Genomic DNA, 62,170 nt, shown 5'->3' with positions numbered 1-62,170 from the left:
TCTGCAGGTAGGTGTCTTCTGCTGAGTGTACTTTATCAGCTGAAGTCGTTCCAGCTTATAGTAGCTTGTCCTTTCCCACTGGTCACAACTCTGCTTTTAAAAAGGGATTTGTTTGTTTCCTAATGCATTTTCAACTCAACTGGCTGGTTATTCTTGTATATAATCTTACCTAAATTAAAAGGTTATGTGAGTTCCCTAGACAATTCATCACCCCGTGTTCTGTTGGTAGAGTACGCTTTTAACACACATCTTCTCTTGAAGTTTTTTTAACAAGGTTGAGCATCCACCTGTTCACAGTCAGTAGACAGACTCTTAAGTGTGTTCTTCACAATTACCACTTTATAGCTTATAGCCTTTATCCAAAAGGCACTCTTTTTTTTTTTTTTGATTTAATATTGGAAGCCTACTGTTCTGTGAGAAGTGTGTGCTCAAATGGTACTGCTTTAAAAAAATATGAAGTCAAATTGAATGGTTTGAAAGATGTCCAAGTTAATGATCAAAACCAGCTTTGTGCACACCCCATTGTCTTTCAAATAAATTAGCAGCTTTTAGGGAGAAGCTTTTGATTGTATTGGTTGTTTCTAAGGGGTCCAAATGGGTGCAGATATTTTTACTTGTTCAGGATATCATGAAGAGAGAAGAGGAACGTATTTGTTCATTTTGGCGCTGTAATTTCTGATATAATGATAAGATCTGTGAAGAAATCTCAGACATCTGCGTTGAGTGCTATTTTAACAAGCAGTGAACACTCCACCTTTTTCTTTTGTAGCCGTATGTGCAGAAGTTTCCCTGAATGGTGGAAAAAAATGTCAGATATGGCAATGTACAGCTACAGTAGTGTCATAGTCCTAAAAAATTTTGCATTTTTTATTAATGTATTATCATTGCAAACACTTAAAATCTTAAAATATTTGTGCTGTCTTATAAGCAGTTTAAAGAATATTCACATTAGCCTGAATAAACAAATAAACTGCAATCAATTAACTTTGGGTAAGAGCAGCAATGCAGACAAACCACAGAGAAAATGAAGTGCAATTACTGCTTCAGTCTCTCTCTGATCTGAGTAGATTAAATTGACAGGTTTTGATATAACTGTGCTACATCTTTGTTCTGTTTCCAGTTATACCATTGTCCTCCCTCAAGAATCCCTCAAACATGTTTTATCTTTCCTTTTTTAAAATACTGAACTGCATGGGAGCAGGGAGAGTAAATTATTAAAATTATTCTGTGTCTCTGCACTTGGCTGAGTCAGCAGAATACATCTAGGTCATATGTTCCTGAACAGCTCTGGTGCAGAATATCTTCTTTCTGTGGGGACTAAATAGACTTATTAAGGTACAGTTATCTTGCCTTATTTCCTCTTCTTTATGCCTTCACAGGGCTTGGGTGAAAAATGTCTGGGAATGGCTATAATTTTTTTTATTAAATACAGATAAGCTTCCTCTGAGCTGACCTGTTCTTCCATTATCACTGGACGATCAACTGACATATAGAGGGAATGCATTGTCTCTTAGCTACAACAAGTAGTAGTAGACTGAATGATTCTCTAATACATGCAGTTATGAAAATTCAACAAATGCTACTTTCGTGTGTTTACTCTTTGTTTCCTTTCCAGGATGGCTGCAGCTCCCCCAAGTTACTGTTTTGTAGCCTTTCCCCCATGTTCTAAAGATGGGCTGGTGGTGTTTGGAAAGAACTCTGCACGGCCTAGGGATGAAGTACAGGAGGTGGTCTACTTTGCTGCTGCATCTCACGATCCAGGAAGCAAAGTTGAGGTAAGGGTGAATTGTTACATTCAAACTGTGAGAAATTACTGTTATTGGAAGAAGTGAATGCTGTCTTGTTTCCTTGTCAAATGGTGGAGTCCTAGTTCCCTTCACTTAAACCTCTCAAGTAGAAGAGACAAGATTTTTGAAAGTCCTGAAAGTGGAACTGAGAATGTAACTCTTTAATTAAGGAAAAATCCATGATCTGTGCTTTTTCCAGCAGACAGACTGAGCTGTTCACATCTTAGATGCCTGCAACCTGTAGCCTATCATAGAATCATAGAACAGTTTTGATTGGAAGAGACCTTCAAGATCATTGAGTCCAACCTTTGTTCTAGCTCTGTCATGTCCCTAAGTACAACATCTACCTGTCTCTTAAACACCTCCAGGGATGGTGACTCCACCACCTCCCTGGGCAGGCTGTTCCAATGCCTAACAACCCTTTCAGTAAAGAAATTCTTCCTAATATCCAGCCTGAACCTCCCCTGGTGCAGCTTAAGGCCATTTCCCCTTGTTCTATTGCTTCTTACTAGGGAGAAGAGACGGATCCCCGCCTCGCTACAACCTCCTTTCAGGTAGTTGTAGAGACCGATAAGGTCTCCCCTCAGCCTTCTCTTCTCCAGGCTAAACAGCCCCAGATCCCTCAGCTGTTCCTCATATGAGACATGCTCCAAATCCTTTACCAGCTTGGTAGCCCGTCTCTGCCTTTTCCTTTTAAGGGAAAAATATCCTGGCTAGAAGCGAATTTTCAAAGTTTGTCACTTGCCATATGAATTGTTCTCATTCATGGCTGTTGTTTGACAGCTGTAATGGGGCCAGACTACGCTAGGTGTGTTGCAAAACAGGTAGCCGGAAATCTCTGCCTCAGAGAACTGGTGCTCTTATAAGGGAATGTGAGGGGAGGAAAATGAGCATGAGGTTTGTAAGCCAAACATAACACTTGTATATACAGTTGGCTTTGATGACATGGTCTGCAGCTGAGGCACCTGCATCATGGTCAGTTTTCAGTGCTGTAGCTTCTCTCTGAATCCAGGCGGGATGTGGAATCCTGAAGCTGGATGCCAATGCCATAGATGCAGATTGAAAGGCTGGAAGTAATTTTAATTATAGTCTGTTACTGCAGCCTCATTTTAATGGCAGGTGAAATGAAAGGATAAGCAGATGTGGAAGGGTGAAGCAAGGGGACAAATGAAGCAAAAGAAGACAGGAAAGTGTGCAGTGAAGGTGGAATGAAAAGACTGAGGCAGCAGAAGGAAAGACAAGGATTGGTGGGAGTAGCCATTTTAGCAGAGGACACAGAGCCTGATCTGTACTGTCGGGAACTTTCAGAGTCCACAGGTCCATCCTCTGGCTGGCAACTGGGAAAGCAGGAGCTGTTAGGTTCCCTGCGTTCGGTTTCCTCCTGTCTCTGTGGCTGTGCAGAAGGCTGCGGACACTAGGTGTTCTGCACTGGGCTGGTGTCTCTCATCCCTGCAAGTCCTTTATGGATGTAATTGTTGCTTCTGCAGAAGAGATCCCAAGGCCAGTGCTGATTTTAGTTCTGTCTTTCAAGTGGGATGACTTCCAAATTCCAGAGGATTTGGTGCTGTTCTTTCTAACAGTTAAATGTTCTCTTGATTCCTGTTGCTACCAACATCTAGTACAACTCATGCATTATTAGATGGTTTAATATTGGATATAAAGAAATCCCCTCCCCTTGTCCAAAAAGCACTAACTACTGTTACTTGCAGTGCTGTATTGGTAGCACTGTTGTAGACCTGTGCTAGTATACAGAATGCAAGTGTGACAATAACACAAGAAGAAAACTTCAGAGCAGTTTTTTTAAAGCTTTTCTTCATTGAACTGGGAAAAAAAAAGTGCTGTTATCGTGCAAAAACAACTTCTAGAAGCTGCTCTGGAGTGCTCATATCCTTAAAGGAGAATACTTTGTAAGAACTTTTAATATTAAGAGTACTTGATTCTTTTGGTCTCTTTGCCCCATATCTTTCTCTTTGATGAGATTGTCATAATTTGATGAAGGGTATAATTAAGCCATATATAATATATTATGATCCCTCTCCCACCCCATGATTAACCAGTTTAATGCCTTTTATAGAATTTAGTCATAAACTGGACTCTTGCCAGTCCTTTTGGAAGCAGGGAGCACAGTCCCTTTGCCTGGCACACCACAATTTGTAGATTTATTCTGCTAACCAATATCTACAAGCCTTCCCCTTAAATGTTGATTTTTTTTTTTTTTTTTTTTTAAAACAAAGGTGAAGTTTGTCGCAGTGTGGTGAAGATGCGCTTTTAGATAAGGGATTAGAGTGGACTAATACTTCAAAAAAATAAATGTAGAGGCATAAGACCTAATTATGTGGGTACTTTGGCCTCTGCTAGTCTGCATAATTCTTCATTAGGTAGCCTGAGATTTTGCAAGTACAGTGGCGTATAGAAACATACAGGTTTCAGGTGCTTACTGAAATTCTTCATGTTTCCTCTCAACACAGAATAAAATCATCTTCAGTTGCTCTGGGAGTATCACTGTATCTTCATCGCACTTGGCACTAAGTATTGTTAATATATATGTTGTTTTTTTTTTCTTACTCATGGATATTTTGAGTAGAGTAAGCTGGTTAAAACAAGATACATACTTAAATTGTTTTATTGGGTCTAAAGGCTGTCTGGTAGCTTTGCATAGTCCTTTAACTGCTCTTCTTTGGACAGACCTAAGCATAGATTAAGTTGTTAGTTTTTCTTTTAAGATTTTTTTTTTCGCACCTTCAGAGAGAGAGAGTTTGTTCAGTCAAACGAGTATAGCAAATATCAATGTTGTAGAGTAATTCTTCTTAGAAATAACCCCTTTTTTAATTTAAAACTGGCCACTTCAAAAGTCTTTAAAAAAGTATCATGATAATCCCCTTTGCTGTAGGAGTTGTGAAAGATTGACCGACTCAATAAAAGCTCTATAATCCAAGTTTTAGGCTGCTCAATTTGCTTCTGGATTTTGCTGTTTTATGAATTTAGGGATGCTAGTGAATAAGCGGATTGCAATTTCAAACATGCTAACTCTGTGATAGCAGAACAGAAGTAAGGTCTTCAGTTTTAGCTAATTAGCTGGAATGTATGTCTTTCTCTTATTGCAGGGATGAGTCTAAGACTACTCTTGTCTAACAACAAATGCGTACTCACCTATAGGCAGAGCTTGTACAAAGCCTGTAAATTCCTTGTGTACTGTTAGTACCCTTCAGTAACTTCAGTAAAAATTAAGAAAAGCTTTAAGGAAGTGCTTGAATTCAGCTGCTTCATGTTTAAGTAGCAGGCATGCAACAGTATACCTTTTAAGCAAGCTTACTGAGTTGTCAGAGGTAATTAGCCAATAGAGGGGAGTGGAGAGGAATGTCAAAGCTTCTAGATGCAGCCTTTGACATATTCAGAATTATTACTTTGTTCTTTAAAACCCGTGAAAAGTGCCAACAGTTCAATTATTGTTGGGTGGTTTGTTTTTTTTTTTGCTACAGCTTTCCTTTCCTTGCTTTCTATAAACTGACTAAACAGGTCTGAAAAAAGTTAAATGTATGATATTTTGCAAATGGAAAAACGTGGTTGACCAATTTCGTGCTATGGTTTTTCTAAGTCAATAAATCTCTGTGCCTCTGACTAAATTTTTCTTCTGATTCTTCCTAGTGTGTTTTGTGTGTGTGTGTGGGGGGGGGTTCCCTAAAGGAACAGCTTCTTTCTCTGTTCCATATTGTACATTTGCATTGATTTCTTATGTTAGATACACGATCCTTTACCTTCACTGGACAATGATGATGGACTTGCTTTCATTATATTCTGTTCTTTGCAGGTAATCTAACTCAATGTGTATCAAATTTTGATTACTTCTCTGTGAGCTTCTGTTAAGAGGCGGTTTTCAGCACACTGACAACATGGGTTGTTTTGTAAGGCTCTATCAGGAAGTCTGTGATAATGTACCACATAACCAAAAATGGCAGGGTAGTTCAGCTGGATTATTGCTCTAAAGGCAGCAGGCAGGCTATGCTATATAGCTGTCACTAGTTTGTGGCAGGGCCTTAAACAAGGGAATTCAGTGAAAACTGGAAGTCATTTTAAGCTTGATCTTTGTGGCTCAGTCTACCAGACAAGTAACCCTGCAGCTAACTCATCAATATGATTCCTTCCCTCCATGTCAGCAGGTTCCCAAGACCCTGAACAATGGGGCTTTTCATAAAGGTCTGTTCTCTTTGTGTGTTTGTGAGACAACTTTCTTGAAAGTTTGTTCTTGTCTTGCATTGTAATTTTGCAGTGGCAGATGCTGATAAGCACTCTTCCCTTGTTGTAGTGGTCAGTCCAGTAAACTTGTGTGTGCAGGTGAAATATTGCTCCCTTGAGCATAATAGGGTTCTCTTTTGAATTCCTCTACTGAAAGTGTGTTCTTTTATCCCCAGATGTGGATTTTAGGAATTTTTCGTGTGTTAGTGAGAAATTCACGTTGTATGAGTTTTAAGATGTAAGCCCCTCTGTCTTATTTTTAAGGTAGATCTTACTGACTAGATTTCTCTTGTTCTGTAGTAACCTGCTGATTGCTGTGGTTTTCTTTCTCCTGAAGAAATCTTGGGTGGATGGCTTTTACTTAGCTGAATTTTCCAGGTGTGTGTGGGTTTGTTTTTTTTTTTCTTTTAGATCAGCCTCTGTTTCTTCTAATTTGACCTTTTATCCATGATTTGAAAATAGTTATGATTGATTGCCTCAGTGTAGAGCTGTAAAAGCTCTTTTAGCTTAATAGCATGCAACTTCTTATGGAGTAGTGGAAGGGGGAAAATAGAAAGGACGGTCTACAACAAAGTCTATCAAATTGTGGAATATGCAAAATTCTTCTAATGTGTTGGTATTAAACACTCTTCTGATCTTAAACCCAGCCCTTTATGGGGTAGGAGGAATTTTGTGTTCTCAAACTTCATGGGACAGTTATGCATTAGTTGGGTTTTGTTTTCTCTTTTTTTAATCGTTTTTACCTCCCCTTCCTCTGAGTTTTCAGAGGAGCAGTAAGACTTTTTGCTGTGCATTGGCGTGAGCACTGCAGACATAAAACTCACGTGAGGCTAACTGAAGGGTCTCTGGTGTTGCAAGATAGATATAAAGCTTGGAAGGTAGACTTTGACTGTATTGAAGTTGGCCTTGTGTACCTGGAGGTATCTTAATTCTGGCATTTGTAATGTAATCATTGGGCATCATGCCAGTGATGCAGTTTAGTTCTGGTATGCTTTGATTCCCTCTTACACCAGCTCTTTGGGTTATCTGCGTTATATCTGGGGGTAGGATGTTCAGAATCTGGAAACAGAAGCCAAGTAGCAGCTGAATCTACTGAGAATTTGCTCTTTGGGAAGCCCCCAGATTAGGTCGACAGTGCCACCTTTAGAGTCATGTTACTGCAGCTGTGAACTTTAACCTGGGCACCCCCCCCCCACGATACCTCCATGGGTAAGTGCTGACTGGAAGGAAGCCTTGATGAAACACAGCAGTGCTTGTGCCCATGATGGAACTTTTCACTTAGTCTGTGTAGATAAAAAAAGATTGCAGTCTAAAGGCTTGCGCTTCAGAAATAGTTTAGGAAACTGCTTTTCCTTGTCTCTCAGCTGAGACCCGACAACTGCCTGTGTAAGCGGCCTATCTCATGACCCATGCATGCAGTCAGATGTCTTACCTCAAGCCACCATGTTTAAGGTAACCTTTAGACTTCACACAGAGACAGAGGCAGACAGCACTAATAAAAGAGAGAAAGTGGTTGCTGCCTTCAGCAGTCTATTGCTTGGCTAATGTGAGCTTTTTCTCTGTTCTGCTCCGTTGCAGGCCACTGGCCTTTAAACTAATGTGTTTGACTTTGCTGTGAACACAGTGCACGAGCCAGCAGCAGTTCAGCGGTAGAAGCCATAATCTCTTGGATATTTCTGCCCTCTCAAAGCCTCTGTTTTCACTGTAGGAGTGCTGCTTCTTTGCTCCCTTCTGCCGCTGGTGCAGAACTGGTTAGCTTGAACTATTTTTTCTTCTTAATCTCTTTTTATTTTTTTTTTTTGAGGAGGCACAGTGCTGTAATTGTGTGGTGCAAAAAATTGCGAACTATCTTATCTCGAACGACACTGTTTACTTGTGGCAAAACAGATGTGTGAGCAGGTATTTCAAAGTGGCCAAGCAAAGAAATCAGTCCTACGATACCTGACAGTTCCAAGGATATCTCTGTGATGTGCTTTTTGTGGCTTCTTTGAAACCTGTTTCTTACCATTTAAAAAAATTACATTAATAAGCTTCATCCATATTTCAGTTTTACTTTTACTCATCACCCAGGACACTGCTAGATTTGTAACTTAAAAAACAAGAGGTGAATTCCTCACTGCCAAATCAACTCTGACATATAGCGTCTCCAGAGAGTGTTCTCAGCTTTGAGTGCTTTGCTGCAGTTTGTGGTATTTTACTTGTTTAAAGATTTTTATATTTCATTTTGTTGAGCGCGTTTCCATACTGTGACTCACATGGCTGCAGCTCCTTGGTGGCTTAATAGAGTAGGTTAGAGTTAGGTCAGAGGGTATGTAGTTCTGCTTTTTAACAGGGGAACTGTTCTTAGCTTTGGCTTCCCCAATTCTTTTCTAGAAATAAATCTGTCATCCTTAGTCTTCAAGATAAATCCTATGGCTAGAGATCAGAGGCATACAGATTCAAATTTTACAACTATTAGTTGCAATGATTAGAAACAGCTAGGAACAATACACAAATACAGAAACTTAGGTAAAGTGTACTAGGGCCTTCGTGAAGAGGGAAGAACTGTTCTTAATATGAAGCAGTAAGAGCACTCTGCTGTGGCAGAAATTTTGTTCTGTATTTGTACACTTAGTAAATGTTGCTGTTGTTTATATCTGGCTACAACATGAGGATGCAAGTACTAGTATAGCATGTGTTTTTGAAAGCTAGCTACCTGAGAATTCATCCTGCTGCTGGAGAGACTTTTGTTCACCATTCTGGTTTGAGTACGTGACCACTAGAACTAAGGCTGACTACTTGAGATGTACCCAGGCTCAATTTATCCTGGTGTATGGCTGTCCCCTCCACTGCAGCACAACAGTTTTGCTGCTAGTAGATGTCATGGCTGTGCTTAATGGGTGTTAAGTCGTCCAGGTGTCTTCCACTGTATACTTAGTGCGGCTTTAGTGCACAAGCAAGCAGTGGTAACACATCAGTTAGTCACATCTTTTGTACTGCGTGCTACTGCTTGCGTATTTGTCTTTTTGGAGAACGGCTCTTCCCACTCCTTTGAGCTCTATCGCATTTGTTCCTGTAAAAAAGCAGCAAAAGAATTTGCTGTAAAACACATTCATTCTGTCAGGCACATCCATGGGAGGTGGTCTGAGGGGCTTTCGTGAACAGCCGTGTTCTACCTTTCCAGTCCACCACTTCACCATGATGGGAGGGCTCAGGTAGCCCATGCCACCTGGGGAATCCCCTCTCTGGACACTTCCAGCCAGGCTGTCAGTCTTGATGTCTTCGTGGATACGGAGGCGTCAGGCTGTGAGGGCTGCCTCATAACATTTTTTGTGATTGCTTTTTGGGAAGGGGTTAAAGGTAGCCATGGTGCAACTTTGTGAATTGCTGCAATAGCACAGATATTTTGCCTATTTTCAAATACGTGCTGTGGTGTGGCAGTGCTTGAAGTAAGCAAGCAAAGAGTTAATGCCAAGTTAGCCAAGTTAGAGCCTGGATCTGATGAGGGGGTGGTGTGGGGGCATCTCTCCTGTAATCTAGAATCTTGTGGCTCTTATTCAAAGATCATTTCTTTCTAAAGCATTCCCTGACTGTGGCCTTTGTTATCCAGGGCTGAAGCCTATGTGATTTCATTGATATTTCATAATGACCTGACTGACAGTGCTAGGAATCGGGCTTCTACAGCTTCAGTACAGTAGAAGCTGCACAATAGTTTCTTTTCATTAATGAAAGAAATCTCTTGTGCTTATTTCTGTCGCGTCTGTTTTTGGAATACCTCCAACATATCTGCATGCCCTAGCTAGGGTGGGAGGTACATTTGTGCCTTGCACTATACTTAGAACTGTCTTGATAAGATTCTTTTCTTGATACTGTGAAATAAAAGAAATATCATTAATTTCCAGCCTGCTCAATTCTCTTTAAAGTTGTTGTCTGCATCTCTTGTATGTGAAGTTTCTGTTCTTTACTTTTATGTTTCCTGATGGCAATTTACTGTCACAGGGCATGATGCCAGTTATGCTGGTTTCGGGGCTGGAGTTCTAGCAAATCAATGGAGCCTGACACCACTCACTCACAGCCTTTGCCACCAAATGTGTCGGTATTCTTCTGTTTTTAGCATTCATACTCAAAGAAAAATGCTAGTGTTAGGGAATGCCGAGGCTGGATGCCTCAGGAATTTTAAAAACAGGGTTGGTAGCAATCAGAATCACAGCAGTACCTTATGTCTGTTTTATTTGTCATTGCCTAGTTTGGCACCGATCTTGGTAGAACAGGCTGCTATGCTGTTGTACTGGAGAGATTTGCCAGATCGGTGGGGTGCAGGAGAGGGGACAGGGAGGTTGTGATTTGTGCTCGCTTTTGAAATGTTGTCATCATCTGAGCTCCTGTTTCTAGAGATCTAGTGACCAGTGAGGGTTTTTTTTTTGGGTGGATGATGTTGTCTTTCCCCTGCTATTTCCTTCTATGTCTGAGCTGTTATAAGCACACGTTCTGGTTTCTGTGGAGTAGTCAGTCATGATCTGCTGTGCTGCAAATCCAGTGACTGGCTTTAGTTGACCTACCGTTACGATTGATGTATCTTGGCCACAGGTGGATAGCACAGTTCCTCTGTTTCCTGCTTGAAGGTATTCTTTTATCTGGAAGAGAGTTTCTGGTGTTGTATTAAGGGAGGGTGGTGGAGTTATGAAGAGTGAGAGGTTTACATTCAGAATTAATAATCTGTTGTCACATCTGGACCCTAGTTTTTTGAGACGCTTAATACGTCATTCCTGTGGAGTGCCCACTTTTCTGCTTGCTGGAGTAAATAATTCTAGTGGGGAGGTAAAATATCATCAAGGCTTTTTCATCATCAATAACCATGGCAAAGGATTATTGAACAAGAATCAAGTCAATGGTAGTTTTACAAGGCCTATCAGCTACTATCGGGTTGGAATGGTTTTCTGTTATTTAGGTCTTCTAAGGCAATTTATATAAATAAGACTTGAACATTGTTTATGTACATGAGTTATTGTATGGAAGCTGCAAATAATGTGAAAATATGGTCCATGTTCGCTTATCTGGGTTGGGGAACATAAAGAAGCAGTATAGAAGGTGACAGCTGTATTCTGAGGTGCGTAGAGAGGCCTCTGGATGTTTTCTGATCTCTGATTACATAGTTACAAATCAAAAGTAATTTTTTTCCAGAATGCTCTGTATCCTTCAAGCAGGAGCAAACAATTTCCTCTTTCCCTTTTTTCAGCTGCTACCATTGACAGTAAAATCTTTGTAATGAATAGCAGCTTTGGAAATGCTTGGTTTTGGAAGGAGGCTTCAAGTAATGAGCATTTGGTTGTAAGGATAGCCCAGAGTATGTTTTGCAGAGAAAAGGCATTCAGCAATTTTTTTAGCCTAACTTTCACTTTTCAGAGTGTTATCATTTTTTCTTCTAGAAAATCAAAGCGTCAGTGTAAGCAAGCTTGTATAATAGGGCTATTCAGCCAGAGAATCCTATGCAAGTGGGGGTTTATAGAGTACTGAAGTCTCCTCCGCGCTGCGGCTAGGTTTCTGCTGCGGACTTGAGAAGGTTAGTGTCCTGGATGGCTCTGCAGGATGGCTCCAGCTAGCTGACCACTTACGAGATGTAGGGAGCCAAGACTTGTGCTGTGCAGCCTGCGCACCTGGTGTGTGCCTGGCTGCAGACCTGTCTTCTGATAGCTGCCCCGGTTATGCCTTCACATGTAATGTGGGCAGATGCTTGACTCAACCCCTTTCCTTGCTGCTGCAGCTCCTTCTTTGCATATCCAGGAAATACAGTTATTCTCTGTTCGCTCACACACACGCATTAAGTGCTTATCCAAACAGCGCTGAACTGAAGCTCTGAAACAAACTTGCACAGAATGTCAAAAATGGGATTTGCTTGCTGATAGCTCACGTGGAGAAGGGGGAGTCTTGATAAGAAATGTCTGCTCTGGTGTGGCTTGGTTGGAAAATGAAACAAAGGGCAAACTGTATGAAGTTTTTCACTAATGGGATCTTAGCTCCTGGCCAGTGCCGGATGTTGTTGCACCTCAATAGATGAGAGGAATCTACCTCTACAAAATCATAGTGTATTACTATATAAGCAATATTGTCAAATATTAGGGATTTTCTCCAGCATATACAGCAGGTAAGTCCTTGCTGGGGTCTTATTGCCTAAGCCAAAAATCAAAATTAAGCATGCAGCAGAAAGGAAAAAGGAAGCATGTCCTTACTCTATTCCTTAGAATGCAAGAGTTCCCTGCCTCTCTTTTTTTTTTAATTTTTTTTTTCAGTCGTGTGTCCTCCGTGAGAAGTCATCCTCTTGTTTCACCTATAATTGGCCTGGTTTTATAGAAGGATGACAGTTTGACCGGTTCGCACACGATTCCTGATGAAGGTGGCAAGTCCTTGTGTCCTTCTTGCATGGTCAGAGCGGAGGGCTTTAAAAATGCCATTTCTGATCAAAGATAGTCTGTTATGTGTTTTAATTGCATGCTAGACTAACTATCTCTGTAAAAATCATTGCTCAAGACTGGAGGCTGAAGGTGATCATGCTGTGTAATCCTTAGAGGGGGAAAGACAGGTTAGGAAAAAAAAAAAGCTTCTCGCTGCTAATAAGCTTGGACTGATTCCTTTGGCTTTAGGTTTTAGTGTAGACTCAGCATTTATTTTCAGGGCAAACAACTTTCAGTCCACGAGTCCATTCTGCTTATCCTGCTCACTTGGATATGTCTGACCAGATATTCTTCCAGAAAAATGTTGCAGATTACATCCAGCAAGGAAGATGTTATGACAGGAATGCTAGACACTAAGAACTGTCTCATAAATACCACAGACAGCTTCAGTTTCATAAAAAGAGAATTCTGTAGAGTTTGGTTCTTGAAGAACTTAGTGTGACCTCAGCAGTAAAATGTCAAGCCCATTCCTTTGACTTGTACAAGCCAATGATCTGATGATAGATCAATCTCTCTTCCATGCTGTCTGGGAAAACATTGCTTGTTTTTAAGTCCTAGAGCAAGGGGCAAGTAAATATATTTGAAAGATAACACATAACTTTTTTCTTCCTTGCAGTTTCAATGACTTCTCTGCAGCCTTCCTCTGTATTTTTGACTTGTCAGAATATATCCACAGACCTCTGATTACAGTGGACCATTTGAAATAGCAGAAACATCAGTTTTAAGCAAAAGTAATGCCTGTATTTTATTTCCTGTGACTGTTTATCAAAGCATTCCACTGAATCTTTTCAAGTGTTGATTTTTTTTTTTTTTTTTTTTCTCCACTACCAGCAGTCTCAGTCCTGGGGGCAGCTGCAGAGGAGGCAGCAAGGGAGAGGGGGAAACTTTCTAATGTACTTTGTCCAGTTGCCATTGCTACACTATGTACTTGATAAAGTACTGGAGATTGTGCTTAGATGAGATGGTAGAGTGGTTTGATGTTGTTGCTATGTACAATCGTCAACTGCGTTTCTCTAATGTAACAGCACAGTCTGTCTACTGTTGCTTTCCACTGATTCTAGCATGTGGGTTCTGCTTGATTCTTTGAACCCTGCAGCTATTGAGAGGTATATTTTCCCAGACTTCTTCAATATAAGGATGTGAAAGTTCAAACATGACAGTTAAATGTTATTTAAAAAAATTCCCTGCTCATATGCAGGACATGGACATTTTTTTAAATGACCTGTCCTCTCTGTACATTGAAGTCTTGTGTTGCTTCAGTCACAGCATTAGATAAAGTGCTTGCAATTGTTTTGCTTTTAAACTCTCCTGCTCTCTCTGCAGTGCACGTATATTGAGATTGAGCAAGTGCCAAAGACTCATGCTGTTGTGCTGAGCAGGCCCTCCTGGCTTTGGGGGGCAGAAATGGGAGCTAACGAGCATGGAGTCTGTGTAGCTAATGAAGCCATCGTGACCAGAGAACCAGCTTCCGAATCTGAAGCCCTGCTTGGAATGGATCTTGTCAGGTGGGTGGCTTGCTGAGCAGTGACCAGCGTTTCAAACACCAAAGGTATAGTTGATGATACCAGGTAACAGCTTTGTGGTGTTAGCATGAGGAGATCTTAAAACAATATAGGCAGGACACCTGTCTAGTCAGAGCTCCAGACACAGCAGAGTTAACACTTAAAACACTTGGAATCTCAATTTGGGTACCATGTACCAGCTTAAAGTGGGTTCACTAAACCTAGTGTGTCTACCTACCCTAAAGTCTAACAGTGTCTATTCTGACAGGATGTGAGAAAGGATTGCATTGGTAGTAAGGACCTGCTAACTAATTTGTAACATCAGATTACTGGTGTACCCTTCATTCTCCCCCACTTTACAACAGCCTACTCTGACCTAAAAATCTTATCCTGGGCTTATAGCCAACTGTAGGCATAAATAAACTACTATGCCTCACTTCAGCCCATGCATTCCAATGCAAACCGTTGCCCTTATTTAAATGCTGGCAAACAAACTCCTGTAAGCCTGTTCATTGAAGGCTGTCTGCTGAAAAGGCTTGTGCTGCACTATCAGTCTTAACCTGCATGCTGATCTTGTAGTGCAGAGAACTTAGAGGAGAGTTGGGTAGGGAAAGAAAGATGAAAATGAAAGAAGAGGATAAAACGGTGCAAACTTATTACAAAGAGAAAGGGAGCAAATGGGCTCGATTTACTTCAAGATGGAACAGGACAACAACTGCTTATTTAAGTGAATCAATGTTAGACCCAGTGGTCCTGCTGGAATTTGCCCTACGGTACTTAATGAGCAGGCTGAACCAATTTCAGGCAAATTCTCATTTTTATTGAGAACAAGTGGAAGATTGGGGAGGTTCTGGATGACTGGAAAAGGTTGAATGTCGTAGCTATACTTAATAGAGTTAAGAAGAGTTGTGGTTAGAGACCAGCTTAACCTCAGTTCCTGAAGGGGAAAAAAACCACTTAAATATCAAGGAGTTGATAAATGTGCAATAATAACTGTTAGTCAAGAAAAACCCTGTCAAACCATTCTACTTTGCTCCTGTAATGAATTAACAAATTTTATGGATAGAGGATAGGAAATAGATACCTTGACTTTTAAGAGGGCATTAAAACCTTAGAAAGTATTCTCGTAAGCAAGCGGGGAAGCATGAGTTAGAAGAAATTGTTGTTAGGTGTATAGCTGCCTGAAACTGTAATTGTAAATGTTCTCTAACAATGTCTCTGCAGAAATACAGTATCTGATTCCAGCTACCATAAATCAAAAGGAATATGAGCCATTTGGAGAGGATGCAGTGGAAATGGGAAATATGATCAGAGAACTATAGAATCTGACCAATGAGGAAATCATGAGGGAATTTGAGTTATGTTTCTCTTTGGTATTTCCTCTAAACTTTGTATTACTGAAAGTATCTCTGGAGAAGCTGTACCTAGGAGGACTAGTGAGGCTAGCTGCATCAAGGGAGACTGAATAGACTCGAGCTCTTTTAAGAAAATGTGGGACAAGCTTTTGTCAAGAAAAGGGGTGTGTTAGGTGACTTTCCAAGCTCCACCTTTATTTTTTTTTCCCCTCCTACTACCATCCTTTTGAAACTTTAACAAACCATTGGCTTAGATGCAGAGTTCTGCTTATTTTGGTTGCAGTTACTGCAGTATCAAAATACTTTTTAACATAAAATCAAAAATATGTCATCCAGCAGCTCTAGATTTACCCACGCTAGCAGATGAGATACCAAAATAAGGAGAAACTGGTCATAAACTACAAGTGATCATCACCTGTAGGTATTACCCTCCCTCTCTTTCTTCCTTATCTGCAGGGCGAATTTTCCGTAGCTCGAACATAGAGTACTTCAGGCAAGGAGAACTAGAGATGTGTTGCAGAATACCATCTGACTCTTGTTCCAGCCAAAGTGATTCTTTCTCTTAATGTGAAGACTTGGCCAGTTGCATTAAGCTTATCTGGTTTGGATCACCTCATAGAACAGAGAGCTGTAAAATACAAAATCAATCTCATAGGCTGCAATGAAGCAGCTGGCACCAGCTCTGCCTCTTTACCCATCTGCAGAACAGACTAATTTTGTCATTCAGGATTTATTGGAATAAACTGAGGCATTTTAAGCCTAATAAAGAAATGCACATCTCTGCTGGCCAAATTTTTCTCACACATGTGTATGTGTTGGCCTTCTGCATTTGTGTCAGATCTTAGCTGAAGGATGAAGACTGACACTCTGTGGGTGCATGTATGACTAGCTGCCCGCAAAAGAAACTGAAAGCTTTATACTCTGAAACATGTTCTTCAGAGCAGGCATAAGAGTTGTCAGCCCAGGAATGTCATCCAGGTAGTAGAATCAAATTCTGCTTGAATGCTTAGGCTACCCTAAGGGATTGCTTCTACATTCTCTTAAAGTGATTATTCTTTTTCCGTAGGGGAGACTTCCACTCTCTTTGAACTCACCTGGAATTCTCACTTTTCAGTTAGGATTTAAAATCCAGCCAACGTGGGCAAAGGCTGTAGGTGGGTGTTGCGAGAGCACATGGCGTTAAACAGGCCAGAGGCATCTTTCAGCAGCGTGGTATAATTGAGAAGTCAAGATATTTTCCTGTTGAAATAGGAAATTGAAAATTCATCCTGCAACCTCATAGACAAAGCATTTTTTTCAATAAAGATCGTGGTGGACATCAGTAAAGATGTATTTCAGGAAGTTTTTAGCTTGTTTAGTAACTGGCTGCTGGCTTATTGACTGAAAACAGTGTGTTGCCTAGTATGCTGCTGTATCTGAGGATTAAGACAGATATCTACAGATCTGTAGCTTGACAGTGTACCGCAGCATGTCAGAACATATGAATGATTGTTAAGAAATGAATAAAGTTTGTGTGATTGAGTTGAGGGGTAGAACTCCTCCTACTCCACACAGGCTTGTCCCCATCCCCGTTTGTCTAAATGGAGAACATGAGCCTAGTCACAACAGACAGAAACATGGAGAGAAAACAGCTTCCAGCACAAATCGCTAAGAAACACTGCTTTTCTGTTCTAGGGATTTATTCAAAAGCTGGTCTTTGAAAGCTGCACCAGTATTGCTGCATTAGTTAGCTTATCAGGATTTTCTTCAGATATTCTTCCTAGTGTAGCTGCAGTTTTGGTGATTTTTTTTTTGGAGGCACAGTCATCTCTATAAAAGCGCCTGTTTACTCAGGGAAGTACGTTCCTATGAAGAGATGGTGTACTGTTTTGCTTATGCTGGTACAGTGTGAACAGGACAACATATTATCATACAAAAGGTATATATGAAGAAACCTGTAAAACACGCCCTTATTTTTGCATTGTTGTCCTAATTTTTATTCCCTGTGTGTGTTTGTATTATTTATTCGTTCTCTTCATCGCTGGTATAGTCATTTTTTCAGGGCCACACAGAGATGCCAATCTTGGCAGGGAGTCAAGAATGCTCTTTAAAATGGTATTAATTTGTTTACCAGTTTCTTTCCTTAGAGACATCAAAACTGAATAAAGTAGAGTGTCATCATCATGTACGTTAGTTACTTCATTTGGAAAGTTTGCATCTGTAACTGAATGTGAAGTTGAAAAGCTTAAGATAATGTTGTTTTGACAAGGTTATAATATGCTGTGATAGCGTATCAGAGGTACTGATTGTACTGTGGATTGTAAATTTTCTTAATGAATAATTCAGGCTCTCATCTGGGGGTGAAATTACTTAAAACTTTTCTTCCCACTTGCCTTGAAGAGTACTCTGGAATGTGTTAGTGGGAGGGTTATGCTGCAGTTACTGGGAGCACTGATGCTGAGATAACTGGCAAGATCTGCAGTTTGGTGGAGAAGAGCTGTGTGGTTGTTGTGTAGAGTGGGTTTTTTTGTTTTCTTTGGTTTTTGCTGTCCCTTGTGACTGGCAGACAGCACCCAAACAAAAGCAGAGCCTAGGCCTTTGTTAAATGGAAGTAAATGTAGCATTGGAGCCATTTGCAGAAAAATGATCTAAAAGATATTTCTTCAGCCTGAATCTCTGCTGTAGTGTTGATAGAGGAAGCTAGACTATAACCACCTCAGAAGGAGAATTTCAGGGGGACATTATTAAAAGTTTTAGTGTGATGCTACGTCTCTTGGCAGGTTTTGATCTAGTCATAACCTGATGCTTTTGGTCATAAATTGGAGAGAAGAGAGCAGATTATCACTGAGTCTAGTGACTATATCGTCACCAAGGTACTTGTCGGCCCATTAATGTATCTGTGGCAGTGAGAGCTCTTGGGGAATAAATAAGACATGCTTTTGTGCTGGCTTTTACGTGATGTCTGTGGTATGTGCTAAGACTGGCATCTGTATTGCTCTGAAAAAGCAAGTGCACCAGTGATGAAAAGCATGAAGGAATAAGATCAGTGCATAGGGACTGAAGACAATACAAACCAGTTTCAGCTGATAAGAGAAACAAGAGGGAAAGACTATAAATCCAAAGTAAGAAGATGATGGGGGAGAAATTGTTACTGTCGGTTAGGACCTAAAATTCTAGTTGGCTCTCCTTTGTTGCTAAGTGATAAACAAATGCTGCTGAGAGAGACGAAAGCACTGCTTTCAATAATTCAATCTAAACCAAGGCTAAAGGTGGCCACCTATTTAACAAAGCAGGCCCAGTGCAGAGGTCAGGTCAAAAGGTATTTAGATCAACAACTTTGTGTTCCAGTTACCAGGACCTGATTTGTGTGCTGTAGTGTTTGGGAAAGAAACAGAGGAGTGTTCTGTTGTCGTGTGATTCCCAGGTAAATGGAAAGGGCTGGCATAGTGCTTAAATTTAAAAAGGTGAATTTCTTGGAACTATCCATCAGTGAAAATGATTTTGTCCGTAGAGCTGTTGGAGAGAGATAAACATGGAGGAAAATAATTAAGGTGACATAACCAACAGAGAGATATTTTGGACTGGTCCAGGTAACCCTCCCAAAGGAGGGAGGAGGCATGGATATGCTGTTGTTTGAAAGAGTGCATTTCCTCATTGCCAGTAATCGCATTTTGGAACCAGTGGAATTGTTTGCAAGTCTGATTTGGACTCTTCTGGTTACTGGTTTTGCTATTGGCTTGGTTAGGGCTGCAAATTATCTCATGGGATTATCATCTCATTTATTCAAGGCAGGATACAGTCATTTCCTATAGCTTTGTAAAACCTATTCTCATGCCTCAGTTTACTTTTCCCTAAAATACCCTTGCTTTGCTCAAACTTGTTTTTAAAATCACGTTCTTTTAGACATGGTTACTCTTAGTTCAGACAAAAGCCATATCTTGTGTTTAATTGTTCAGCTTTTTTTGGGGAAGCCTCTGTAGGAGCACTGAAGTGTGACCATGCACAAATGCCTCTGCTTGCAGCATGCGATATGTATCAAAGCTTCCATGGCCAATTAAATATTGGAGCATTGGGAAAGAGAGGTTGTAGAGAGATTGTAATACTGAATACTTCTTCCGTTTTTTGATCTCTGGTAATACTAATTTGCAGTTTCCCACTCTTCTGTACAGAAAAGTAAACTTGCATACAGCTGATATTTTAAAAAGACCTTTGCAAATTGTCCAAATTTATTCTACCTGTGGGGGGGATAAATAGAGCAGTGCATGTTTACAGGCAGTTGAGGCCATTGGTTGGTAATTTGATGGGTTTTTTTAACTAAAAAGCAGCTATGATAGGCTTGAGAATAAAGAACCAGTGTAGAAAATAAAGACTTGAAACAAATAATATCTCATCCTGTTATTCTAGTAACTCATTAAAGCAAGAATTCTTACGCTAGGCATATCTGACACTTCAGTATTTTAATACAAGAACAGTGCTGATGTTTAAAATGAATAACTTATGGAGACCTCACTGTTGCATGTCTGTCTGAATCTCTGTTTTACCCTTTTCTTACAGACTTGGCCTTGAAAGAGGTTCAACAGCTAAAGAAGCATTGGATGTAATAGTTGCTCTGTTGGAAGAGCATGGGCAAGGTGGAAATTATTATGAAGATGGGAGTTCATGCCATACTTTCCAAAGTGCATTTTTGATTGTGGACAGAAATGAAGCCTGGATACTGGAGACTTCTGGAAAGTACTGGGCAGCAGAAAAAATCACAGGTCAGTTTATTACTCACAGCAAACCTCTCTTATTGTAAGTAGCTGTAAAGAATTGTCTCTGAAGAATTGGTCTTAAAGTCACTGAGTTTAAATAAGTGACTAATTTATGCAAGTGTTTGATTAAATCATCGATTTTAACCTTCTATATTTGTACTACTTGTATTTTATTAAATGTTGATTTGCATTGGCTGATGTCACTTAGCATTTCCTGTGAAGCTGGAGACTTGTTACGTGGATACATAACTATGTAATAATCATCATGCTTAAATTTTTATCTTTGGTAAGTGTTGTATTTTTCCAGGTTGATTTACTGTTTGGAATGTGTCGAGTGTCTTTTTGATGGAGTTAATGCCCAAATTGTTACTTAGAAATATAAAATATCAAGAGGGAAGGATACGCATTGATGCTTTGAGAAAAGGGCTTGTGTTAGGTGATAAATGGAATGGGCTGCTGCTGGTTGCTGTACTGCAATAGATACAGTCCCCTCATATCCCCATTTCTTATCTGATACTGCAAAACAGTATTTTTCTGCTCTTTAAACTTGTAGGTGGTTTCTTTTTCTGTATGTGTGAAGCCAGAGCTGCCAAACTAACTTCCAGATTTCACTGGCTTGGTGGCTGAACTTACTTAAAACTTTCCCAGCAAATATGTGCTGACTTAATATAATACGATTGTCTAAGGTGTATATTTAATTTATTCTCTGTTGTTGTTTTTAGTTTTGAAGGGATTTTTATTTTCATAAGAGTAGAGCTTTTAAAAAATTACTCACATTTGAATGAATTAAATTCAGATAATTTAAGAGGATTTTTATAATCCATGCTTTAAGCTATGGTAGATCTGTTCAATTATCTCTTCATTTGCCCTTCACTGAAAGGTAGGAGGTAGCAGATACAGGGAGGAGGGAGGTTTGACTTCGTTGAAAATACCAAAGCAAAGAAAGAACACTAGCCTGTGTAAAGTGGTGTGATGGCCTGTTGTCAGTTCGTGCCATCCAATATGAACCAGCTTACCTTAGCAGGGATGATGTTTTCCCAAGCAGTGCTTGCCTTTTAAGGATACCGACAAGATGGAGGAAGTCTTCTGGCACAAATAGATGCCAAACATAGAGGAGAGTAGACTGAGAATGCTGTCCTGATAAAATCCAAATTCTGGAAAGCAGCTGGCTCCTGAGGTTCCTAGGATTACGCAGTGACAGCCTGCGTTCTGTTGACCTACCTGACTGATATTTGAAGAACAGTGTTTTTTACTAAGCTTTTTTAGCTGTGTCAGCAATACATAACCTTCACGTCCTTCTTCCCAGCAAATAAACTGTTGCCTTCATCTGCTGCTTGCAGCTTTTTGAAATGATACTGCAGCTCTGTTCTGATCTTTACCAGCTCATTTCTCGTCAGGAGGTCCCTGTGAGCCGCAGATAGAGTAGTTTCCATCTCCTGCAGCCTGCTGAGGCTGCCAGGAGGAAAGGCTGCTGGCTGTGCAAGAACTCCGTATTTCATACTTTGTTCAGGGGGTTCTTTTTTTGCAACCATAAATGTGCCTCTTAAGCTTTCAAATGAATGCACAAATGCTGCTAAAACAGGGAAAATATGTCATTCACCAGTGTGAAGGCATTTTTTTCCCTGACTCTGTTCTCAGAGTTGTTCTAATATTACTGCTGCAGTTCTGTAAAGCCTATAGTGAATGTTTATCAAGGAACTCTTTGACAGTAATTCAGGGATAAACACTTTAAAATCCTTCCTATTACTGTTCTTCAATCTGAGTGGAAAAATTTATTTGCATGATAAATTTTCATATTTTGAGGGGGATCAAAACTATGAAATACTATTTTACACGAGTTACTAAATGTAATATTTAAAGAGCTCTTATGGAGTGGCTTGCCTGGTTTGATACAAACACAAATATTCTTATCACTCAAGTCAGGAAAATTCCCTGAAAGGTATGCTCTTTGAAAATGTGAATCAGAACAAACTGTCAGTGACCTAGTATGTCAGAACTGAGTGACGGTGACTTTTTTGCAGACTGATGCACATAACTTCCTACTGTAAGTTGTTACTCATTTTAATTGTACACGTGAGGCGTTACAGAAGCAAGGTTACTTTCGTGGAAGGCAGTATTAATAACTTTCACAAATATGGCTTTGGTTTCTGTTTAAGAAAAAGTTTGTGACAAATTCCAGAACCTGGTTTTATTTAAGTTTATGGATTTACTTTATCAGCTCTTTCCCTGGGTTCCAACGCATTTGCTTTATTCTCTCTGAGGAGTATCTGCAGCAGCCACTGTTAGTCATGCTGTAGATACATGGATATAAGCACTGCAGTATTTTTGAGAAAAGAAAATTAAAAGACCCTTTAATATTCTTTGAAGATTACTTACACTTTCTTTCTACTTCATACCACTTTAAAATTCAAGAGTAAAAATGAAGCTTAATTTAAGCCTATCTTGCTGCTTATAGTAAAATTGTTTTTCAACTAGGAAGCTTAAAGCAACTGGTAAGCTTTTAAAAACATTTTCCAAATTAAATTTCCAGTTTTGAGGGTCAAAAAGGGATCATTAAACTAAATGCAGCTTTGCTGAAATATATTTTGAAATCAAGTCAGACCTCAGGCCTCGTTGTGGCAGTGGAACATGCCATTGGAGGAAAGATTAGGCAGGTGCCTTTAGCATTTGGAGACCATTGTTACTTCATGGTCAGAATGTGTGAGGTACGGACTGTGAAAGTGGTGTTCTGACTAAACAGTGCTACTAATCACAAGGCAGTGTAAATACCTACGTAGGGCCCAGAGAATTGAGCCCTGCAACCTGCAGTGACTGATAACTCCGCGTATGTGTGGTTACACAGTCATGCCAAATGCACATCCTAACCGATGGTTTAGTTTGTTTCCTAATTGAAATTACATTGTCCTTCCAGCTTCTCCCAGAAAAACTGTAGTAATGCTCTCTGTTAATATGTGCCTCTTTCTGCAGAGGGGGTGAAATGCATTTGCAATCAGCTTTCATTAACTACAAAAATCGATGCTGAGCATCCTGAACTAAGGAATTACGTGAGAAGTCAAGGCTGGTGGAACGGAGACTCAGACTTCAATTTTTCTGAAGTGCTCTCTCTTGCTGATGACCATTTAGCCTGCTGTTCTGGCAGAGAGAGCCTAGAAAAGCACAGTGGTAAGTATTGAACCATCTTCCTGTGTGTGCGGCAGGATTTTTAGTCACTACTGCCTCCTTTCAGGCATTCTGTCCAGAACCACATGTGACTGAGGAGAATACCTCTAACTCTACATACAAACCATGTGGAAAGGAAGACCAGAACTCAAGACTGGCCCTAAACTTGCCACAATTTAGCATGAAGCCCTTAATGTCTCCCTCAAGTTTAAGTTTTTAAAAGAGGATTACAATTATAGAATAACTTTCTTCACTGTTCTTCTGACGGGCATGATGTGCCACTTCATTTGTGCTTTGGTGTAATTATAGTGGCCCTACCTAATACCAAAGTTGTAGTATGAAAAGAAAAAATGGTCTCGTGTGAAAGTTAGAGCTCAATGGATGCTACGTTTTGGGACGCTTGCTTTGGCTTTTGGGGAAGGAATTAAGATCATAGTTTAAGGAAGAGCAATGCTAGTCCGTTGCAAACTGAAGTCCCTTTTTCATTGTTGAGCAGAACAATGTTACCAGAACAGACAATGCGCCAGTTCCCTTCAGTCAAAGGAAGGGTTTATTTCCAGACCAAAATTTATTAATGAGTTTACTGCAGGTTTAAGTTCACTGCAGCTGGCCAAAATACCTCTGAAATGACCAGCCTGCAGCAGTGCATGGCTGAGATACACGTGCTCTTCTCACGTGTGAAAAATGGTACCAATTATCTTTTTATAAAAAGCCCATTACTACAGATGTGAATTTAGTAGATTGTTAGCATTTTCACATGTTGGCAAATGTCAACAAGAGTGTAGAGATGAAATATTTATTGCAACGCAGAGTTCCTGTTAAGTCTATAGAATTACATGGAGCGTGGTGTGTGTTTGAGGCAGATACAGTAACTCTGAAAGACCGTAGGTGAAAGGTCTTAATAAACCTGGGTTACAGCACTAAAAAGTGGGAAGGCCCCTACGGACAGATGGCTATGGCTGCACATCTTGCTGGCTGCTGGGTTGTTCCACGTCTCCTGGTGTATTGAGGCACCCGTGCATGCAAGGGTGAGTCAGTGCAGGGTTTGAGACATTGCTGGGGAGGAAGCCCTGCCTGCCAAAGGGGCAATGCAAGAAAACATGGAGGTGCAGGGGGGAGAGAGCTGTGATAAGACACGGGCAGGAAATAGAACGAGAACAGGGGATTCTTGTAGGTAGTGGCTTGGAAAAAGATCTCAGTGTCTAGGTCTGCTGCTATAACACCCTGTGAAGGCAAGATTATATTTAAAAAATTTTGATGGAGAGCTAATGGGAATAGATGAGAAGTGAGAAGTCAGGGCGTTCCCATTCTGCCCAGGCTTGGGTAGAGGTAGCTTCTTAGAGGAAAATGGATGTTTTATGTAAGTAGTCTGTTCGTAGTGATTGCTAAAGCAATCTTGCAGACATAATGGCCTTCTTCCTGAAAAATACCTTTTTAATGACATTTCTCCCTACCTAGCAATTGTAATGCCTAGTTAATGCTTCTTGTGGTTCTCTTTTACTAGCTAGGCAAGTTCATTCTGGGTTTACATTGTTTAAATAGAATCTATTAAGTTTCTGTGGGATTTGTGACATGCCCCTGTCGAGTGTCACTGGTCATATTAGGCCAAAGGCCATTCAGGCTAAAATCCTTACTTGGGGTCCAAGCCATTGAACACTCAAGAATTTCCCCCCCCACCCCCGACTTCATATAGGTGACGTTTCTGCACAAGCTATGATTGATGTCCTGCGTGACAAGGACAGCGGTGTCTGCGTGGACTCTGAATCTTTCCTTACTACAGCTAGCATAGTGTCTGTTCTGCCTCAGGACCCTAGTTCTCCCTGTGTTCATTACTTCACTGGCACACCAGATCCTTCCAGGTAAGCCACAGCATTGGGGTTCCCTGGGTGCAGATGATGGGTTGAAAGATATGGAACAAAGCCTGGTACCCGAATTGGAACACGCTTCAAGCGCCTGTTCTAACCAGACGTGCAGTCAGTAGTTGTTGGTGGACAATCTGACAGTGCTGTGTTACTGAACTGCATCTTGCTGCAGTTCTAAATGGACACCACTGGGCTGAAAAGGCCAGATCTGGAACTTGGCCTAAATTCAGTGCTGCTACGGTAAATGCAGTTAAGGGAGGACCTGGGAACGACTACTCCAGCATAGTTGCTTTCTAGTGGGTTCTTGTTGAGATGATAAGGTTTTGGACCATTTTAATCACTTCTCCTGAACAGGTGGGTGCAAAACTGAAAGAAACAAAGTGTCTAACTAGCCAAGAGGGATTCCCTCTAGGAAATCTTGTAAGACATCAGAACGTTAAGAGAGCAAAACATGTCCCAGGTATTCTAAGTGTGTTTTTTATTGGAGGGACAATTTCCAGTTGATTTAAATGATGTCTTCTCTAGTTGAAAGCAGCAGAGGAGACAAGGGAACTCATGGACCAGATCATCAAAGAACTAATGAATTATCTTGTATTTTAAACAGAATCCACCTGGGATTCACAGAAATTAAACTAAACCTCTTGCAGTTATTCAGGAGATCTGCCACTTGCATTGAGGTAAAGAGGTTATGGGGAGAAGAAAATGTTGCCCTTGAGCAGCTGGCAGCCTTTTGTCTAAGAAGAGGGCTAGTCAGCATTAGATTCTACCAAGGGCTGCAGAAGTCATCCATGCCAAAGGGACTTTCCACCCACCTGACTTTCAGGGTTAAGTATGAAGTTTGAGCTTGCTTATTAGAACTGTTCTTTGACTTGATTCAAATCCTTTGAGATAAAATGGAGCAAGGCTTCAAACTGTTTTGGTGGGGTTTCTGTCCTTTTTAAAGGTGGAGAGTCTAGCTGTAAAAACCCTTATTTAGAAGCCTTTCTTGCTTTATTTTACTCTCTGATGCATTAAAAAAGCATTACTTTAAGTGCAGCTAGTGAGTCACAGAAACTCTTCTTACTCAGCAAGGCTTCGTGACAGTGATGGAAAAGGTAGTAGCAGTGAACCTGCTGACTGTATGCAGGCAGTGGTTGTTAATCATGTTCTGCAGGAGTCTTGCACTTCTGGCAGCTTCTTTGCTGCAGGATGCATGGTGCTGTTTTGTTGGGTATCTAAAGGGAAGGCAGGCGGTTTCTCCATGCGCTTGCCAATACCTGCTCTCAGATTCTGAGGAATTAAGATCCTGGATTACTGGGGCTTTGCGCTCTCTCTCTCTGGAGTTTAGATCCAAACTCAAGTGTTGAAGTTGTTTGAGAAGTGTCACAATATTGGTAGCTATGTCTTTTTCCCTCCCTTGACATGAAATTCTGAAGTGCTGCTGGTTATATGCCAAATGCTCTGATATATTGAGCAAGGTATGCAATCTTCCCTGCTCCACACAAGTGTGTGTTTGTGATTTTATTGGAAATTAATTCCAGAGGGAGAAGGAGAGATGGCACTATGAACAGAGGAGAACTGATGTGAGGCTGAATGCTGAGATTTGATTAAAAAAAACTTGAAGAGGAAAATACAGCGCTGCTTTTCTAAAGAAGTGGCAGAACTGGCATGAAGGAGACCAAAGCAGCCTATAGGTAGAAAGGGGTAATAAAGTTCTACAGTAACTGGCAAACCCCATTCTTTTAAAGCACATAGGTCTTCTTGCGTGTGACCAGTACCGGCTCTCTAGCCTAGTCCATGTCTAGTGTGGATGGATTACCTATGTTGTTCTGTATCTCTTGTTTTAAAATAGCCTGGTGAACATTTCAATAACATGTATAAAATCTCTCTTATTACTGCAAGCAGTAATTCTCATTTCTTTCAGGTCCATATTTAAACCCTTTATTTTTGTTGATGATGTAAAATTAGTACCAAAAGTACAGTCTCCTTCCTTTGGCAATGATGATCCTGCTAAAAAGATACCTCGATTCCAGGAGAAACCCGATCGCAGGCATGAATTGTACAAGGCACATGAATGGGCCCGATCTCTTCTTGAGAGTGATCAGGTAAGAGCTGCGGGACCTGGAACTAAAGAAGTAAATGTAGATTCCTAACCCCGTAATTTAATCAGTCACTCACTGAAAAGCATTCTATGAATATTCTCAGAATCCTTGCAAGTTTAGCTTGCATAATGACGCCCTCTGAAGGACAAACTATTCTGCATAGTTTTTTTGGATACCCTGAGGGTGTTGCTCTGCTCTATTACTTTTACAAAGTGACAAGTCAGACTGACGAGCTGATGAGCTTGTTCAGTCCCCGTAGCGCATACAGTCTTTTTAAGGTGTTATTGAACACTGCATGCTAGTGCAACGTGGTACCAGAATTATATGATAGGATGATGGCATGAATATTGAAACTTAAATTATGTGGTGGATTAAGAACTACATAGTTTGAGGTTTTTTTCTTGAAGGAGTAATTTACATGTGACAGTTTTGCAAGTCTCCATGTAACGCATTACTGTTGATTTGTAAGAATTAACTGAAAGTGCCATGCGAGAAGAAAGGTCACTTTCCAATGCCGTGCAACAGGTACCTGAGGGCTGGGCGCCTTCCAGTGTAAAAACCAGAAGTGCTGAAGATCTCTTACAGGAATAAATTTCGGAATAAAGGCGGGAAGGGGATTATTCTATACAGCTTTTCCAACTGATTGAGATACAGCTTTTGTTGTTGTAGTGCAAGTAGTTCAATAACTGTTCTTTGACATTTGCAGTTACAACTACAGCAATAAGCTGGGTAACTGGCTATAGGGAAGTCAAACAGAGGGAGGGATCACCAGGGCATGCCAGTCATGCTGGTTATTGGTATTTCGGGCAATTTGTGGAAGACCCACATCATCACAGAGGACTTGCTTTTCTGCAGTTTTGCTCTGTGCATATTCGTGTAGGTCAGTGTCTTGCTAAGATCATAACAGCATTCAGACCTCTCCATTAGTCATTCAGGAAACCATGGTAACCCTTGTTAGTACAAACTTTGTTTTAACACAGTTTTGGCTAGATGTGGTTTTTAATCCCTTGGAATTGTTTAATTTAAAATCTGTGGCCTCAGTGGTAACATCGAGTCAAGGTGCAGCTGGCTCCCACAGTGTTATGCAAGTTGCTGATTTAGAGAAGACCTAGAAAGAGGCATGGTAACATCTTGTGAACTCTTCCCTATTAAAAGTCCCACAGTGTGACACCAAAATTTGTGTTAGGAAAGGAAATGTAGCTTTTAGTCAGGTTTCATGCTATAAAAACTGCCCACCTGAGAGCCTAAACCTTAGCTTAGGTGCTCTACTCTTTCTGCACAAAATGCTGGTGTAAATCCTGGAAAGTCCAGAACTCATTCTAAATGTCTTTTTTCTGGAATTCAATTTTGAAAGCTACAAGCAAAAGAACCAGCACTTCTCCATTTTTAAAAAAAAAAAAAAAAAAAAGTAGACTTTAATCTGGATAAAACAAAATGACACCTTCTTCAGGACTGCATTTCCTGCACAGAAACATGGAAGAGCAGTAGGTCAGAATGGCACACAAAGCCTTCACTGGGATCTGGAGTCTTAATGCTGTTACATTACACATCATTTCAGATCTAATCATCGTCTTGCAGGCGATGATCTGAGGGATACACGTGTACATACCATGATCTGTACAATCCCTGGGGCTTCTAGTCTTCTCGTTTAGTTCTGTTTGCGGGTGTACAGGCTTAAGTTGCTTTACTTCTTTACCATGTGTAAATGGTAAATAAATAAATACCGTAGCCTTATACTATTTTCCTCTATCCATCTTCCTTCTCTGCTTTAAACCTAGCAAATCCTTCTTAGTTATTTTTCTTAATGCATAAAGTGTCCAGCACTGTTCCTTTTAGCCTTCGACCATCCAAAAAACTAGTAACAGACAGAGTTTGTACTTCAGAAGGCTTTCTCATTTTCAAAAATACTTGAAAAGATCTCCCTAACAGAGAACAGTAAAATGCTTTAGCGAGCCTATTTGCTGGTTAATTGAATTTGGTTGTTTTGTGCCTTTAGGATAAAGGCCAGAAACTGATGAGGATTATGTTAGAGCTTGAAAAACAAGGCTTAGAAGCAATGGAAGATATCCTTACTCGTACAGAGGTTCTGGATCCTGCCGAAGTAGTGGATCTTTTCTATGACTGTGTTGACACAGAACTAAAGTTCTTCAAATAAAGTAAGCAAACACTTCAGTTCTTTAGATACCAAGTTTCTGGTACCACGTATCAGTGAATGTGAAAGGTTGGATCCAATTCTGATCCTCCTCCTCCTCTTTTATGCTGAGTTAAGGGTGTTCAGAATCCGGTCCCAAGCCATCTTTCTACCTCAGTGCATCTGCTCACATTGTCTCCAAAGTCCCTTTTCCCTGTGCCACATTGCAGGCATTTTTTTTTTTTTCCAATTTCACTCTTGCTTGGAATGGATTTTAAATTAAATTTTATCTCATTTCAGCTACAGTGGCTATTGTTAGCCTTTTCACTGGAAGACTGCAAAGTTCTTCAAGCCTTGAAAGAAAGTCTTCACACTTGTGAATTTGCAGGAAAAACATTTCTAGAGGAAAAAATGTTACTTGCTAGCTGTATCCAGTTAACAAATTGCTTTCCTTTGTCCAATCTTGTGGTGTTCCTGTTTGTGTATGTATATAGTGAAAGGAGAAAGTCACTGACTGGTCCAATTACTGTGTGCATGCTGGCTAATTTAGTACAGAATGTTTAAATATGTATGTTGGGCAACCAATTAAAGCAAAGGTAACTTCATCAGGCTAACTGCCATATCGTCATTGAAAGCAATCTGGTTTTCCCTCTCTTGCTCAGGACTAGGCTTGCAGCAAAGCTGACTCGCATTTTTTTCTTCTTGCTAATTCATACCAAGAACGGTAGAGTTGAAATCCCAGTTTTGAGGGGGCAGGAAGGTAAGTCCTGGTTCTTGACTTTGCCATACTGGCCTCATATGGGCATGCCTGGTTACAGTAACTCAGCATCCGACATTATGCCTGTACAAATTACCAGAATTAAGTCCCCAGGTTAAGTTTTGCCTTCACCTGCACCCAACTTAGGGAAGCTTGTGTCTGTAATGCACCCACCTGGCTGCCGCTCTAGTACCGACTGCTAAACCGCAGAGCTGGCCTGGACGCCCCAGGCATCTCTCTGTAACCTGCTGGCTCTCGAGATGCAATTGATAAGGTGTCATATTTATATACAAGCTACGAATTTGGAATTTTGGGAGGGAATAGATGCTGGATATTGATCAATACACGACTATGCTCTGTCTTTCTGCCTTTGTGCTGCTGAACAGTTCCTAGTAATCTCTGTGGTGAGCATACATGGCTGACGAATGCATAAGTACCAGTGTGTTACTGGTGGGTGTGGCAGTCCAACTGGTTAGGCTTAGAAATGGCTGTCTTATGCTTCCTTATATTAAGTGCAGCCTGCAGCATGCTTCCTGTCCCTGACAGTCATAGAGACAGACCTGCTTTTCATGTATTTTCTTCTTGTAGAAGTGAGATAGGGCAAACACTGTAAGAGTTAAACCAGTAAACATTGCTTCCTGTGTCATGCAAAGATGGTTGGGGTTTTTTAACAGGAGGTTCAGACAAGAAGTCCATGTCTTTCAGAAGTGGAAGTTAGCATGGAGATAAAGTCCTTCACTGTTCAGGGAAGGGGATGTTGAAGAACCACAAACCTTTTATTAAGGAAATAAAAGCTCTTTACAAGGCAGCAACACCTCAACTTGAAACTGTAACAGTTGTGCATTAGGGAAATAGTCATTGTCACATGGGCACACTGCATTCTTAGAATTCCTTTTTACAAAATTGTTCCAGAGTTGTTACTTTTGTATTGCCTTATATGACAACTGGCAATTGGACAAGAAAACATTGGGCTTTTTCGCTTACAGAAAACAAGCCTGGAGATACTTTCTCTTATGGCTACCTCATAGTCTTCCCATTCACAATGCACTCCTCCCATGCTCTCTATTACAGGAGAAGCTCCTGTAGGCACCTAGGTATTCTGAAAATGGAGACAAGGGAAGGAGAAAATAGGCAAGTAAACCCTAAAACTTAGCATCAATCTCCCTAGCCAGAATAGGGACTGCAAGGAGCACACTTCATTTCCGAGGGTGTTGTGCTGGATGAAGCCACCTGAAAGAGCAGTGTGCTTTTGCCTACTGCCTACAACTGAAGTAAATGGATTTCCCATGAAAACCATTTTTGGAATGAAAGGATACTGTGAATGAAAATACTCTTAATTGGAGTGCACGTCACACGTGCCATGGTGAACTTCAAAGCTGCTTCTAGAAGCTGTTGCTTGCTGAGCACTTGGCATCCTGATAGGAGTAGCTGGGTATTTGTGAACAAGAGGAGAACAGGGTTGAAGTGACTGCCTCATCCAGAGGGCTGAAATTAGGATATACCACTTCACCACAGCTCTTTTTGCATAACTGATCTCTAACCTTTGAGGGCTGGGAGGGAGGCAAGATGAAAGAGGGTGCTCCTGCTAAAAACATAATATATCTTATTTGCCTGTTTCTTACAAAAGAAGAGACCAACACTTGCAATTATCTTGTGGGAATTTATGTCCTTATTTGGAATTGCTTATATGACAGAACTAATAAATTGTTTTGAGCACAGTGATTCAGGTAGTAATTTTCTAATAGTGTTGCTTTTGGTTCAGCTGCCTAGTGCATTTAGGGAAAAAATAATACTGTGCTATGGCAACACGCTTGAGTTTGAGAAACCAGAGCACCCCCATGGCTTTAAAACTTCCAGTGGTCTGGAGCACAGCTGTGGCTCAGGGGAAGGACAGAGTGGGACCAACTGCCACTGGGTGACAACCACTGTGAATCTCTGCACCTCCAGCTAATAGCAGCTTCAGAAGCTTCAGTGGATCTTGAGCAACAATCCCAGGCTCTGTGGAAATAACATTTCACCAATGCTTGGAAATATGCACAGGCTTTCTGATTTAATCCTTGAAAGATGTTTGCTTCTAAAACACCCCTAATCGTAATAAAAATAGAAGTAAATTTTTCTTCTCCTTCAGCTATCTTCTGGCAGGCAGCCTAGCATTAACAAAATCCTTATGAAGGTACTTAATACAGAGCAGCACACAAGTTCCAGAGCAAATGAGAACCAACAATACGTCACCTTTAATAGTACTATAACAAAATATGCTTCAAAGCAGTATTAAACTTTTCCAGTTGAGAAGCGACATATATGCTGACCCCTGCTTACTACTCTATTCATGCATACTTATCAAGTAACTATAATAAATGACAGTGACAGTAAGTATTGGTCAAAGCATCACTAATTTTTTTTCTTTTCACATGATGTACAGCAAGGTATCATAATGGGCTAGAAAAAAATAATGATGCTTTCTTAAGAGTCCTACAGGTGAAGAGCTTACCCATACACCATCTCCACCCTCTGAGCATGCACGTGTGTGGGAGTAGGAGTTACAGCATGACTGAGCTGCTGCAAGAACTCAGAGAAAAGCAGAGATATGGAAAGATGTAGTCACCTGTCTTTTCCAAATAGTTTTGTTCAAAGGCATGGCCATGGGAAAGAGCTTCGCCTGTGATCTATAATGTTGTTACAGCTGCAGCTGGGGAATTTATTGCAATTTATACACATTAAGGCCATCACTCTGGAACAGCAGCGCCCTTTTTCAAGCTGGTGAATCACAGAATCATTTTGGTTGGAGAATACCTTTAAGATCATCAGGTCCAACCATTAACGTAACACTACCATGCCCACCGCTAAACCATGTCCCTAAGCACCACATCTACATGAATTAAATACCTCCAGGGATGGTGACTCCACCACTTCCCTGGGCAGCCTGTTCCCTTAACTACCCTTCAGTAAAGAAATTTTTCCTAATATCCAATCTAACTCTCCCCTGCTGCAGCTTGAGGCCATTTCCTCTGATCCTATCATTTGTTGCTTTGGAGAAGAGGCCAACACCCACCTCACTACAGCCTTCTTTCAGGTTGCAGAGAGTGATAAGGTCTCCCCTCAGCCTCCTTTTCTCCAGGCTAACCCACCCCAGTTCCCTCAGTATTTGAGCTGCGGCCTCACCAGTGCAGAGTACAGGGGCATGACCACTCCCCTGCTCCTGCTGGCCACACTTTCTGATACAGGCCAGGAGGCTGTTGGCCTTCTTGGCACTCAGGTGTGGCCTCACCAGTGCTGAGCAGAGGGGAAGGATCTCCTCCTTTGACCTGCTGGCAACACTCCTATTAATGCAGTGAAATGCACAAGAATAAGGGTAATTCTTGCTGGAACTACACACCTTGTGACCAGATCTGAACATCTGTGATCCAAAGACCTACCCCAGACAGCAGAAGCTCAAGTCTTCTCCACTGCTAGGCTGTTACTTTTCTCAACCAGCTCTACTCAAGGAAACAACCACTTTGGGTTCTGCTTGTTCCACTTGGTGTGTTTTGGACAATGAATCCTCACTGCTGCTGTGGGTGAACAGTAGTAGCTGTAGTTGCCTGTTTAAAATGTAGGTGTTGGACCCCTCATCCAAAGGCCTCAGTTCCTGGGTAAAGGCCATCTGTCACATGAAGGGTAAATATCCACTTTCCCCACAGGAAAATACAGGACGCGAGCCTTCGCATCCATACATACTTCATGGCATGTGTACTGACACACACAGGTTTGGGTTTTTTTGCTTATAGTAGAACAACTTTCTTTTCCTCCAGTTTGGAAAAGTTCTGTCTCTTCTTTGTCCAGTCCATGACCACCCTACCCAGCGGGGCTTCTTCAGACACTACCCTAGAAGGATCCGTAATCAATAGGAGGTAGGGTCCAGAGCAGCCACAGCTCCTTGTCATCTCCTTCCTCTTCCTGCTTGATGAGAAAAGGATTGTGGGGCCGTCTGTTCATCAAAGTGACATTCTGCTGCAATCTGGGGACAGGCAGACTAGAAGTGAAGAAACATACAAAGACTAAAGGTAGCACGTTAGTGTCGAGAGTTCATTGAAAAATGTCTGAATAATAAATGGAGAATTTCCAAAATACTTAAAAATAATGATGGAAGGGGAAAAATGAGCTACAGGCATGTACTGCAAAAAGTATTCTGAGGTAACATCTATCAGCATGATAAGAATGAAAATTGTTTCAACACTGCAAAGAATTTACATTTTATGCTGCTTTGCTTAAAAAATATCCATGTATGTACAATAATTTAAAAGCCTGTACTAACATTCTTGTAGTACGTAGGCCAGTTCACAAAGTATCATTTGCATCACTTCGCCAGTTTATAGAAACGTTAACATTGCAGCACTTGCAATTCAAGTATAATCTGTCACTGTAATGGGGACCCCTTCTGTTTTATGTATTATCTTGATGCTGTTCTCTTCTAATACCAATCCAGAGAGCATCAGAAGACTCATCTCACATGTGTTCTTAATGGAGGATTTCTAGAGGGATCTGTAAATAGACAGGACAGGTTTAATCAGAGGAGATAGGTACAGGTTTTGGATATGTGTTTTGGATGCAGCTCTATAGCAGGGACGCTTCATCTCTGACCCTTGAACTGATACACGTAGATCCATATTGCTCACGCTCTGCAGCCCTTCAGTTAGAAATCTTGGATCAGATCATAGAGCAGACAATTTTAGACTGACTGAGCCTGCTGTGGAAAGTCATGCAGAGTATCTTGGTATGGGGAAAAAAACAACCCAACAACCCAAAACATATCAAAAAGTTGAAGATGAGGAGTTGATCTAGTAATACGAAAAGGCTGGGTTTTATAGAAAGCAGAATATGGGCACAAGATCTTTCAGCACCTTCAAGAACCAGTTCTCAAAGCCGGGCAGGTGAACTGCAGCTCCTACCCCAGCTTCTAAGTTAAGGGGCGGGGGGGGGGGAAGTAAGGTCCAGTCATTCATCTCTTTCCTGACAAGGTTCAGGTACCGAGTCCCTTTGTTAGTCAGGTGTGTACAACACCATGCATAGGGTTTAAACCAAAACACATCATGGACGACAGGGATCCAGTCACATTCTTTTGTGATTTCACAAGTTTGTGAACAAAAGAACCCAAGTCTGTAGATGCCCGAGTCTATTTATGTGACATCACTGTTTTTAACATCAAGGGCTCTGCAAATTCAACAATCTAAAGAACACAGACTGCATGTCAAGCCACATCATTTTATTTTTAGCTACTAAGACTTTAAAGTAATTAATTGATTTTCATTATATCTTTGGTCCCTGTTACCACTGTAACAAATCCCATTCCTCTCTGTGCTTATGCTGGCAGCCCAGTTCTTCACATTAATGCTGGTTTCTGTTCTAATCTATCCACTCCCTGTTTTTAACCCTATTGGATAATTGCCAGATCTTATGTTTACACACTTACCTCTAGCTATCTTGCTGGGATATATTTTCTGAAACGGCTTGAATTCATCAGGTGGGGGGAAGTCTTCCACAGAATGGAAAGTAAATTTAGATTCGAAGTCATCTGGGAAGTTTCAGGGAAATAAACATTAGTCACTGTTAGAGAGATGCTTAAAAAAAATATTAAATGGCACAAGTAATTTCAATTAAAAGCACTGACTCTGTTTCCCCTGGAATTGATAGTGGCTCATTCCATATAAACACTCGTGGTGAGTACTCCCGTGAGCCATCCATTTGCTGGCTTAATTGCAAACACTGCCTGCTACGAACTGAAGTTAAGCTTCTGGCTGCCATTCCAGTTTCCTGCATTGATGGTACGGTGGTAGCAGAGGTGCTCCTAGGCTGTTTTCAAGCCATTTAGCTCTAAGCAAGAATGAATGGCCAAGTCATCAGACCACAAAAATAATTCTTAGCAGTCTTTGCTCAATAGGACTGAAGCTACTAAACGTCCATGAACTGGTTTCAAGAATACCAATATAAGCACACTACAGCAGCTTTTCACAATCTTAAATAATTTTGCAGGTAGTGTGTGCTTTTCTTGTCTGCAGGATGACCCAAACCTTTGTGACAAAAGCCGTATTTTTCTCTCATTGTACAAGGTTGTACAAAAATGTTTCTAATGGGTCTAGTTATACAACCCTGGTACTGCCATGGGAAAGTCTCAAATGAGTTTTTGAGGTCTGAGACACACGCAGGCTTTTGTACTAAAAATTACTGATTAAGGCCAAGAGATCCAGCATAGAGGGTATTACCAATAATGTGCATATTTCCATTTTTAAGTGGTGGGTAGGGGTCATGAGCTGTAGCCCAGGCTGAGACTCCAGACTTGCTTGTAAGTTCCGTTGTTGGTGATCTTGCTGGTGGCTGTGGAGGTGTGACTAGCTTCCCAGCACCGGTTCCTTGGAAAGAAGCCGCAGACGAGCACATAAAACATCACCATGACTTGCCAAACCTGACAGTAAGCTTTGCGCAACAGTGGAGGAGCGTAGAAGGAACGCAGTATTTGGGGCAAACTCACCCAGCTTCATAGCTGCTGTTGGTCAAGCCTGACCAGGGATTTACAGCATGAAGTATTAAATTTAAAGTCACTGCTGGAGCTGGCTGGGGCTTGCTATTTCTAGTTTAAGGGAAGCCCGATATTCTGAAGTATGGTTTTGTCCCAGTCTGGAGGGGGAGGCTATCCTGCCACTTTCACAAGAACAAGCAGGTTTTTTTAAGAAAAAAGAACCAACCAACCACACTAGATGACATCTGTAAAAGAGGGTAGTTCCCTGACCCCTTGGCAGCTCCGCAGTGCAATTACCGTTATTCTTGTGCATTTCACCGAGGAGAGCTGTCCAGGTGTACCTCTCCTGGGCAGACCTACCACAGGCACTGGGTAAGGGGGAGGGAGCCCAAGACCTCCCCATCAGCAGCCTCTCAAAACTGCTTCTCCCCTTAGATAACCGAGAGAAAGGCAGGCTAATTTTATGGAAACCGCAGAAGTTGGACCACCGTGAGAAACGGGCAACTCGACAAAATAACCATTCATCAGACAGTTCCTGAGCAGCATTAATCACCATCATGGGGCACCTGATCTGCTGTACTTACTTACACAGCCATTTCCTGTGGCTGTCACAGGGAACCCGTGATCTTTCCCTCGACATGTGGCTGCTAAAATACAGGGTACAGAACATTCTCTTCGGATGTACCTTATTAAGTAGCTGTCTCAATTTCTCAAACCCACACAGATCTAGGCTAATTTTTTTTTTTTTTATTTATTATCCTCATTATATCAGAGAAACCTGAGAAAAGGTCCTTCTACCATCTGCTCAAGAAAACACTACCTAATGTCCCAACTTCCCAAGTAGTCAGAGAAACCTTTAGCCCCACCACCTTGATCACGGGAGGCACTGGCTGCTCCTCTTTGTGCAAAAGCAGAGGGCTGTATCCGCATTTGCCTTTGCTCATCTATGGCTCTGTAGCTGCCCCATCTTTGTTTGACTCCCTCCTGCCGTGTTTCCCAGCCATTGCCAGTATTGCTCCAGACTGCCCGGTGCAGCAGCAGAGGCATGTCATGGTAGGCTGGCACTCGAGCAGCTGCCGATCTGGTGGTGGATGCTCTACTGCCCTACCCGAGACTGTTAGGAGACCGCTCCTCCGCTCGGGCATTGCACTGCTGGAGACACACCAACACATAAGCACCAGCCCAGCAGTCCTAAACCGTTCCTTTCACTGATCGGCACGTTGCTTCCAAGAATCACAGATGATTAACTACATGGCACTTGTGCCCAGTGTTAAGACGACCCCGACGTCTCACATGCTCCTTACACGCCACTCAGCCTGCAGATGTTCCACTCACATGACGGCCCTCACCCTCCTGCTATCCCTGCTCCTCATCCCCACCCTCCAAGCTCCCCGGCCCCAGTCCCATCGCCGGCCAACAGCCTCCCTTCTCCGAACCGCCGTGCTCACCTGCGCCTCGGCCGGGCCTCTTCCTCCTGGTCTCTGCCGCGGGCTGAGGGAGGCCGGGGGTGGGAGGAAGGGGCAGGGACTGGATGCTGCTGGGCTTGTGGAACTGCGACAGCAGGTGGGGAGACTTGGGGGGCAGCGGGGGGGGCACGTCGGCGCTGCCGAGGGCGCTGCTGAAGGCCGGGGAGGGTGGGAAGGAGAGCCTGTTCGAAGCCAGGGGATGCCCGTGTGGCGGCGGGGGCGGCGGCGGCGGGGGCGGTGTGGGAGGGGGACAGTCCCTCCCTTCGGATGGAGAGGAGGCAGCAGCGGAGAAATCGGTTGTCCTGCCCGGGAACCCGCCGGGGGGGACGAGGGGCAGGGGGGGAGGAAGAGGAGGGGGCGGTGGGGCCGGGTGTGCAGCGCCGGCTTGAGGCTTAGTGGGTTTGTCAGCTTGGGGAGGAGGGAGCGGGGGCGGAGGAGCTGCGTTGGGGGTCACCCCCTTGGGAGGGGGGAGAGACGGAGGGGGCGAAGCGAGGGAAGGTTTGCTGGAAGCAGGAGGTGGGGGCGGGGGGGCGGGCAGGCTGGGCCGCCCGGGGCCGGCCCCGGCTCGGGAGGTGCTGGGGGGCTCCGGCGGGAGAGCTGCCCTTGGGCCTTCGGCTGGGTGCGAGGGGCTGCTGCTCGGCGGGGCGGAGGGCTTGGGAGCCGCTGCTCGCACCCCGGGAAGCTGCCCGGGCCTCGCCGCTGAAAAACAGGCACGACACGTTATACATCAGGGTTTCGTCCCCACTCATCAGCCAAAACAGGGCAAAGAGCAAGCTCTTCATCTTCCCCGCCCCAGTGGTTACTCCGAGTGACAAATTCTTCCAAAACATCTCATATCCAACAGGTTGCCCCTGGTGTAACAGGGCTTAGGAGGTGATTGATGTGTTCCAGCGGGCACCAGGGACTCCCTGTAGTTACATGATGACCAGCTGAGAGACCCTGCTCCCCACCCTGCTCCCCTCCCTGCTCCCCTCCCTGCGCTCAGTTTCTGCAAAATGAAACAGTTTAAAGAGCGGGTGCTTTTCTGCAAAGGCTTGCAGTCCTTCTTGTCAGCCTCATCTGCCCAGCCCAGCCCGCTGAACATGGAAGAGCTGTCTGCTTGGGGGAATCGAGAGGCCTAGCGAAAAGGCCTCAAAGAACACAGGTAGATTGACACACATCAACATGCATCCTTGAAGTTAAGTACTCAATTAAGGTTAAAAAAGTCACACGTGCATTACATAAATCTCAATCCCGTGGATAAAAGCCAAGTTCTTGAAAGTAGTGCCTCAAAGGCTTCCCGGAGGGCACAGGTTCGAATGTTCTCGTTTCAACAGCAAATGCCCAAAGACTCTTGACCTTACAAAATGTATTTCCCTGAGTGAATGTCAAGGATTTTTCACAAAGCAAGATGTCAAAAACCAGCATCTCGTCCTCTATTCACATAGTCTGACAGGCATGGTCGTAGTTTTAAGAAAAACTCAGAGTAGCTACTGCAGCTGAAGCTGTGTGAGGAAGCTGAGTCACAAGCAGTGCTGCGCATCTTGGGCTTGCCTTCCAGGAAAAAAACCAACCAAACCCGCAGGCAGAGCCAAGCTCTGTCGTTCCCTGCAAACGCCTACTTTGCTCTGTGCCGCCTGAGCAGGCACCAGCTGCTCAACAGCGCCAGAGGTCACTGCTGCGACTCTGAAAGCCACTCCTCACTGATGCTGGCACTTCCTGAGGTGAAAGCAGCACTAGGGCTCCCACACATGCCTTCTTCCTGTCTTTGTGAGGCAACAATAACCTTCTCTTTCAGGTCAATAAATTACCCTGCTGGATCAAAGCTGTACTTTATAAAACCCAGAAGGCAAAAATCTTAAATATGAATCTTTAAAGTAACACACAAGCCCGTACTACCATAGAAATACACGCTAATGGAGGGAAGGAAATAAGACTTCTTTGCCATTTGTGCTAAAGTTGATAAGCTCAGATTTCAATACTCTTTTCGGGGCACAACTAGAAGTTTTCATTAAACTAATGTAAAAAGTCTCCATTAAAACTCTACAATCTATTCAATCTCTCTCCCACTCAATGTAAAGAGAGCTTATTATTTACGTGTTAAGGAATAAGGCACCTGAGATCTAGAAAGATCATTTTAAGCACAGTATTAATTGAGCCCTCCGTGGTCACATGATGAACTAAGGGTTCAGAAGAAAACCAGTAAAAATCAATCACTGAAGCTAACCCCGAAGTACTTTCATCCCATATCACAGTTCCCCCCAGCTATTCTTTCACACAAATGAAGCCCTTACCTGGCAGGTCCCTCTGGCCTGCTGGTCTGAGGACAGGAAAGCCACCAGCAAATAATCCTCCCAGAGGTGGCTGAGAGCTGCCTTTGTTAACGGCTGGATTAACTCCATCTCTGTTAGTTCCTTTGGGTTCTGTTAAAAAGAACCAAAACCCAGGGTATATCAGAAGGTCATCTCATCCTTGCCCTCAGGCTGCTGAAATTTGGCACCAACAAACATAGCCAAGACCAGACTTTTCCCTCTAAGCAGACTCAGCAAGGAAAGTTACTGTTAATACAGTAAACTGCCATTACTGCCTGACCCGCATCTTGGAGCACAGCACCCTCTGGTGCTTTTTAATGTCACACCAATGATGACACCGGCAAGAACTGTGTTAGACTACATTAAATTTATGCTTCCAGATTTTCTTGGCATTTTTTGTTCTCTTTGTTTAGTAAAGAACAACTCTTTCAGCAGAGCCAACAATTCCTGCTTAAACAGTTATTTTATTGAGAAACTCTCAAGGTTTTCATGATTCACGATTTTTTTTTGGACAAGGAGTGACTGTTATGGTGATATCCAGTCACAGACTTATTATGTAGTGTTAATAGTTATTGATCTTAGAGCAGGATGCAAGTTTGGCAAGTGTCCCCTCTCTGCATCCTAAAGCCATACGAAGATGCAGACCTTTGCTGAACTGCAAACCTGCCCTTCAGTTTGGAAACTGCCCAGCTGACCCCCAGAACTGAGCCTTCAGCAAAGCTCACCCGGGGACCTTACTCAGGAGCACGTACTTACTTTCAATCTGCGGTGCACTGCGGTCATTGATTTGAGTCACTTTTCTTAAGCGAGTTCCCTGCTGGATATCAGCTAAGAGTGCGTTTCGTGCTTTTTGGTCTTCCTTTCGCAATTTTGGTACCTCTGAACTTGCCTGTTGGCAGGGGGGTACAGGCAAAAATACACGCTTAGAAAGGACACACAAGGAAACATGGGACAGATCTGAAATAAACCATCCTTGGCAGCTGTCATTTCAAAGCTTTTGAGTCGAATCAAGAGCAGCATTCACTTGTATAGGAGGTGGGAAACCTGCAAGTTTAAATGTGACCCAGCTCTAACACTGGCCGTGCTGTACTGCTGAAAGGAAATCAGGGGGCACGCTTCAATGAAGTGTGACCTCCTGCTTGGCCATTTACGGTCTCTGCCCCACAACGCCAGCTCCGACTGCCTCTCTCTTTAGCTCTTTCCATTCCATTTACAACGCTTACAACCAAGATTCTATATGCCACCTTAGAACGAACATCCTTCTGTTCTACCCACTTTGCCTTAGGAAAACCACCAGCTAATTGCACTGTGCACTTACATTTGAGTGTGCCAGTAACTAATTTAGACGACTCTCTATCAGAGATTTACACCAGTTTCAGTAGACTGTCTTTAGAACAATACAATTGTATTTTAGTAACTTTTCTGGCCTAACTGAGGTCTGTAAATGTGAAGTCAGGTTGTAGTTTAAAGTTTTGTGATAAAACAAAAAAATATTGCTATTCTTTATTCTTATTTCATCAAGTTTCCTGTTATTAAAAAAAACCCAAATCTTTAAAAAGTTTGGGCGTTCTGCTTTCCTGAAGCAGATATAAACCAGTTATTACTAAACCTATCATGGTTAACAGTGTTCTAATGGAGGGGAATCTTCATGTAAGAGAAGCGATGTGCTGCATGTGTCCACAGCTACTGCAAATTCCCGTAGGTTAGCTAACTTCCTAAGGAGAATGAATACCAGAAACGTATCCATAGCCCCCAATTTTAGCATCATTGCCAGAATAAAGCAGAACAATACTGTCACACCTTGAAACAAAAAACTCGACTTGGTAATAGCATTCTGAAAGCAAAACAGAAACTTGAAAATACTTAACCAGCTGCTGAATTAATAAATTCTCTAACGTGCTAATCCTAAATGAAGAATTACACCGGTACGGTATTACTTGCGGTTATTTTGGTACTCGCTAAAAAAGAAAGCAAGCTGGATTTGCGGACACCACTAGATGGCACTCCAGATCGCTGCTAATGCCCGCTGCATTCCTGACACCTGATGTAAAAACTCAGAATTATAATCTTGTGACTGACATTGCAACTACTGAGTATTTAAAAATGTTAGAAAAAACACACTCTGTTACATTAATCTCCTAATTTGAAACAGCACTGCCTGCCCTCCTGCTTTCAAGACAGCGAGTCTCACTGCCCACGAAGACAACCCAGGAAAGCTGCCTGTGTAAGCAGCCTTAGACCATGTACCAGCCAGAAACTATTTCCACTCACATTTTCTATAATCTGACAATACTTACTGTGAAAAATGGAAACACCATAGCTGGAACAAGGGTGACTCCCCTTCTCACAAAAGCTTTTAACCAATATCTTCAACTTCACGCCTCTCTACTCCCACTCATGACTTTGCTGTAGCAGGACAACCAGGATCTAGAGGGATCTGATCAAGACCCACGTTTAAAATTAGACCCAGCAGCTGTCTTTGCATTTCCGGGTTCAAGTGTCCGTACATGACGCCAGCTGTCCACTTCATCTCCCCGACCTACTTCTCTGAGCCAGCAGGCTATTGGAATGTAAAGTCCTGATATCCAAATAGCTGAGGCTAAAATACCCCACTTGTGGGCAACCTGCAGGTGACCCATGACTTAGTATCACTTGAGCATGGCTAAGACACTAATTTGTTCACAACCTGCAGCACAAGAAAGCAGGAACACTATTCTGCAGGGCTACAACGCACTGTAACAAGCTGCCCGCTCTTACAATAGATTCCCTTACTTCAAGGGCATCTCCATCCCATGCCCCAGCTGTTCCTTGTTCCTCCTCATGTACGTAAGAGATACAATCTTCCACACCTAGCCTGGTGGACTCCGATGATTGATTAGCTGCTGAGCAGCTTGATATGGATTCTCTTTTCCCATTACAAAGTCAGGATGGTCTGGGGTGTAGCGTTGCCTGGTTGCACAGTGGTCAGAGCTCCTTTGGATCTCGTTTGCTGCCTGCGCTCCCAAGGCCAGTGATAATTCTTGTCAAGAATCATTTCACACTCTCATCTACTGGTGTCCTGCGTTCGCAGATTCGTGTTTTTACCATGTTGCTTTGTGATACACAATCAGAAGGGAACCTTCCTCCCTTTGATTAAGAAATTAATCTGGGATTCACACTCATGCTGTGCCTGCAATCCACAGCACAAGAGCAGATACTAAACAACTAAGTTGCGTATCAAGAGAAAAATAAAAAGAGGAACTCTTATGGGTGTCAAGTCTTTAGTCCCGATCACATGCAAGAGAAGTGTTTCAGCAGGAAGACAAATATATTTTGAGTCACCGAGGAAAAACAGCTGCAAGACAAGAGATGTAATTCTTAGGCTACTTTCTACCCCACCATCTGCAGGGCAGCCCCATTTATTTACAAGAGAAATATCTCAATCTTTCAATGAAAATCAGAAGGGAAGAGGAGAAGAATATGAAGATCATTCGTCTTATCAGATGCCAGAGCTGCCTCAGGTAACACAGAGTGAAATTAAATTCCATACTTTATTTACATGAATTGGTAAGGGAATGATGGGTTCTCATTACCTTAGTAACCACTAGGTTATTCTGCCACTACTTCAGACACAAAGAATGGCACATTCAGTACATACTTGGAAACAGAATGAAACAAACCACACGTGTAAATAGCCTGAACATAAGAGTACTACTCCCTTTTCATCTCACCAAACTCCACTACTTTTTCTTCAGTGTCCTAACTAGACCCTCAGCTATGCCACGCAGTAAGGTCTAAGATCAATGTTTGGGCTACCTGACAGGTCTCTTTCCTGGAAAATACCATCAAATCACAACATTTAGAGTGATGTTCCAGAGTGTAAATCATCTATGATGGAAATAAACATTTCAAAGTTTGCAGGTGGTAACTTAGACTACCAGGGAAATGAACGAGGACAGCACAGTTATACAGAGATCCAAATCACTGAAACTGGAGTGGAAAGATCATTTGAAAAGAACAACAAATCAGAATATGCTCCTCCACCGCTGGCTGGGAGGAAAAAAAAAAAGGAAGAAAAAAAAAAAGATGCACAATATACAATACAAATGTAAAACTGAAAATGACTGGATGAAAATTTCTGGCCATACCTCTGAGATAAAAGCCTGCATCTAGAGTGCCACAAGCCTGAACCTGGCAGTGGGCTCCAGCAGTGAGCCTGCATGAGCAAGTGTGCCTGACCTCCTAGCACAGTGCTGTGGCAAGAAGGGATCCACGCTCCCCTGATATATTTTAGCCTTTCAGAAAAAAATAACGTGAGCAAAAATGGAATTACTAGTTCAGTTCTGGTCTCCAGATCTTTAAAAATTATGCTGAAAAACTGGAAATGCCCAGGAAAAAGCCAGAGCGGTATTGAAAAAGCTGGAGGACACAGTTCAGATTTTGGCAGCTCAGTCCGGTCCGTCAGCCCCAAAGTCTGTCGAGGGGTGGTCTGCCTGCACAGCACACCAACCTTTACCGTGAAACGGTAGCGAGGACTCGGGCAGCAGGGATGGTTACTTAGTGAATTAATGTAAGACACAGCCAGACAAGGTCTGATTAGAAAGCAGCAAGTATGGAAGCAGCAAGAGTGACTGCTGCCCGCAGCAAAGGGCTCTGGCAGAAGCACTTTTTGTGAAGCACAAGTCACTGGGCCCCACGCAGAGCTACTGGCTGACGTGCAATACCTTGCACTGGGGAGGCAGCCAGTGTTTGTAACCATTTCTTCCAGCTATGAGTTCTGTGAAAGTGAACCGCTTTGTTTAAGAGAACTCTCTGTTTACACTGTATATACGGACCATGCAAGATTCAGCCCTGAATAATCACAATCCTAACACCCTGAACTGGGTTGTATCAAACCAATTAAGAGCTGAGAGACTTTTCTAAGGAAAATGGACTGAAATCCATGGCAACGAGCCTCATTTCTGGGTACGTTACTGCTGTGATACTTGCATCACCTTGGGAAAGTCACTTGACATCTTGCAAGACAGATGGGAGCATCGACCTACCCTCTGGGCTCCTATGATACTTAAAATATTTAAGAGGTATACGTGCTCAGGAACTAAAATAATGTAAATGCAGAAGGCACCAGGCATTTGAAAAAGTTTATAGTAGTACTAATTATTATCTTCCTGATTTGAAAGAGCAGCCCTGCACTCAGCAAAGGGGAAATCCTCTGACTCCGGGCAGGTAGTTCAGGTCACAGGGGATGAAGAGGATCCAGTACTCCAGCTCTATAATAGGTAGGAGCCATAAGTAAGACAAAATAAAGCATGATTTCACTCAAAGGTACTATATTCTCTTTTATTTCAGAGAACGTATAGTACTGAGTATTTATACTCCTAACACGTAATGAATGACAGTAGATTCCCTTTCCTGGTCACTTTTTATAGGAAACATTGGAAGTGCATCTGTGTACACAATTTATTTATCTGAACTAGATAAAAAAAACTAAACCAGAAAAGAAGTCAAAATACATTTAGCTTATCCCTAACTGTTTGGTGAATGGATACCAATAAAATTAAAAATCAATCAATTTGACATGCAGTATTTTATTATGGGCAGAAAGAGAATGCTCTTTTGCTGACAATTTCATTTGTTTCTGTGAACCTGTTGTCAATCACCCTTCCTCTCTCCCATGCCCAATTTTTCCCCCTAGACAAAAAAACAGATTAAATGCAGTGATCCAACACAGATACTGGCAGAAGGCATACACAGCATATATTTTAGCAAACAAGGAGTTTAAGGACACCCGTTAACAAACCCTTGCTTTCTTATTTTTCTCTGCCATGCTCAGCCAAACATGCACAGATGCAGGCTGAGACAAGGGATCTTCACCAATGCAGCATGCAACACCTCAGCTTTGGCTTTTAAGGAAGGGCAAGATGCTGCAGCAAGATAAAGAAAGATGAACAGAAAGCTTTAGGACAAAGGATATGTGATCACAGGGACACACATTATGAAAAGAAGAGTTCCTGGGCCAGTCCTGGCCTTCTCTGGCATACAATCTGACACGATTCAGAGACCAAACTTAAACTAAGAAATGCAAAAGAAAAAGTGTACAGACACGGCAATGGACAATTAAAACCAGCCTGTAGAACAGCAGGCAGGGCAGAACCAGCAACAGCTGCATAGGTAACACAGTCAGTAATGTGACAGTGCCAAGTCTGGCCAAAGAAACCGTGCATCAACAGCGAGAGACAAAGGAAACCTCTAAACCTTAATTCAATGACCTGCAAAGCGTCAAGGAGGAGCCTGAACAACTGGAAATATAACAAGCCCCCCCCCCCCCCCCCATATTATTCCTATATTAACTGTAACTGGAATTCAGGTGTAGACAAAACCGGATTGTTCAGGAAAGAGGACAATGGAGGTGAAGTTAGCTGTGTAACACTGTAGGTGCGTCACGTCAGAGATGGCTAAGAATACTGAGAGGAACACACAGCTTGTTTGGGGTTGGAAATCATCTGAGGAAGGATGATGAGTGTTCTCACCACCCATATGGCATAGCAAGGCTCTCCACGTAGGAGATGACAGAGGGAGAGGTGATGAGTGGGTCCCCATGCAGCCATAAAGCTCCTGCTCCTTTGAAGGAAAGCCAGGCACAGGGTTGGTGCTCACAACAGTCTTAAAGGGCGCAGACACAGAGAAAGGGGCCTTAAGGGGCACCATCCTGCTAAAATACCCTTCTGGGAACACTGATGATGAAAAAGAGTGGACTTGGAATGGGAGACCTGCTTGCAACTTACTCCACAACTTCCTTCCATTTAACCACAAGCTGTTGCCCACAAGTGTTCCATAAGGAGATCCCTACAACCATCAGGACTAATGCGTTTAAATTAATTCAACTCTTAAAAGACCTCATCCTTTTCAAAATCAGAACTGAGAGAAAAAAATAAAGTATTGAACATAAGATGCCAGAACATTCTAACAAACTAGTGTCATAATTTTTTATAAAAAGAATGAGGCTGTTTTGGAACAAGGCAGAATACAGAAGATGACTAGAAGTCTCAGTGTAAACTAGGCAGTATGTCCTCCTTGCCATAGCATAGGATTATAAAAGTTATCTACGCATTGGTAGCCCAACATGAAATCTGAAACACCAGAGGAACTTGTTTTCCCAAGATCAATCCACTATTATTAGATTAGAATTATGCCAAGAACTCACGACTTTACATTTGCATCAGCAGCAGTTTGCCCAGCAGGCAAGAGCATTGCTTTTATAAAGAAGTCTCAGACTGCCAGCTAAAGTCTCCCATGGGAATGTGCCAAAAAATGCAATTGCAACAAAACCCATGAGCTTATTAAAATAATAAAATAAACCCAGTTTCCAGCAAGTGGCAAAGAGAAGTACAACAGAGAAAAAACACTGTCATCCTTCTTGCATTTACTTTCAACACACCTCAGGTGTGGTTTCACTCATGCACTGTCAAATGCAAAATAAAATAATCAAAATAATCCCTCTTTCCAGCTTGAGGAAAAATGCAACAAGTCTCAACAACAAAGCATATGACTTCCTTTATTTTAAATAAACTGTTTATAAAGAAGCTTGTGAGATCTGGTACATGCGAGTTCTGGTTCATCTATTCACAACGGAGGCCCGACCTCTGATTTACAGCTTTTTACTTATGGTAAACCTCGCTACAATGCAAGACTCCACTGGCAATCGCAAGATCAGAGACACTTCTTGTGTTTCTGCTGTGCTGCATACGATGAAACTAATTAATTCCTGGCACTCGGTCTACCTGGGTAAACATGGCAATCCCTCAGCCTTCTAGTAAGCTGAGCTTCAAACGCTTCCCATGCGAGGGGTCATGCTCCAGCCAACTTTTCTGAGGGAACCCACACGAGGGGACCTGCCAAATAGCCTCCTGGCAGCTAAGGAACTCATTGTTTCAAGAGAATGACAGGATCAGCATTTCACGATTCCATCTACACCCAGCTCAATAATGATTAACCATGATCTCAGCCTCCATCGCACTAAGTTCTGCAATCTGAACCTGCCTGGGTTGAAAAGGTCATCGAGCAATGTGTGTACTTAGATAGGCTGTGTCTACACCAGCCTGCTCCTCAGCTTCTAGCAAGGGAAGTACTGTGCAAAAGTTGTTACAAATCTCTTCACGGCGTTTTAGCCGCCGCCTAGTCCTGGCCTTAGTCCCAAGTAACGAGGCATTTCAGTGTTAGCAGAGACCAGCGCCTGCTCTGGGCTGGCATCCACCTGCTCGAAGTGTACTAGCAGACACAGTGGCAGGGAGCAAAAGATAAAAAAAAAAAAAGCGTAGCAGGAGCTATTCTCTTCTACATCTATATTCCAGTGCTCATTTCAAACACCACCAGTAATCAACACCACCGCACCCAATAAAACCCTCTTCATTTATGTTAGCACCACTCCGTCAGACAATGTAAAATCTTGCATACTTAAAGGTTCAATTGCTCCTGCTACAAATGGAGCAGTGGGCTTACCAACAAGGGTGTACTTAAAATTTTCCAGTGTGGGTTGCTAAATTTCTGTACCCAAATGCAAAAATGCAACAGAATCAATATGGTAATTTAAACCTGCTGAGCCATTTAGCTTTTCTGTGGGTGTTCAACTGACACCCACATTTGTCTGTTCTTTCCCTAAAAGAAAATACGCAGTAACAGAAGCCACCAAAACGGAGGCAGTATAAAATCAAGACTACTCTAGAAGTGTTTCCCAGCAGTTCAGAAAGATCGCAAGCCAGATACCAAGAACACCCCGAGACTGGCTTGAGAAAATACTTTTTAACTTCACCCTTCTGATTTCTAAATTTCTGGGATTCAAATTCCCAAGATTTCCTCTGCATCAATGAAAACAGAAGTGAAAATTTTTACATAAACAAGAAAATCTGAGGCCCTGGCACTGCAATGAAAATGTCAAACAGCATAAGGCTGAGAACACTGCCGTGGGAGCTGGTGACACTACCGCTGTTTACTCGTTCTACCATAGCAGGGTCTCCAGAATGACAAGGGCTACTATGAGTAGTGATAACAAAATAATCAACACGTGACAACCTGCACGTATCACAGTTTAATCTGACTCCGTTCCAAGAACGCTAGGCCACTTCTCCTACCCAGTTACCTGTGTAGAAGCTACTGCTCGTTCTGAAATGCATCTTTTAGCATCAATGCAAAATTATGGTCAGCTCAAGATAGGAGAACAGTGACAAACTAACATTTCTTGAAACGTCACCCTCCAGCCATGCACAGAAGTCCAACTTCACTATCGCTATAATTCTGTGTTCTCTTTTAATTAAAAGGCTACAAGTGTAATATTAATTGACAGATGGAATTTAATATGTAGCCACTGCATATGCTACAGACGGGGTACTGATTTTTCCAGGCAATATTACCTTGTGATTACAATGGCAAATTAACCTGTTAGCTCTCTGCAGCTAGGCTGCTTCTAGTACCTGGGCTTGATCACTTACAGCTGGTACCTCTGCGACACGCTGCGATTTCCATTCTTTTACATGGAAAACTATAGAGATGAAAAACAGACAGCAAGAATAAGAAAAATATATTTAAATGCTGTCCATTCCATTCAGACAACGTGTACAACACATGATATTATGAAGAAACCTGCAAAACAGAACTCACCACCTAAACCATTAAAAGTGGTGACCTAAAAGACCTCAAGTAAAGCATTCAAGAAGATCAGCACACAAATATATGGAGTACGTGCCCCTGTGCCTGTCCAGAGGAAACACACGGAGCAATGCCAACCTAGCATTTATGCATTCTTTACATCTTCCCCACCTTTGACGGCTCCCACTTGCCCTTTTTGTATTTGTTTACTGCAAGAGTAGAAGGCTACAGCAGCAACACTTCGAGATGCAATGGCTATGCAGTCCCACATTTTCCACTATCTGAAAATTAAGTCAAATAAACCACACACAGGCACCACATTTTTTCTACATAATTGCCTCTCACTTCTTTATGAAAGCAGACCGGTGTGAGATGCGATACATTGTTAAAACACCATAAATCAGTTTCCTTTATTTTGGCTGGAACAAAGCGTTCTCAAAAATTTCAGCTCACTTTGCCCAGCCCTCAGCACAGTCTGTACAATGGCCAGTAATCACCAAGATTACCAAGCCTGAAACCTCTCTCGCTCCGGTATGTTTTGCCTATCAGCAATAAGTATTATGATTCAGTATTGCCTAACCTAGGGACTTCATGACAAATATAATCTTACTTACAACTCGCATAAAGTTTTAATAAAAATTCCTACATATTTTGTAATTGGCACTACGCATGATGCTGTTCCTTCAGTGTTACGCTTGCGTGACTAGGGGTCGGAATGAAAACGTCATTACCTTAATTTTTACAATAAACAACTAGTAACCACGCACACACACATTTATGCATACACACACATGCACACATTCTCTCATATTATGGTTGGCAAGACCAAATCAAAATACCGCAAATCATCGTTATCTTCATCCAAGCTGTTTTACACACGTCGTTTTTTCTCTTTCCAAAGAACAGTAGTGCTAAATGTCATAGGACCAAAACCAGCTCCCACACAACTTCAGATAAGCACTGCAGCTCTCTGAATTTCTTGGGAAGGTTGAAGGAAACAACAAGTTTTGCACTCTGACAACTGCATGAAGGAGAGGAAAAAACCATCCCCCCAAGGAAAATTATCAGCCAATGTTTTTCTTAACCTTGGAAATCCTACCTCTGTGTAAATGATGCGTTTATCACAGTGTTATATCCTGAGGAATTGCTTTTCTGAGTTTTTTATTTATAAGAGCAGAAAATAAGCTGAGAATAACAAACCTGGTAAACACTAACATATGTTTATCTACAACAGAAATTCTATTTATTTTCTTTTTTTTTTTTTGTTAAACTAAGTAAGAGTGAGGTAATCACTGAGATTAATCTCCATGCCAGTCTAGCATTATTGCAAGTTTCATATTTCTCTCACCAAACTAAGCATATTTCTTTCTTCTCCTGCTCTCCTAGTTTTCAGTATGCCAATAAGGCAAATAAACTCCTGGTGCTACTTTACTGGCTTTAATCATCTGATCCATGGTGATTTTGGGGGTTAATTTCTACACTAAGACTTTAATAATAACAATTCTAAAGAGACTAGAAGTATTTTCTTAAACTCCACAAACATATGAATCATTAAACAAACATCTTGTCTGAATAAGGCACAACCCAGCAGGGCTGCTACACATCCACACTTCCTTCGCTATTAACATTTTAATAGGTGATGACTGATGATAACATTAGGAATTCAAATGTACAGACGAAGGCTGCACAGCAGTGAGCAACCTCCACTGCATGTAAAAAGTGAACATGATTTATCAAAGCAAAATTCTCTCTTGATCCTCTCTTGGGAGATTAAGCAGAGCTTAAGCAGATTTTTAGTCAGTCTCAGCGGTGGTATCTACTCCGGGAAATATGACAAACCAAAACTAACCGGAATGCCTCATATGCCAAACAAAAAGGCAAAAGGAGTAAAAGAAACAGAGAGAGTAGAAAAAGAAGTTTTTTCAGGAGCAGAAAGCTTTAAAGAAAACAAAACCCATGCCCCCCAACAACAACAACAAAAAAGAAAAAACTCACCCTATGTGACATACACACCCCCCTATAAAACTGAAAGAGCTTTAGAACAAACATCCTAATGCTGCCTTTCTATGTTTCCTTTTATTAGGGTGAAGGGGAAAATGGAAGGAGAAAAGATCGGAATTCTGTAAGCCAGTGCCAGAAAATATATCGGGGCACAGTTTTATTCTGCCTACTCATCCCTCTCATCTTTATCTCTGACCCCCAGAAGGCAGGCATTTGAAGACATGCTCAATTAATCCAATTAGCTATATTTATGTTTTGACTCAGCCACCTACATCTGCTACTGCAGATACCCTACCATTCCCTCCTGAAAAACCCACTTGGTTTCCTTTTAAGTACGCTCTAACAGCCAGTAGCTTTTCAGCTGTTGGGCACAGGTGGCTCCTAGCATGTCTTAAATACCGTCTGCAAATCACTTTAGTATTGCCTTGCAACAACTTTTGTGAGCAGAATTCAGTATAAGTACTTACGGAATATCTAGAAGTCCAAAACCTTTGAAAACAGTAGGAAAGAACCTAACTTTCTTCTGCCTTAAGAGGGAGTTAACAGTACAAAAAAGTTAAGCGCTAACAGTGCTTAGGATTTCAATGGAGTAAGGACTGCAAAATCATTTGGGACCATGGCTCATAATATTCACTAAGAAAATGTGCAGAAAAAGGATAATGTGGCAACTACTGCTAAAAATCTCTTAATAATGAAAGCAAGAGAAAAGTATGGCTATTATCCATGTAATTAGAAAAGCAAGAGAAGTCTACGGTAAAACTCAATCTATGCATACATGTTTCTCTTTTAACATAAACCAATAAATTAAACTAGTGGCCTGCCCGCGTATCAATAGTGAAATTAAAACCTAACTTTAAATTGCCAACATGCAAATGTTACTCTGGTCTATTATATCAGTATAATAAAAATCACAGTGCTGTTTACTTTGGAATGTTTCCAGGTGTTGGCCAAATAAAACTTATTTGTTTTGAAGGTTTTCCTTAAATCTATGTGCCTGTTAGAATTTTTTCTTCTTCATCCTCCAACTGTATTATTTCGCAGCTGTAACAACAGCTGGGCAGTTTAGCAGCTGTAAAAGACAAATGCCAATTTCTAGAAAATAGCTTCCAAGTAAAAGAAAACAGGGTCTGTAGCAAGTTTGCATGGATTCCCCAATTACAAAGTTTTACTCTGCAGCTTGGCACCAACTGGAGACCTGACTCTTACACTGAGCTTCTGCTGAACTCACCAGGCAGACTACAGATCCTCTCAGTCAGTCCTCTCTCGTTCAGTTTTGACAGGGAAAAATCCTTCTGCTGTTATAGAAAAAACAATGTTCTGCCACGTTGTTTTACTAATTCTTTATGTTGGTTCATGTGCTCTATTTAGTGTCAACACTTATTAAAAGGAAGGCTTTAATATCAGACATTAATTAGAAATACGTTTAGTTTGTATTGTACCACGAAGCCTTCTTGTATCAAAACCCTATCATGGTAGTAGTTCTAGTCATCAGAAAAGGAGGGGAAACAAAAAACCCCAAACTTATTCATACTGGTCCTTAGGGGTCCTCTTAGCTTTCTCAAGTCATTACAGTTGGTGTATGTTAGAAGAGTCTAAAAATGTCTCTAGCTACTTTACTGAGCTAAGTTTATTAGGATAAGGACACCCGCAGCTTCTGTTGACTTTCACTGCAGTTGCAGGCATTAAGTTGCCACAAAATTCAGCCCACTTATTTCAGTCTCTAACTATAGGTTGTGTACCAACCCAGAGGAGCTGCCAACTAAAAACACTGCTCATAGTGCCCAAAGTTAAAACAGAATCATAAACGGAATCAAGCGCTGCTTATTTCATGTGCTGTCTTTATCTTTCTCCTCTTCATCGCCACATTTCATGGAGAGTTTTACAAAATGGTTCAGGCTGCAAATTAGCAGAGAGAAACAGGCAAGGAAACCTCCTTCTGGAAGAAGATAATATAAGAACATCATTAAACAAAATCAACAGACCTTCATGGAAACCAAACAAGCAGAGGTGCCAGAGAATGCTAGGAAGAAAAAAATAGTAATTTGAAGTACATGTGAAGTACCATGTATTGTTTTGCTACAGGGACTAACATACACTGCAAGTAAGTACAGTAGTGACAGAAAAACAGATTTTTAAAAAGTCAGAAGAGATTTTGTGTCTTGAACACAACCATGCCAGGTTTCACTATTCAAAAACAGTCTAAGAGTTTCAATGCAGAAACAGACTATGAACAAATGATTGTAGAATACAAGGAATGACTTAAACATGTTCTACCATAGGCACAGTAATTGATTGTGGAAGTATGAAAATGTAACATCCTGAAACTCCACTCAGAGCATCCTCCTCTTGTGGCAAGCATGCTGGCAGGGCACGTGTTCTACTTCATGACACACGCAGTACTGATCTGTTACAAGCAGTAATTGTTCCTGCACACGTACAAAAGCATATTGTGCTGTATCCGCAGGAAGACAGCATGTGCTAGAAAGAGCAACACCTACAGCTGAACACTGCGAGTCTTAACAGAAGCTGTAGGAAAGAGGATGAAGAAATTAACACTTACCACCTGCACATTACCAGTACAAAAACGAGTTCCCTGCTGCTGAAGAAGTATTCACAAATGCTAAATTCTCACCAATTCTCTAATGCAATCCTCTCCAAACTTTTTGATCCTGCACCCCTAGCAGTAAAAAAAGGTTTGAGCATGCACCCCAATGTATTTATTTATGTATAAATTATACACAAGTATGACTGAAGTTCTATTATTTTCTTCCCTCACCCCAACGGATCATCTCACACACTCTACTTTGGAGACCACTGCTCTAATGAACAGAACAAAAGCCAGCAAAACAACCACCTGCCCCAGATATTTGCTATGAACACCCACGCCAAAATTCTGGGGGCCCTGAGCTGGCTACTATAGCTATGCTTTTGCTAGTAGAGATGAAAAGTCAATCTTACCGGAGGTAGTGGTGGAGGGGGACCTCCAGAAGGTGGTGGTGGAGGAGGTGGAGGAGGAGGTGGTGGCGGCGGTGGCGGCACAGGCATCTGTTAAGATTTCTAGCTTCACGCAGTTATGAAAAATGCAGCCAAAGTCTATGTCCTTGAGTGGAAGGAAAGGAGAAGAAAGGAAAGTGGGAAAAAAAAAAAAAGAAAAAAAAAAAAGAACGTGTTTATACACTGTAAGCTGCAGATCAGCCAAATTTCTAGCTTTCAGCAGACTGAAGACTTTTATACTGCACGGCTTCCGAAACTACCCTACGAACAGGCTCATTATAGTTATCTGATGACAACATTCATCTAAAGAGCAAGCTCACAGATCTGGACAAGTGCCATGAATACCAAATGCATAGATGCCAGCCTGTCCAGCTTTAACTACTACGCCTTGCCTTAATCTAGCCCGTAGCCCTGAAATGCAATTCTGCAGAGAACAAATCATGATCAACCACATGTAGACACTCCTGCTGGGACAAAAACTTTGTTGACTTTAAGCCAGAGGTTTGCTGCTCTAAGGACAGAGTAAGGAACTGTGTAACATTCACTGGACTCGCTCCACTATTAAAAAGAAAGAAAGAAAGAAAAAAGACATGATTGAATAATAAATGAAGACATAATTTTACAAATTAAAGATTCTGTTATCAAATGACAGCATAGAAGGGCCATCTCCTCATCTCTCCCTTCTTTTTTTTAAGAGCAGGCACTCTATGCTTTTCCAGCTGTCTGAAGCCTTTTGGTCAAATAATTTAAGAATCACCTGTGTAAGCAGGTGGCATGGGACAGTTACATCTGGAGAACTTCAGGAGAAGACAAGAAAGAAATGAGGCAAGTTACATTCTTTAGGGAAATACTTCATTGTTTTGTTAGAGAGGCAATGAAGTTAAAGTGTACATGCAGTCTTGACCACTTCCTACCTAGTGTATGTGAACAATATCCAGATAGTATCTGAGTACTTTCTTTCTGCTATATCTTGTAAAATACTTTATGAGAGATCAATCAAAACCTATATATGCAGAGCCCCTGCAACACTTGCTTTCTCCCTTGAGAGATTGCTATGCAAAGGACTAGCGTAACAAAGCACTCTGGATCTGTACCAAAATTGGCTACAATCACTTTAATAATGGCTTAATGAAGCTTTCCAAGAAAGCTCCCATCACAGCATCTCCACCATTCCACCCTCATTGTTGCTCGATGCAAAAAGCTATTATCAGAAGATACCTCTTTTCCTCAATTAAGTCATTCAAAAACATGGACATAAGGAGAATGAGTCTTCACTGCTAATAATATGTTTCGGGTTAGTATCTTCCTACCCTGCAATACAGGCCTTTTGTCTTCATTAAGGATTTAGATTGGGAAATATGCTCTTAGTCAAATTAGAAAAAAAATACAACCCACGCTTCTGTGGCAGACCATGTGCATGGCAGCAGGAGGTAAAGCACACTGGAGGCGAGCAGCAGTGGGAGAAAGGAAATGGAAATCGGCTCTTGGTATTTAGAAGTCACAATCTGAAATGCAATCAGATGACTTTTCTAGCTGCCTCTCTCACCAGTTCCTGCCCCAGCACCCATTCCTCCAAGTGATGCAGCCCAAATTCCAGGACCAGAAACTGCGTGGCCATCTACAACCCAAAATTCAGTGCAGAGGAAGTGCTTACTTCACCATGGATCCCCCTCCCCTATTTGGAATCCTCTTGTCCAGTGACAGAGGAGAAGAATGTATTTCAGGGGGCTATAACCCACAAACCTTGAAAGAAATACTGTAGATGTCCTCCCAAGCGGTTTCAAATCCTCTACAAATGAACTATCTTTCAGAAAACTCTGCCTATGTGCCTTCCTTCATCTCTTATCACAAACTCAGAGGCTCCATGTCCTGACCTTGGCATGCTTTTTTGCACATAGAGAAACTCGTATGTTTTTTATACCAGTACTATTACAGTGTGAAGGTGATCACATCTAATACCTACACAACGAAGAACCATTTTCCACATCAGGGTTCTATTTGTTCAAGTGGACTTTGGAAGAAGGAGTGCTGTCATTCACAGAAGCAGACACTGATAGCAAAGAAGGACTGTATGTAGATAAAAGGCAGGCATCTTCAAACTAACTTACAATAAGAAAACCTGGCTTTTAAAATTGAGTCATAACTGCACAATCTACACATTTCAATATGTAGGACTGGCTATGAGAACCTTCTCTGTACTACTGCACCTATCTCACTTACGTGGTTTGTATTTGAAGAAAATTATGGAGAAGACCAACACTTTCAATATATCAACACATGCTATTTGGAGGCCTCTGTTCCTTGGTTAAAGGCTGTATTTCATTTGCCTCTCCCCCATCCCCCCCCCCCCCCCCCCCCCCCCCCCCCCCCCCGGCATTAAACTGCTACTTAAAATACGGTTGGCAATTTCAGACAATAGCTTCAGAACATGCTGAGTTTATGGATTTGCACATTATAAGCTAAATAAATTCTGAACTAAAAGCAAAAAATTCATCAGTTCTAGTGTCTGTTAAGAGCCAGACGAGAGGGAAATGCCATGAAGGGTCCTTAAGGTACATGCATCCTTTCTCCTCTCCTCTAAATATACATATTTATGATTGAAAGAAAGACTATCCTTGAGGGACAGAAATAAAAAGATACAGTTTAAAAAGTTGGCCATAGGTGAGGGGAGAAGCCTGTCTGGTTAGTCTGTTTTCTCAGGCAAAAATTAATGTAAATCCTCCCTTGACTTCCACATCACAGAACAGCATCAGGCCCAACAACTGCAGAATTTATTGCAAAAAAAGGAAAATCCCAAACCCTGCCTTTTCTAGTCCACCTCCCTACCAAAGCAAGGTTGCACATTTTTTTTTAGTGCTTTCTGAAGTCTAATTTTAGGTGTCCCAAATAATGTGGCTTGTATTATTTCCCTTGGGAAGCTCTTTCGCAGTCAAATAACTCTCATAGTTCAGGTTGCCTGATACTCAGCCTAATTTCTCCCTTTCTTAGTTTGATCCCATTATGCACTCCACTGCAGCTTACTGTGCCTTGCACCAAGCAAAAAAGTTTCTTCTACCCTCAGCATCAGCTTTGTGAAATAGAAGATTTATAATCCAGAAGTACATTTACAAGGACTAGTTATACTTTTTGAGCTGTTTTACTTCTCACGAGTCATCCCATCAGTCAGTGAATACTGTTACTGTTCTCTGATCTCAAAACAATTGGCCTTTTTTTGTTCTTTTGGTAAGGGTAATTCTAAAACTGGCAATTTCAGGTGTCACAGATTGTTCCTTGCTTCTCACAGTGCATGCTTGAATAGCAGCTGGGTTTAAGAACCACAGTGCAGAAGTCAAGCCACAAATTTATGAAGGTCCAAATAAAGTCTTCACCCAGACTTTCATTTTGAAGTGTCAGACAAAACAAGAGTAGGTGCCAATCTTTCTTTTTCATGCACTGCTCTCAGTCCTGTGCTGGAATCACCTGTGGGAAACTCAATACCTCTGCCTAAGCTTTTATGTAGATTTGTTCTCACCTTGTCCAGCTACCAGATGTACACAAGCTCTGAACCAAGTGCTTCCCAGGTCTCCTCCTAAAGCATCACTGCCACAGTGCTGGGCTCGCACTAAGACAAAGCCCTGCTGGGAGCACAGAGCCACACTAAGAAACAACGTGAGTTTGGGAGAAAAGCTGACACATCTCCTGGCACACTGATGCTCAGCAGACCCACCACAGGTCTGTCTGAAAAGGCTGTGCTAAAATACCTTCACCCATCATGGAAAGGGTACCTTCAATTTAGAACAATGTCTAGAAGGGGAAAAGACAGAGGGAAAAAAAATCACAATTATTTAAATGCACATAATATGCATTTATACACAAAACCATTTCTTATCTAGTAGTATTTTTTTTTCTAAATACTATAGTCCTTAGGTCTTTCAGTGGTATAGTCATTAATATGAAACATGGTTGGAATTGAAAATGCAACCCTTTCAATCAATTTGGAGGAAGGACTGCAAAATAAGTGGCTCATTATTACTGGATTTGCGCACTCTGAGGCAGGTAATTCAGCTTTGGGGAAATGTATAGATTTTTTTGCTTCAAAGTGAAGGCTGGGGTAGATAATGCAAAGGCGTGCAGGAAAGGTTATCTAAAATATTGGTCTTATTTTCTTGATTAAAACTGAAGAAAAAAAGTAGACCACAAACTCTTTTTAACTTTGAATCAGCTTTTAGATAATCAAGTAAGATTTCCCCATTAACTACACTGTTCTGAGTTATAGCGTTTAAGTCCTTATATTTCAACAGAAAACTAAAAGAATTTCAAAATTACACAGCAGAAACAGCATGAATAAGCATCTGCTCAGCTTTCATGATCTGAAAGGTAGACAATAAGCCTAACTGTGCCCCATTTGCTCCTGTCAAACATCACCAAAGAACAGCTGGCATCACTGGTACAAGCACACCACAGATCTTTTAAAGATGGTACAACACACGTAGAGGCAAAGAAGAGAAAAAACAGAGAAGAGTGGACGCGTGTCACACGGATCAATTTTTCTGCTGGTACTATCACACAACCGGAAATGAATTGGAAAAAGCCTCTGTTTGGAATGAACCAGTTTAGATTCTAATTATAACAGAATCAAACCATGTAATTTGTATGCATCAAATGCTACACTTCTTCCTATCGTTTCCAGTGTGAATGACTTTTTGTGTTTAGAGAACAGAACAAGGAAGAAACAAGGTACAGCCTCTGAGTATCCTCACAGTCTTTCTCCTCTGCAAAAATAACCCTATTCACAAAAAACTCGACAGTGTCTGCTGTATTTGAGAGATTTAAGAGCAGTGCAGAAGTGTCAAACTGTTACAACCTTCTTTTACAGAAGAAATGTGAACAGTCACATACATGCCCATTTTACTATATATATATTTTAAGACATTCACAGGTATATTCCTACAGCTAAGAAAACTCTAGCCTTTCATCATTTCCTAACAGACGTCACCTGGACTGTGTGCAACTTGAGAGTGAAATTTCTGCTCTCGGTTGCCATTTACATCACTGCAACTAAAGGCAGAATCTGGCTTTTTCAATTCCATTGAAATGTACAAACCTTGAGGGCTCTTCATTTAATATCTGAAGAAACACTCTTAAGCAGCATTTGTCTACACAGGATCTGTGGGATTGTCTCACAGCACATAATAGCATCCTGTATTTAAGCCAAGGAACATGAGTTCTCCTCAGCTTGGACTATTTCCACCAGGCTTGATGCAGCTAAAGGCTGCATCCCCTTTCTGCCTGAAAAAACAGCATGGCTCGTATTCTGTCAGGAGCCTGATAGCACTGCAACAAACTGGCCAGGGCTGACCTAGCACAGGTTACAGGAACATGAAGATGCCTTGCTTCCATGTGTGCTGGGGGCAGATCTCTGCTGGGTTCCCTGCGGTGCTGAGGCTAGAAGTTAAAGGGCTATGTCTTGACAAACCTCCCTTCAGAGGCAAAGCTGTGCAGATTATTTCATGTCCCTGTACATGACTATTTCATGGTGTAGCTTCCTCTGCTCCATGGGGATCTGCCACAGAAGACTAATTGCTGTAAGGAAGGAGAAGAGAATTTGTCATCCTCTTTCAAATAAGGAGTAAGAGAACAGAATGACACATAAGAAGAATATATTATGCCTACTGTATTGTTAACTTGAAGTTAAATAGTCCAAAGACAAACGAGTTAAATTAGAAGCAATCACGACTTGCACAAAGACACAGTTTTGCAAAGGAAACAATTTAGACAAAGGGTTTCCTTTAAATATACTCTATCATCCACAAAGTCAGACATAGCTTATTTCATTGCCAGATATATAAACAATGGCAAATTTGATACACAGTCATTAGCAGAGTTAATCATTGGCCTAAGCTAAATAAAGAAAGTGCAGCTCAGTGAAGTTCAAGGTCACTGCCACATTCTGAAGACAACAGTTTACTTTCATACTCCTCAAGAGTTTCAGCGTGAACAGCACTTGAGCTCTCTTAGTAGAGGCAATCTGTTGTTCCAGGGTAACACTTGCCGGTTTTGCGGTCTCTGCAGAGAAGTAAATTGTATGTTTTCACATAAGTATTAATAATATATTTCTTTATAGCTATTAATATATTTATTCAATATCATTCATGTAATATAGAGATATTTGAAAAATATACCTGTACACAGAATAGTTTCCAGCGAAGAAATTCCTGAAGTCGTAACAGAAGAAAGTTTTGCTTTCCAACTAGGTAGCTAGCATCAAAATAGAAAACCCAAGCGAGGCAGTATTCAGCATCTTGCTTTTTATATTTCCTATACACGGCTCAACAAATGCCTGTTTTCAAATGCCAGTCAAGTGAAAAGAATTTGCAAATGTGGGTATCAGCAGACCACAGACTTTCAAAATCCACGTCTCAATTCTAAATTTTTTACTTTCAACCACATGATGTTTCATCAGAGATCCTATTTTCATGGCTTTCCATCTTGGAAATATAAATTTATAGAAACCTGTATGCATGCGGCGTCAGGCTGATATCTACCAGCTTAAGAAACACAGTCTAATACTGACAATGCAAGGAAAAGAAATCTGGCAATTCAACACAAGCCATTCTTCCCAGCAATACAGTATCAGTATCACGCTCCCCACACGGGTTGTGGTCACTGTATGCTGTAAGGAGAACTGTCTTTCATAACAGTAAGGATCGTAAAGGGTGATGGTCTGGTCACCCACAGGAACACATTCTTACTTTCATGCTCTTATCTGTCAACCTTGTTGAAACTGCTGCTCCATTTCAACGACATAGTTGATAACTTCATCTTAGATGTTCTTTACAGCAGGGTAAGGCTTCCATACTTAAAAGGTATATAAACCCCCATGTTATTAAGGAAGCCCCACCACACTATCATCATGTTGCATTTTTAGTATTTTAACTAATTCAGTGTTCTGAAATAAATACAAAGCAAAGTGTTCTTACTGCTCCTTAAGTGTCATAGCTGATACATTTATAAAACTTCCTATGTGCATAAAAGTGTAAATATGCTGTCTTGTACAGAAAATTGTTAGCTGTTTTTAAAGGCAACAGACAAAATATCTAGCTCCAAAATTCTATCCATTCACTCACGACAATGATTTCATTTTGTACAAAGACCAACAAATGGCCAAAGTCATTTGCAACTGTTAATTCCCTAAAAAATCCCTAACAAAAGATGTTTTGATTTGTAGGCCTAGTTCTGGATTGCTAGTAAAACAAAGTTCTCAGAAGAAACAATATGGGTTTTATTAAAATGAAGATTC

At 41.6% G+C, this 62,170-nt stretch overlaps 2 protein-coding genes across 2 annotated transcripts; one reads left to right on the top strand and one right to left on the bottom strand.

Moving 5' to 3' along the window:
• Positions 1 to 1,616: 1,616 nt before the first annotated feature.
• SCRN1 (secernin 1) lies at positions 1,617 to 29,292 on the top strand. The gene is made up of 7 exons (XM_009960611.2): positions 1,617 to 1,775; positions 13,772 to 13,953; positions 19,839 to 20,041; positions 23,003 to 23,197; positions 24,888 to 25,053; positions 26,960 to 27,140; positions 29,134 to 29,292. The coding sequence occupies exons 1-7, from the start codon at positions 1,617 to 1,619 to the stop codon at positions 29,290 to 29,292; spliced, it is 1,245 nt and encodes a 414-aa protein (XP_009958913.1).
• A 5,213-nt stretch (positions 29,293 to 34,505) lies between these two features.
• On the bottom strand, positions 34,506 to 42,784 carry WIPF3 (WAS/WASL interacting protein family member 3). The gene is made up of 7 exons (XM_086468515.1): positions 42,728 to 42,784; positions 41,032 to 41,164; positions 40,258 to 40,386; positions 37,967 to 38,683; positions 36,265 to 36,411; positions 35,475 to 35,576; positions 34,506 to 34,546 (listed from the first exon to the last, which is right to left on the bottom strand). The coding sequence occupies exons 1-7, from the start codon at positions 42,782 to 42,784 to the stop codon at positions 34,506 to 34,508; spliced, it is 1,326 nt and encodes a 441-aa protein (XP_086324641.1).
• Positions 42,785 to 62,170: the final 19,386 nt, after the last annotated feature.

This window comes from Leptosomus discolor, chromosome 7 (genome assembly GCF_034619465.1).
Source record: "Leptosomus discolor isolate bLepDis1 chromosome 7, bLepDis1.hap2, whole genome shotgun sequence".
Classification (NCBI taxonomy): Eukaryota; Metazoa; Chordata; class Aves; order Leptosomiformes; family Leptosomidae; genus Leptosomus; species Leptosomus discolor.
Note: the sequence above shows the minus strand (reverse complement) of the source record. Positions and strands in the feature narration are given on the sequence as shown.

Bases quoted from the DNA above. Each gene is read 5' to 3' on its own strand.
- SCRN1 (XM_009960611.2), top strand. From the start codon at position 1,617: ATGGCTGCAGCTCCCCCAAGTTACTGTTTTGTAGCCTTTCCCCCATGT. The intron at 1,776-13,771 runs GTAAGGGTGAAT...CTCTCTCTGCAG, and splicing joins ATCCAGGAAGCAAAGTTGAG to TGCACGTATATTGAGATTGA. The intron at 27,141-29,133 runs GTAAGAGCTGCG...TTGTGCCTTTAG, and splicing joins CTCTTCTTGAGAGTGATCAG to GATAAAGGCCAGAAACTGAT.
- WIPF3 (XM_086468515.1), bottom strand. From the start codon at position 42,784: ATGTACGGACACTTGAACCCGGAAATGCAAAGACAGCTGCTGGGTCTA. The intron at 36,412-37,966 runs GTGAGCACGGCG...CTTCTTTCCAAG, and splicing joins GAGGCCCGGCCGAGGCGCAG to GAACCGGTGCTGGGAAGCTA. The intron at 34,547-35,474 runs GTAAGTGTGTAA...GTCTATTTACAG, and splicing joins TCCCAGCAAGATAGCTAGAG to ATCCCTCTAGAAATCCTCCA.